Raw genomic sequence first — 66,393 nt, 5'->3', positions numbered from 1 at the left:
GATCCATAATTTCATATCACATGCGCAATAGCGTTATTTTGTTTTTCTGCGCATGTGATATTATTGTTTCATATCACCCGTAGAGAGGCAGATACTTTTGCATTGATTATTTTCTTTTTTATGCTACGTGCAAAATATTTCGAAAACAATTTTTCATCAAATATTTAATCGAAACTACAACAATAAGTTTGGAAATGATCTAACTAAGAAAATGAGTGCTCACACTTATATGTTTCATTTAGAAAAAGAAAGTTATCGCCGTTTTTCGAATGCTACTGATTGACGCAATGTTGAAATATTAGAATAAATATAGGGGTCAGCAATATGTAATCATCTCGACTAAATCTATCAAAAAAGTCTTATTACAGCAAAGTCGCCACAAATTATGAGTCCTAACAAGTAAACACTCGTTAATTCTGTCTTCATTATTTGGTTAGTAATTAATTTTTAATGTTAAATAAATTATTATGTTGATTTTCCAGCTAATGCTTTGACCCTTATAAGCTTTCGGTATAATAAAATAAATATTGCATTCCTGAGAGGGTGATATGAAAAATGTTCACCCCTCGAAATATGAATATAGACCTCGGCTGGCGCCTTTGTAAGCTTATGAGCTACAAGCCCCTTAACCTTCTGTTCATGGAATGAACCTATTGTTTTCTTTTGTTCTTTGTACCGTTAGATAGCTCCTAAACCCTGAATGTTTGCTCGGACTGACACGCGGACGGACGTACTAATATTTAAGGTTTACTAGCGCCTTAACCATTTGTTCACGGAATGAACCTATTGTTTTCTTTTGTTCTTTATACCGTTAGATAGCTCCTAAACGCCGAATATTTTCTCTGACAGACGGACAGACAAAGGCAACTCTAAGTGCCCCTCTACAACAAAAAAATAAGAGGTGTGTGGGGGGAGGGGGTGGGGGAGGGGGGCAATAGCACAATGTTGCTTCAAAATCAAGAGCTTATGGTTTGGCAAACCTAAGCTGCAATGCAACATCGAACTGTTTGTTGCTTATGGAATTATTTATAACTTATGTACTAAATTATCAAAATGATCCAGACATGTTTTATTTTAACTTTTACTCATCTGTACGAGAAAAATTATTAAAAGAGTTGTTTTGCACGAATGTCTTATCCTTGCGTCACCACTATTTCTTTCTAAAGCAGTTAATTTGTCCTTGTTCTTAAAATTGATCAGTATTGACCAAAGATTAATTAGGAATTAAAAATTATATTGATTTACATTGTTTCAATGTAATGGCGGATAAACAAACTATAAAACGGTAGATTTAATCAAGCGTACAGTTCTAATCAATAACTAGAAGGTGCTTTTGTAGAAAAGCGCTTGTCTCCCACAAAGCATAGTAATAACAGGCAAGAAGTCAATAGGAGACTGGAGAGACAATGGAGTGACTCCAAAATCAATGGTGGTCATCTACTCTGTATGTCCAATCATCCTATACAGTTTCAACATCCTGGGTCAGGGGTTTTCCATATTCAGGCCCTTGTTACCTTGACCTATGATTGAGTGACCCCCCCCCCCACCCCCACCGCTCCCCAAAATAAGGGTCATCCACTCTGTATGTCCAATCATCTTATGAAGTTTCAACATTCTGGGTTAAGTGTTGTCAAGTTATTGATCGGAAAGAGTTGTCCATGTTCAGGACCCTGTGACCTTGACTTTTAATAGAAAGACCCCATAAACAATAGGGGCAATCTACTCTGTAAGCCCTATCACCCTATGAAGTTTAAAGGTTCTACGTCAAATAGTTCTCCAGTTATTGATCGGATATGAGGTGTGTCGATTCTGGCCCCTGTGACCTTGACATTTAATGAAATAACCCAAAATCAATAGCGGTCATTTACTCTGCATGTCCAATCATCCTATAAAATTTCAACATTCTGGGTCAAGTGGTTCTCAAGTTATTGAACGGAAAATGTTTTCAATATTTAGTTCCCTGTGACCTTGACCTTTGATGGAGTGACCATCTACTCCATAAGCCCTATCACCCAACTGAATTTTAAGGTTCTGTGTCATTTGGTTCTCCAGTTATTGATCGGACGGGGCAAAGTGTGACGAACGTACGGACGGACGGGGCATAAACAACATGTGGGGAGACATAATAAGCTATATTCGGCTGCAGGGGTCTTGTTGCGGATCGCTGATATTACCATCGCTAAATCTGTTAAAATGGAACTTTTACATAATGCAAGTCAACTATTTTACGTTTTCACGTAGTTTTTTCTTTATTTTCAGTGACATAGGTTTCGTTTTATTCGTAAATGTATAAGGGGCCTTGTTGGTAATGTCTACAAATTTATTCATGTTATTGGAATATATCATAACGGGATAATCAAATTATTGTGTTTCATCTATACTGCTCCTAAAACATGATCATTGAAAAAATGCAATGAACTGATGACATAAAATCTGTAAACGATTGGATTTCTTTTTAGCATTCGGCTGACTTGAGCCTCGTCGAAAGAGCATAGTTAATTAAATCTCTGAATATGCGCTGGTCAGATAAACACAAACGCCTGGAATGACTACACTGTCAAAGTGCATTAAGTTACAAACACTCTGCAATCCAGGTCAACAGAAAGTTTGATTTTTGGATATTAAAAACGGAAAACAAATATCATCAATTTGTAATGAAAAACAACTAAATATAGTGCAACATGCATGATAATAATGGTACAAGATAAATAATGTACTTTCGATCATATGAACTTGAATCACTCGCGATATGAACGTTCAAGTATATTACGTTTTATCTCAAAGCGAGATGATATTTATTTGATATACATTGTATTCGCAAATGAACCTACTCTACTAAGTTCTCTTAAATTAATTACAAGTTCTTTGCAGAGATAACAGATAAACAGGTATATATTTATTCAGAAGTTGCTAATGAACCTTTACTCCAGCCATGTTTAACTTTTACACTTTACTTGAATATTCATTCATGAAAAGTAAAAAAGGACCTAGTGTCTTTGACCTCTAAGTGTGCCTTTGACCTTTGAGATAGAGGTCTGGATCTTGCATGTGACATGTCGTCTCATTATTGGGAACATTTGTGCTTTCAAAAGTTATTTCAAAATATCCCTTCATGAGAATGGTAGAGTTATGGACCGGACAAGACACAGACCTTTAAACTCTTAAGTGTGACATTGATCTTAAAGCTAGGGTTCTTGGTCTTGCGTCATCTCATTATGAAGAACGTTTGTGCCAAGTTAATTTAAAACCCCTTGATGAATGGCAGAGTTTTGATCCGGACACGAAACAGACCCTGTTTAACTTTGACCACTAAAATGACCTTGACCTTAGAGCCAGGAGTTACGGAGCGGACACGAAGTGTGACGGGCGGAACGAAGGACAAACGGCCGCATCCGTACCTATGTCTCCCTTTTTACTTTGAAATAGTCTTGGGACAAAAGAATTATTGTGTTTTATCTAAGCGGATTGTATTAAGCACCGTAATCGGTGAGTCGGAAAAATATTTTGAGTAAGGGCCATGTTTAGGAGAAAAAAAATCCGAACATCTCCAAATCATAGAAAGAAAGAATTGTTTTACATGAAAATTTAACAGCATATAAAGCATTTATATCATTCTGAAAAACCATTGCCAATTTACTCATATATGTATTGAATTCCGGAAAGGGACCGCATGAAGGCGCCACACTTCTGGACAGTTCAACGCCTTTAAAAACTCACCATTTTTAAAAAGCTGTTACAGGTCTTCGTTTTGATGCATCTGCAACAATGTCCCAGTGCTTAAACTTTACATAACTAGGTTAACATCGTTTTTGACAATTGTTTACTTTTATTATTTCTTTACAAATGGCATTATTATTAAAGGGGGACAACTCTTAGAATAGTTTAAGTATCAAATTCTACGGTAAAAATGTATTGGACAGATAGGGTGTTTTTAAAGATGTTGTTCGTTTTCTTAAAATTTCTGTGGTTTTGTGACATAGTTCTAAACCTTAATAAAAATGCTTCAATCGCATTACACAGATCATTCACTAATTGATTAATTGATGGTTTTATTAAATGAAAATACTTTCCGCAAAATAGAATTTAAAAAAATACACAAATGGGAGCTAAAACTTACCTGCCAAAATGACGTGTTCCCCTCAACTAGACCCATGACCTGAACCTTTTTTTTCAGAAGTCTAACCTTTCTTATGTAAATTCTTACTGGCTATAAAGCAGCTGACTAAAATTTCAGGATTTAAACACGCACGATTTGCTCGTGCAGAACACACGTTTTCATACATGTATGCAGCTACGCAGTACAATTGATAGTTTTGCTCAAATCATGTGTAAATTACGTCGAATTTGGTTAAGGTTCGTGTAAAGCCTTTTGAAACCTCCCCTCGGGTGAATTTTTGTGTTAGTGTTTTACGCCACTTAGGCCTTGGTTTATCATAAAGATTATATCAAGCTGTTTATAATAAGTAGGAAAAACTTTCTAGACAAGTAAATATCTATTGGACATACATCACATGTACTTTGACTGTTAACGTTCTATTTTGTTGAAGATGTCAATCATCTTTTTCAAAATGATTATTGTGTGTCTAACATATTTCTCCAGGTACTCCGGGAGTTGAAAGTGTTACAAACCATGTACATTTTTTAAACAAGAGGGCCATGAAGGCCCTGTATCGCTCCCCTGACCTATTGACCTAAAGATCATCAAGATTAACATTCTGACCAAGTTTCATTAAGATATGGTCATAAATGTAGCCTCTAAAGTGTTTACTAGCTTTTCTTTCAGTTTGACCTGGTGACCTAGTTTTTGAACCCACATGAATCAGATTCGAACTCGACCTGAAGATCATCAAGATTAACATTCTGACTTAGTTTCACGAAGATATAGTCATAAATGTGGCCTCTAGAGTGTTAATAAGCTTTTCCTTCGAATTGACCTAGTGACCTAGTTTTTGATCCCACCGGACCTAGATTTGAACTTGACCTATAGATAATCAAGATTAACATTCTGGCCAGGTTTCATTAAGATATGGTCATAAATATAGCCTCTAGAGTGCTAACAAGCTTTTCTTTTGATTTGACCTGGTGACCTAGTTTTTGACTATACCTGACCCAGATTCAAAATAAATCTCAAGATCATCAAGAGTAACATTCTGACCAAGTTTCATGAAGATACAGTCATAAATGTGGCCTCTACAGTGTTAACAAGCTTTTCCTTTGATCTGACCTGGTGACCTAGTTTATGACCCCAGATAACCCAATATCAAACTTTTCCAAGATTTTATTGAGGGTAAAAATTGTGACCTCTAGAGTGTTAACAAGCTTTTTCTTTCATTTAACCTGGTGACCTAGTTTTTGACCCCAGATAACCCAAAGTCGAACTTGTTCAAGATGTTATTGAGGGTAATATTCTGACTAAGGTTTATTAAGATTGGGCTTAAATTGTGACATCTAGTGTGTTAACAAGCTTTTCCTTTGATTTGACCTGGTGACCTAGTTTTTGACCCCAGATGACCAAATATCAAACTCGTCCAAGATTTTATTAAAAGTAACAATCTGACTAAGTTTCATTAAGATTGGGCTAAAATTGTGACCTCTAGAGTGTTAACAGTCAAATTGTTGACGACGACGACGAACGGACGGACGACGGACGACGACGGACACAGGGCGATCACAAAAGCTCACCTTTGAGCACTTCGTGCTCAGGTGAGCTGAACATGCAAAAATTGCAACATAAAAGTGAAAGTAGAGCTGTCAAAATGACAAAAAAAAACCTGCAATATACATGTTAACTATTTTTCCTTTCCCGGAGTACCTAGATATGTATGATAGACACACAACAAAAACAAATTTAAAGAAAAAATATGTCTGAAAAAGAAGTTTGAAATCTTCTACAAAACAGAACATGTACAGTCAAAGTACATGTGTTGTCAGACAAAATACATATTACCGAAAAATGTGACCTCTACAGAAAATATTTTCTACTGCCTCTGAACAATTCCGTATATATATATGCTATAGCTTTAGATCTATAAACAGCATCATTAAGGACAAATCCTTCGTCTGTCATTTCACTCAGCGTTGCACAATCAGCAGAGTGAAAAAAAAAGACGCCTTCGTCCAATAAGGAAGAGTGTTGTTTGATAAATTATCTATAATGCGTTATCAAGTGTAGTCTGATTTTTAAGTATGAGTACAATATATAGACTCATCTGCCGATTAGGGAAATCAGCATGATTTACTATGCCTTATTTATGTAAGAACCACTATCGTACTGAAAGAATGACCTAACTAGAGATGCTTTTGAGAAAAGCGCATGTCTCCCACAACTGCCCCTATGAAAAATGTTAGTTTCTCTAGATGTTTTAGACGAGTGGATCCAATTAGATGGTCTGGATGAGTTGATCCAATCAGTAATTCAAGGGCTATAAATCAAAAGTGCCTGGGCGGATTTGGCTAGTTATCAAACTTGGGTAAGGTCTTATGGCCAAACACATTTTGTTCAAGTTTGGTGAAGATCGGATGAGAAATGTTCGACTTAGAGAGCGGACAAGAGTAAACAGACGGATTTTTTTGGTAATTCAAGGGCCGTAACTCTAAAATGCCTGGACCGATTTGGCTAGTTATCGAACTTGGCCTAGATCACATGGTCAAACACATATTGTTCAAGTTTGGTGAAGATCGGATGAGAAATGTTTGATTAAGAGTGCGGACATGAGTAAAAAGGCCAATTTTTCGATAATTCAAGGGCCGTAACTCCAAAATGCCTGGACCGATTTGGCTAGTTATCGAACTTGGCCGAGGTCTCATGGTCAAACACATTTTATTTAAGTTTGGTGAAGATTAGATGAGAAATATTCGAATTAGAGTGCGGACAAGAGTAAAAAGACCAATTTTTGGTAATTCAAGGGCCGTAACTTCAAGACGCCTAGACCGATTTGGCTAGTTATCGAACTTGGCCGAGGTCTTATGGTCTAACACATTTTGTTCAAGTTTGGTGAAAATCGGATGAGAAATGTTCGACTTAGAGTGCGGACAAGCTTTGTGACAGACACACACACACAGACACACACACAGAGACTGGAGTAAATCAATATGTCTCCCACACCACTGTGTGGTGGGAGACATAATTAATAAACCGTTCCATTATTAAAAGTACAAAAACATCGCTGATCTCAAAATCAAACTATAGTCTGATTTGCAAACTTCAGTCACGTGGCATGAATCATTAGAAATGTATGTTTTATTAAACTTTAATATGGAAGTACTTAAAAAGCTTAGAATCACTTTTGATAACTGTAGAATTTCTAGTCTTACATTTCCATTTATAACCTAATATAGCTTTCTGTCCAATTCCTGAAATGTTGTATTGTAAATATTTTATGCTTTTCGGAATAAAAATATGTTTAAACTAAACAAGAGGGCCAAGATGGCCCTAGGTCGCTCACCAGAGAAACACACCATAACACAACATATTAAACAGTGTAAACATGTTTGACCTAGTGATTTCATGGAAAAAAATATTCTGACCATTTATCATTAAACTAGTGACCTAGTTTTTAAACCCAGATGACCCATATTCGAACTTGACCTAGATTTCATCAAGGCTATCATTATGACAAAATTTCATGAAGATCAGTTGAAAAAAATTAGCCTCTATCGCATACACAAGGTTTTTCTTTGATTTAACCTAGTGACCTACTTTTTGACCCAGATGACCCATATTCGAACTTGACCTAGATTTCATTAAGGCAATCATTCTGACCAAATTTCATGAAAATCAATTGAAAAATACAGCCTCTATTGCATACAGAAGGGTTTTCTTTGATTTGACCTAGTGACCTAGTTTTTGACCCCAGATAATCCATTTTCTAATTCGGCCTAGAATTCATCAAGGTAAACATTCTGACCAAAATTCATGAAGATTAATTGAAAAATACAGCCTCTATCGCATATACAAGGTTTTTATTTGATTTGACCTAGTGACCTAGTTCTTGACTCCAGATAAACCATTTTCAAACTCGGCCTAGCTTTTATCAAGGTTATCATTCTGACTAAATTTCAAGAAGATCTGTTGAAAAATACAGCCTCTATTGCATACACAAGCTAAATGTTGACAGACGACAGACAGACAGACGACAGACGACGGACGCCGGACATCGAGCGATCAGAAAAACTCAGGTGAGCTAAAAACTAAATAGTGGATTCTAGTGCAAAATACTTTTTCATTAAACCTGAGATATACATAGAAAGCAATATGCACATTATACAGATCATTTCATTCTGTCCCTTTATCCATCCGTTATAGGAGCACCGCCTCGGAACGGTCCTATAAAATAAACTAGGGATTTAAACGTGTTTAGGACATGTCACCCTATTTTCAAAAATCAGACAAGACAGTGTAAACAAAAATAAGCACACTTAGAAAGACTCTAATATTAGTGACAAAGTACGAGATTGTATAATGTAAAACATATAAATAGGATCAATACAAGGTATAAGTCGTAAGTACACACATGTACTCAACAATTTGTCTATAAACCACGACATAAACCATGCATTAGACACAACTAACTGGCGCTAATTATTACTTAAAACGTTGATTGAGTTCCTTGTCAATTTGCGATCTGATTTGATTTAAAAAGAAACTTTTAAATTGTTAGACTCTATTCACAGGCTATATCAATCATCAAACATATAAATTCAAAACTCAAATTAAATAAAAATAAGTAATATAAAGAACACAAAACAGCTAATATGAATAAAACGTACCGCCTATCCACCGAAAATACTCCAGTTACAATAAATGCACGCCTAACAAACTAACACGCTATCATGGTTTAGTATGGAACGCCGTGACTGTCTTCTGATGTTGATTTAGCACTTTATGCTACATACATACATCAATATATGAAGTGCCTCTACTTGTATGTGTAGAGCTTATATATGTGTATATGATGGGCTTAACACTGTTTATGCGGTGCTTCCATCTTTGATTATGCGGTGCTTCCATCTTTGCAGTGATTTTAACTGTGTATGCGGTGTTTGTTATAGTATGTGCGGTAATTCCATCTGTTTTATTTATAAACATAGAAATTAGAGTGAACACTTTAGGTTGTAGATCTAACACGTTTTAAATCTCCGGTGAATGATATGAAAAAAATATTTAAAAATATTCAGTCGTTTCTAAAAATAACGTTATGATTCAAACTATGTTACCCATCAGAAAGGAATCATTCTTCTACCTTTAGATTATGTTTTGGTACCCTTTCTACCAACAGTAAATTAAAACAATACATATTCTTACACGACTTTAACAATCTCAAGCACAACTATTGACATGGAATTTATTATGTTACACCGAGATATTTACAAAACCAAGGCATATAAAGAATAGCGCGATAACTTTAAAACTAATGACAAAATTTGATAGGTGTAAAATGGCTCATGACCAATTTACCTTCCAGTACGATTTTCCTAATAAGCTCTTTTATTGTGTAGCTTACAACTCATAAATTAAAACAAAAAGAACTGACTGTTAACTTACTGTCGTTTGTTTTCTCTGTCACAGTCCTGTAAGAATTCCATTGACTGCCCGCCGTGTTTTGAAATGTTTAGATCTGCATTTATATAGTCATCATTCGATTATCTTTAAAATAGATCTATCCGGAATTTGCCTATGATAATACAAAATGTTGAATGCTTTTTAAATTATCATTGACAAATTCTGAATATTTTTAAAGAAACACTTGACTCGAAAGTTATGGGTTATACCTATTGCGTATTACAATGATAGCTGAAATACTTCAATTGTGACGTGTCCTAAATTATAGAAACTTGAAGTTTCTGTTTACTATAAATATACCATACAAATGATTGACTGAATACGTCATTTGTTTACATTTAGAACGTGCGGCAATAACACCAATAGATCTACATTTTACTGTCCAGCAAAAATTTAGTCTTATTTTAGAAACAGATGAAAAACGTTACCTTTATAGCTTAAAAGTAATTGTTGCTGTTTTATTTCTAGCGTCTCAACGGTCTCCATAGTAATGTCCCTTTCCGGGAAGTTAAATGCCGTGTGCTCGTATACATACCCGATACAATAATGGTATATGTTTTGGGTCACATGTCCCCTTTAGCAACACCTTCATATTAAAAAGAAGGTGCACTTGCAAAAATACAAGTGCAAATTCAAATTTGTGCCATAGGCGGGTTGCAGTGATTGTAACTAACATTGTGACTTGAAATAGTTGTTTTCACTATTTGTATGCATTTTCTCTTCAAATGTTACCGAAGTTACTGTCCAAGATAAATAAATTAGTTTCGGAAAACCAGTCAAAAATATAAAAATATGTTTCCCTTCAACTGGAAATAACACAAGACCTGTAGATGAAAATCAGCCTAGATCTAGTATAACATCAAAAAAATCAAACAATAATGTTCAATCAGAACTTTGCTTTCACCCAGTAAAGTATACAAATAGATAAATCAAGTAAAAAGAAAGCCACTGGTGTTGATGGTATCTCACCAAAGTTACTTAAATCATCAAAAACACACTGTCTCAAGCCATATTACCTCTGCTGTGAATAAGTCTATTGAAACATCTGTCTTCCCAGAAAATTTGAAAATAGCACAAGTAACACCCTTACATAAGCAAAAGAATACATTGGATAAGGGAAATTACCGCCCTGCCTGTATATTGTCTGTTGTCTCTTAAATATTTGACAGAACACTAAATACACAATTGACCCGGGTTTTTTACCAACATTTCAATATATATTTGTCAGCATTTAGATCAGGTTACTTAAGCTAATTAAGGACTGGAAACGGGCATTAGATGAAAATAAATATGTAGCAGTTTGGTGAATATCTGTGCCAAATTCTTCAAACAGTTCAAGAGTCACAGAGCGGACACATAACAAAGTCATACGACCTTTGACCCCTAAGTGTGACCTTGACCTTGAAGCGAGCCATCCAGAACATGCGCTCTGCGCGTCAACTCGATGTGGTGAAAATTTGTGTCAATTATCTTCGAAATCCTTCAAGGAGTTCAGGTAAGATCTTTGACTCTTAAGTGTGATCTTGACGTTAAAGCGAGCCATCCGAAACATGCGCTCAGCACGTTGTCTTGATGTGGTGAACATTTGTGCCAAGTATCTTTAAAATCCTTCGAGCATTTCAAGAGTTACAGCGCAAAATCATATGGCATTTGACCACTAAGTGTGACCTTGACCTTGAAGCAAGCCATTCAGAATATGCACTCTGCACGTCATCTTGATGTGGTGAACATTTGTGTCAAGTTTCTTCGAAATCCTTCAAGGGGTCAAGAATTACAGAGCGGACACGAAATTGCTAACGGACGGACCGACAGACAGACAGACATAAGTCCAGCTTATTTTGCCATGTTTGACGGTCACCATTACTTCTCTTTTTTAATTAATGTATAGCAATTAAACATAATCAGGGTTAACAGTTATGATTACTTTCAAACTACGGTAGTCAAAGGAAAACGGATTTACTTCTGTTTAAGAAAACATTTGGGTACATTCACAAAAACTAAATTGATCATATTCGTTCCCTGACATACAGATAACACCCTTGTTCGTCTCCAGCTTGAATACCCTTCAATAGTCCGGTTACCTTAAACAAAAAACAGTGAGATGATACTGCGTCATATAATAACATTACAGTGTTTCATCGAAAAATCTGTCTGTCGAAGAAATCAGTCTTAATTCGCAAACGTTTATTATATGTTATTCATTTTTCAGATGTTTCTATCATTAGTGTTTTCGTACTTAGGTGGAACAACAAAATGATCATGCGCAGGCTTAAATCACTTGATATGTTTACAAGAGTAACTGCTCGTTTTTAATGAATACTAAAATAGTCCGTACAACTACTTGCCTTGTTACATATTGCGGTTTCTATTGAAATGGATAAAATATGAGTTAATAAATTTTGGGAAAAAAGATTTCATTTAACAGTATTGGACGTTTTACTGCAGGGTTTATCTGGGGACCAAACGCCGCTCTTCATAGAATTACACGCCTCAACACGTGTATCATTGAAGGTTCCATGTTCACCGCCGTTTGAATACATCTGCGGATGTCACTAAATGGCTTTTTGTACTTTTAGCATGTGTAAATGTTGAGTTCTGCTCAACCCGGGACGGTAGCATGCATTTCCACTACCGTCCATGAACAGGCTCAATCAAACCGAGCCTGCAACATTTTCGTTTTTGTCGTGTTGAGCGACCTGTGAAGTTTCCACTTTTCTCTATTTTTTTGGAAATGTAAAATTTTCGAATCACATACCTTTTGCATGAAAAGTTTGATATTTCAGCTGATTTACAGCAAAACATGTTTGTAAAAATCTGAATTATTCATTAACTCTTTTTGCTGAAAATATTCTATTAATTAGGTATAACATAGTTATTTATTTGGTTATTAGAATCATTGCAGCTTTTTAAATTTTCAAAGGGTTAGTTATTCACATTTGACGTCTTAAAACTACTGCTAAAGATGCTTGAAATACTTGTCCTTTCGAAATTTACCAGAACCTTTTGAACCAGTTTGATTTGGGAATGTCTCCCGTCTTTCACCGTGCTGTTAAGATGACCAGTTATACTATTCTAAATTTTGATCAATGTATTGTATCTATCAAGCGAAATCGAATAACTCAAAGCATGAATGTTTATCATAGGATTATGACAATGCTATCCTGTTTTTATGTTTATAGATCACATACTTTGTGTGATGAAGGCACATAACTATCCGCCATATCACAATGATGTGTGCGTCAAGCAGGCCAGACTACACGTATTGTTAGTCATGGTTGATGTTATACAGTCCGCATGTCGTCTCAAGGGTTCAAATTACAGAAGAAGTGTAAAAATGATTGCAAAGTACAGGCTTAATTCTTGAAAACAACACTATGTATTGGTCAAAAGTTTAATTCATGTGAGTTTATTACAAACCAATACGATTTTATCGCACATGGTAAATCTTATAATTCAATGACTATCTATAATTATGATATGTTTTCTCGTTATTTCGAGATCTTTTCTCATAAGTACAAGATTATTAAATTTGATAAATTATTCAACTCCACAAAACTTCATTAAGCAATAGATTTGTACTATTTTACAATAAATGCAAAAGTTATTAACAGCACTATATTTATATGGTAATTTCTTTTCTGAACTTTGTATTTACCTATTTAAAATAATGACCGATTGAAAAACATATTTTAGTTTATACTAATTTGTTTTAGCTCGATTGTGATGAAAGCTTCAGGCTTATTTGAACCACTCTCGAGTCCGCTTCCTGGAAAAACCAATACTGGTGTCATATGAGAAGTTATGGCCGTGACCTCAATGAGGCTCGAACCCACGACCCCTGGATTGAGCAGCTGACACCTTATCCACTAGACCACCGCTCCCCTTGTATTTTAAAAAAGACTGTTTTAATATATTTGCAACATTCACTAATGTTATGTTAATATATTCATATTTAATTATAAAAATTCCTAATCCCTAAATATTTCCTTAACTTTTAATAAAAATATCTTATGATAAAAATGATATAACGTATTTTTCGTAACAAAAACCAAACCAAACCACAAGAACATATCAGTTTGTCATTCTACTAGAGTGCACGGTCTTCTAATTATAATGTATCTTCGCATTACCGCCGTACACTCGTAAATAACATCACTTTAAAGCTAAGATCAATATCTTTTAACTGATATTTAAAGTTAACGAATATCTTTTGACTTATTATACAAGTTGCATAACCTGAACATCGACCGTATTATATTATTTGTTTTATACAAATGAAAATTACAACGACAGTAGGACTAGACTAAGTACAATATTAACAATTATTATAGGTGGACATATAACGAAAGTTGGTAAAACCATCTCCTTTTATTGCAGGCCTAGGAAGCAAGTAACTGGTATTCCCGTGGAATAACTTGTGCACACCTTGTCGCAGACGTGTTTTAATAGTGTTTTGAGTAGAGCCTTTCTCCAGGTACGATGAGCAAAACATGTTTTAATTTACTTGAATTACATCCTTAAATTCAGAATGTTCACACTGAGCTGCAAAGTCGATCAAGCGGGGTGTTCGGCTTAAAATTCGTATGCTGCCATTACATAGAGGTAAAAATTTCGCTCAAAAGAAAACTGAACACGACAATTTCCATTTATATTTAATGCACTAAAGCTTGAAGCCTAATTAAAATTCTCAGGTCGCACTTAAGAAGGGGTATATTATAAACGTTCTAGTAAATATCAACTACAGCTGGAGAAGAACACTATAACTTTTACCTCTCCAAAGAAATAATGAAAAGCACAAAGCTCACATTTATGACCCTTTTTCCTGTTACCCATTTACCTAGCAGGAATAATTTAATTGAAGCCGCCGTTTAAATGCGAATATAAATCAATCATTCCACAGCTCTTGAAAATACCTTCATGTAAATGAAATTAACAAGTCGTTAATAGTTAAATTAATATAAAGGTAATTACAACTAGTGAGTGAATGAAGATCTGCTATGCAATACAAAGTCTCCTTTTCAAAAGTGATTATTATAACCAAAGATCTGATATCTGTCCTTTATAAATTGACAATCTTCTGAGAGCTGTAACACATAGCCAGGCAAATTTTAAAAAAAGAATTATTAGCCTTATGTTCTTAAATGACCTATAAATCCCCAAAAAATACCAAGAAAAGTAGGGGTCATATATCATCTAAGAGAGACTTTTTGTCTGACTGGTCGACCATATGGAATATCTTCCAAGCTGACAGCTAAAATGTGGGTACGGACATATGTGTAATAGCCTGGAGTTATCAGTATTAGTGGGGGTAAGGATTCATCTCCTATGCATTTATCTAAACATTAGTTAAATACATCAAAATGAACTTAGTTTGATACATTATTTACTTGTGCATCCTAAAGAGATCAAAATTATTTAAAACCAGCTTTCAATTTCAAGTCATAGCCATTTTAATAACATGACCCCTATAAACAGTATGTCTAAATGCCGTCACCTGAATCAGTGTACTCATAGTCCATATGGTTAAGTGATTTTAAAATGGGGAAGTATGTAAAAAAACATTAATCATAAAAGCAATACGTTCTTATCATGAAAATGAATATATTTACTGGTATTTGTAATATTTGTATCAAGTAAGGTTAACCATAGCATTGGCGGTGAAAACCACCATGCACTTTAACCACCATTGGCAAGCAGCAGTATAAGTGATAGATAATGGTGACATCCTTTGTGGTAACATTGTTCAAATTGAGTAAATACAAATGAGATGCAACTATTTAACTGCAATCTTTCCATTTCTGGCCGAAAAACATCCACATATAAAACAAATGGAGGTAAAACAGTACTTTTTACAAGGAAAATATATAAGAAGATGACAATTTGGGAATAACCTGTATGCTAATTCTGGGTAATGCATATCATTTGACTATATATTTATAATTTCGGCAGATGTTGAAACTGCATCCTGCAAATCATTGTTTCAATTGGTTAAAAAGTGTGAAAAGTGGAGGAGATTTAGTAACAGTGGTTAAAAGTAATAAGAAATTCATGAAAATTTACACATAGGTATTTTAAATCATCATCACTTTTTATTTAAAGTCACATTTTGCAAAGTTTGACAGCTGTGATGTAGTTAATAAGTTTACACAACCAGTGCAAAAACTTATTATGTCATATGACCTCCTGTTCAAACAAGGCGCATGCTTAAACAAAATACACTGATTCTGGTGCCCCACTGATTCAGGTAACTGTACGCTACAAAATGTCAAGTTTAGGTTCACAAACGAAATAAAAACAGGAACTGGCTTATATAAAACATGAAAATGCCACTAGGTAATATATAAGTAATCAACAACTGTAGATTTCTACATATGCAAATTTAATCAAAATGTTGTGTGCTATAACTGATTGTATACACAGTACAATATTGATTATACACAGAGCATACTGCAGTCGAGTTATGCATCTTCCAGTAGGGACATGGTAATATTTCATTCACTTTAGACTTTAGTATGCGTTCTACTAACATTCCAGTTTGTAATGAAATAAGTTAACTAAAAACGGGGTTAATGAATGCTATGTTTATTCACTACAGAAGACACAAGTTAGCTTGCGTTACAATGTAATACATGTATACGTTTTACATGTATAAGTATACGTTTTGTAGGCATGCTTAAAAACAGCGTAAATTGTATTGCGACTGTCAAAGGGGATGGCGCCCTGAGAAATACTAGCATAGCTTGTTTTGCAAAGGCAAACCTTTCCTCATATTGATTGAATAGAGAAAATAAACCTATTCCACCTTTGTTAAAATAGAGAAAAGTGGAAACTTCACAGGTCGCTCAGCACGACAGAAACGAAAATGTTGCAGGCTCGGTTTGATTCGTGGACGGTAACATTCGTTTTGCTATTTACTCCATACGTAAGAAGTCAGAAAGACAAGATCCATTATATTGTTAATTATTCCAAAAATTCGTCGTTCTCTTAACTAGACGAGGCTTACGTGGTAGATCAATTGTTGCTAGTCATATTAAAGCAACATGTTACAGAATTTTTTTAATTTAAGCACTTATTATTGTTAGAAATATAAATATGCATAGTGTATTAGAGCCATCCAACGTCAGAAATCAATATTTTATTTTTATGACTTTTTCTCATCCAAATTTCCGACTTATAGCTTGGGGGGTCATATCAGGAACTGGTACTTTTAAAGCTGTTATATACTTATTTTTAACGTATTTTAAATAAGACAGTATGTATCGATTTCAATACTATATATATGCGCCAGAGTGCATGTAGGTACAATTAATATCAATTCAAGTTTCAAAGTGTATTGCGCAATAAGGCCTCCGGTCCATAACAAGTATATTGCAATACAAAGTCAGCATTATAATACAATATGTAAAGTAAGGGTTACACATTAAATACAATGACATTTATTTACACAGTTAATTCCAATGCATATATATATATAACACCCGTAACAAATATTCTGATTAGTGCTATCTAAAGACCAGTGAATAATATTAGATATAGATCATGCTTTTTTCAAACATTGACATAAATTCGTCCCTTTCCAGCAGAGAGTAAGTCAAATACATAGCTAAACTGCGAATGATATTTACATCAAAATTTGACATTAAACTATAAGGAAACCCCTAAAAAACTTGTTTTTGGCAAACATTTCTCTAATGTCAGAATATAATGGACATAACAAAAATAATGATACGGATCAATGTGACCCTCACAGTACTGACATAGACGAAAGTCTTTACAAATATCATAGTATCTACCTTCTTTGATTGAGAAATTATGACCGGAACTTCTAAATCTTACTATGCAACTTCTAAACTTTTTCTATATCAAGCATCTTTAAATACATCTTAGTACTGTAGTTAGCTTTATAGTTAATATAGTGATATAATTTACTGCTAGACATACACCTTGACCTTCAACCTTGTCTATACTGATATCTAAGTATTTCGATATATTCTGAAACAAAAAGCTCTGTATTTTTCACATTCTGCAATTCCCATATGTAGCCAAAACCATTTTTGTACAAGCTATTTGTGATATTAGCTACCCAATTACAAAATCCTAATGTAAAAACAGCTTTCCTAAATAGTTAATAGCAAAAGAGTGTTTTAGCACTATTTATGCACGATTGGCGGTTTTATACGTCGGCCCGAGTGAAATTATTTAGACGTATTGCCGTCCGAGCGTATAAATGTGCTAATACACTGTTTTGCTACAACTTATTTCGATTCTAATATGCCCTTAATCTAAAACAGTAGATAAACTATAGTAGCGCTCTAGTTTGGTTATTTACTCTTAGTCCTAAAATAAACGTTACCCAGACAACTGTATTAAAACAGTCTTTGTTATTTAAAAACTAAAACTTCACATTTTTCTACATATAATATATCAAGAAATCAATCTTTTTAATCAAACTAAACCTTGAACATTAAAACCACATACACACGCACGCACGCACACACACATAATGGATGTCTACACATGTTTGAAGTCTTTAAGACAAGGGGAAAAACACGAAACAGAATGTCTGGCGATCTGTTCTATGATTTACCGGAGGAGTCTTCGAGAGGAACAAATGAATCCTGAAAACAGAACAAAATACCTTACATATTTTACAGCAACAGTGGTTGATTTCTATGTCTATGAAACAATCAAATATAAATACTGCCACCTCGGTGTATTTAACTGCTGCAAATAAAAGTAATTTCAAACTGAATAACAGATGGATTATAATGACGAGACTACAGTACAAGTATTCCTATTTCTACTGTACAATAAAACAAGATCATTGCTACGATGAATTAAATGAAATGTCTGAAATTATAAAGAAAATTTACATATTATTGTCACATTCCAAGGAACCAAAACAAATGAAAATTCGAGACTATATATGCATGAATAATTTCCCTGCTTTAATTAAACTAACTTTGAAATTTTATAAACCATAATTACGTTTTAATAAGAAAGCGAATGCATTCCGATTGAAGTGTGTAGAATTTATTTATATTTTTCAAAATGCGATTCAAGAAAGGAAAATATGCAGTCCCCATTAATTTTATCGTCATGGGCTAATTATATGCAATACTGTGAATGAAATAAGAACAGAACCACTCATTATCATTATGTATAAGCATGTGTCCACTTTTTATTTTCTCTTTAAAACATCCCTCAAAAGTACATCATACGAGTCAGTTTACGACGGCATATCCTACCTGTGGTAGCGAAATGTTATTCTCCTTGCACCATTCTGAGAACGATTGTTTAATGACATCAAACAGCTTGGAATCTGTCACACTACAGTACACGCGTATATACTGCTCTGCAAAGGTATCCGGCAGAACAAAGGACACCTATATACAGATGGAATGAATATAAATTTAAGCATATGATAAACCCTATCGAAAAAAGATAAAACAGTTAGATGAACCAGTTCCATTACTTTGACACTCATTTGATCTACTATAAAAATATTTGTTGCTTAATTTACTAAATTTGCTAAAAGCATTTTCAAAAACTAATTTCGTTTATATTCGCGTAATTGAAGACATGGTGCTAATATTCACTCATTTAGAACAAGTCTTTAATTATACAGTATCTTCGGCGTTTTCTATATCTTTTTGATATTAACTTTCATTAAACAAAAGCGGTAAAGAAAACATACATATTGAATAGAATAGCATGTATAAGCTAGGGTAACATTATCAAAAAACAAACTGTTGAAAATTATTCACGTATCGGTCAAAATACCCGTTCTTTGTTTATTCTGATAGCCTCATCTTCTTGTCCTTTCTTGAAGAACCAGACCTTTGCCACTGGGTCTTTTTCCTTACTTCCGTAGTCAAAGCTCACAACCTTTAAAATCAGGTTTGTTAGTATAATTGACAATAGATAGTCATACAGGAAGCCATATAGCCGCCCAAGAGGAAACAAGTGGTTCTACTCAGGTACCAATCTATATCCAGAGGCTCCTGGGACTTCTTTTTAAAACTAAAGACAAGTCGCCATATGTGCATACCTTTTATGTTACATTAAAAATTTGTCTTGTATCCCGTTTCAACCCACCATATAGAAGAGCACATGCAGATATCTATTCAATGATATGGGGATTTTCCATATTTAATGACAAAAAACCCGACCTGTGAATATAATTTCTGCCATGCTTGTCAGACAACGTTGATAGCTTCCTCTTATGATTGGTTCGAAACTGGCTGTTAGGATCAGGTGATTCTAAGTAAGCGTTTGAATTAGAAGCTCGGCCATTGAGGTTAGCATATCTTTATACTGGAATTTCTACCAATTTGCATATAAACCATATACACGTGGTTCCAGAAAATAGTTTCCCCTCCTACAAATAGGACAGGAGTGCGTGTATAGTTCTTTAACCTTTAACTTACATAGTCATGTGTAACACTATAAACACGATTTTCGCTTGGGTGGTGGTGGTGGTGGTGGTGTGTGTGTGTGTGTAGGGTGCATATATGAACAGTGCATTTAAGACATAACTTTGAGTTAAATGTGGATTGGGTTAAATGCTATAACTCTAAATGTTTTTAATTTTAATATGCTCACATCTATTTCTAGAATTTCTGATAAATCTGCCCGTTCAGATTTTGCCCTTTTCTGGTTAATCTTGTTAAACAAATTTTCTCGGACGGCCGTCTTCTTTATCCAGCCGTTCTGTAAAATAAAGAAATGTCATAAAGTATTACATTTCGTTATTATCTTAAACATTTTGTCAACAGTTGTCAACAGGAATTGAGAAATTTTCACTAGACACCGCCTTTGTCAGATTTTAACGCTATCTTTATAATTTTAGCCTATTATTAACTGAAATGTGATATGTTCCAAATAAATATCAGAAATAATATATACGCCAGATAAACCCTGCAGTTATTTAATATTACGAATTTTTAACAATGCATTTAAGTGTTGCAATGTCATCAATATGAAGCTATATCACCGTCTCATTTTGTGTAGTTTACCTTTTTAACATCAACTTGAGCTTGAATGATGCATTTATAGAAATCTCTCTGGAGTATCCTATTTATAATGGCTCTAGATTTCTCCAAATCATTTATAGAGGACCGATGTATTTCTTGTAGAATACCGTCAGTCAGATATGTATATGCTTTCATGTCGTCAATAGCGTCAGACATCCGACGCCGTTTTCTTGAAATATAGCATTAATTGAATTGACAACTTGTTTGTGTAAAATATCCGTAGTGAACATCTCATGTTTGCAAAAAAGACAGTATTATGCCCCAGTTCTTTTCAATAAAGGTTGAAAGTTTAAACGCATTCTGTTAGTTAAATTAATATTGTCTCACTAAAAAATAAAATAGTTTATGAATATTTTTTAATTGATATATACAACAATCTATTCAAATAGGGTAAGACGTTTAAATGAAGCCGATTTTCGCATTCTTGATTATAATCTGCAAAGAGACCAGGGGATAAGCTGGTGTTCAAGATGATTATTTCATGTAGGTAGGCTGAATGAGACTATTGCTTACCCATTCTTTCCCACAAAGAAAATATGATCATTAGCTTCACGTAAGGCATCCCGTGTCCTAAAATGTAAATGGCGTACAATATTTAAATGCATTAGACAACGCAATAGCTTATAATTACAGTGTACTGTTAAACAGATTATAAGCTGCCATTCAAAACGCACCACTAAATAACTTTCATTTTGGTAATTATGCATGATTAAAATAAGAAATAAGCAGCATCTAGTTACAAATTGACAGTGACATATACATGTATAATGCCAAGACAAAAAGTAAAAATATATTATTGAATTAATGTAATAGTATGCTGCTGCACAGTATTTGTTGTATCAAGGTGAGTTTAAACCACATTAACACATTAATTTAAGGAGGCATAAGTAGGTCACTAGGACGTGGTATGTCTGTCTTAAGCATTCTCTTACTAACATCTAACTATCGAACAATCTGTTTTTGGCATGCACATGCCATAAATAGATAATTTAAAGTACCTAAAGTAATTTCCTTTAAAACAGTAAAGGAAATATGTCATCTTACAAAACGAAAGATATAAAAGCAAAATGAAAACATGTACTCTTTATTCACAATCACTTTGAACAAAATACATACATTATGCCCATGATGTTGTGTGTCTTGTGTTGATACGCTCTCCTGTATAATGTCAGCCTAGCGTAAAACATATCGTACAAGTCTTGGGCTGCCTGAAACATTTCATATTTAATACGTGTTTAAGAACTTATGATAAAAGTCAGTAATAGTCAAATAGTAATTGCCAGTAAAATATTTAGGGTGATACAATAAAGTGAGATATGTGAGGGAAACCTCTATAGATATACAGTTATACTTTGATTCAGTTTGCTAAAAGGGAGTGTATAGGCATTCGTTCATATTTGTCGGAATGAGCTCCGAAACATTATTTTTGGCAAACATATGTTTAAGTATGAATGGTCCAGTTTTTATGGTAGTCTTATCTTCATATTATCATGTACAGATTATTATAAATGTTGCCTTGTTTGAAAACGGCACCACGGTGACCACAATGTCTTACGCCAAATTCTGATAGTATATTATTTGGCTCGAATGACACTGCTTGGTCCATTTGCCGAGTCAGCTCAAAGGTACGGTCTTGCACTGTACCAAATAAAACAAATTTGTTTACACATGGAAGCCTTCCCTTCGGTTGGAATACGTTAGGGTAAAATGGGGTAACTGGGACACTTAAAGAAACACTGTTGAGTAATATGTTAGTAAGACAAAATATATACTTGATTTATTGATATTTCAGTATGCGCAACCTATATAATATATGACGAATATAAACGTTTACAAATACCTGATAACCTGTGATTAACTATAAATTAATTAAACATTGGTCAAGTGTCCCAAGTTACCCCACCCAGTTGGGGTAACTTGGGACATTTTAGTTTTATTAGAAATTATGTATATTACAGTCGCATTTATGACAAATGAAACCATTCATGTCCACAGATCAAAAACGAATTCTAAACTGAAAAAATAGCTCAGTATTTATTACAATTTATGACTGTTTTGTAAAACAAGGATGCATAAAGAATCAATATGTCCAAGTTTTACCTAAATTATGTCATTATTTGTTTCAATATATGCTTATTATATAAATCGTTTAAAATAGAAAAATGTCATAAGTGTAAATAACTATGTATGAATTAAACATACACTTGACATAATCCATTATGTACTTATATATGTGATTTTTACACTTGAAACTGATCAAAATTTTAAACAGTCTTAAAACATAGATTTTATCAAATATTAACGGGACAATTAAAATGTGTGTCTTTTTTCACAAAGAAATAAGGACATTAACTAGCTTTTTGCATACAGGAAGACTCGGGGAGGAGGGGATGAAATGTGAGGGGAATGAGGGCAGGGTTAAGGAGATCTAGAGGGACACATGGGCATACGCTCTCGGAAACTATTGGCAACTGTACCTAAAATGTGTTGTCTGGCCAATATTTGGTGTTTGCTTTAGCCTGAATATTTGACACAACGTCATCTTTTAAAGGAGTAATTAACTAAAAGAACTACTATGTTGGCTTGACTGTCAGTTGGTTCCTGCGCTTCACCTAGTATAAATACTACTTATTAATATAAGATTTGCCGACAGTTTCTTTAAACATGATAGAAATATCAGTATTAGCCTATTAGACTATCAAAAATTCTAAACTCACCAGATTTTACGCGGAATGAGTGGGAGGGGTTCACGGAACGATCTCCCTTTAAATAAACGTATGTGACTAAAAAGTGACTTAGATCATCTAAACTTGGTATCGGGTAGAAAATTCAGTAGTTGCACCAGAGTTAAGCTAATATATATTATGACCACGCCTGTGAAATAGTGGTATACTTACAAAATATCAGAGTTTCGTCATTACTAGACTTTCTTTCCTATTTTCATTTCATTTGTGGAAAAAGATTAAAAGTTGACAATTTATAGTGGTTATGTCCAGTTATGTACAACATTTTATGTATTGTCCATTGGAGCATATCCCCATTTTCTTCCAGCATCCAGTTTGTTCAAAAATAAAATCATGGAGAACTTTGTTCTTAACGACAGTGTCCCACTTGCCCCAATACATTAGGGTAAGTGGGACACTTTTGAAAAGGAACGTTCAAAAATAAAGTATGTTGTAATTTCTCAAAAACAAATCTCATTGTATGAAATAGTAATGTGAAACCTACAGCTTTGCAACTCTTTACATAACTGAAGGTATCAACACGTACCAATACAAATATTTTGGACATGCCATATTTCACAAACAAGCACCTGTTTTATAACGTTGTTGTCTGACGTCAACGCAACGGTTCATGACAGGCCACTTTATTATTCAAAATGAAAGTCAATAAAACAAAATCATTATACATTTTTATAGAATTTTAAAAAAATAATGCCATGTCCTTGATTTGCAATGATACATAATATGCTTCAATATTTCAAACAAGTTAAATGGGATATAAGATGTATAGGAGAACCAGTTTCATGCGTCAAAATTGACGTCACATTTAGGATCAAGCCGTTACGGTACCGAAATTAAATATCTTTAAGATCTTATTGATATACCGACCACATATAAGCAAATATATCTAGAAAGTCAGACGACTATTTCCACTGTGCATTTCACTAGACAGGAACATAACGAGAATATTTTAATGCACCATCTGAAAAAAGTAGGCATAATTATTTACAGCGTGTAATTTTATGTTTTCTTATTTTTATTTAATTAGTAATATTCTCAACATATGTCTAAGGAAATCGATTCTTAAAATATTTTCCAATCTATCGGCAGAAAAGTTTTGTCATAATAGGCTTTAACACTGAATGCTCTTTTTCAACATATGATCTTATTTAGGGAACGTAACCAATATTTACCCCAATTTACTGAAAAGTGTAAAGTGTCCCAGTTTCCCCATTGTCCCAGTTACCCCATTTTACCCTATATATTTCAATTTATTCCTAGAAGCCAACTTACATGCAGCAGCTTAACCTAACATTTCTTTTGCAAAAAAAGACATAGTTTTGTGAAAATTAATCGAAGCGGAGAAAACACAATAAGGTTGAAAATTTCAACATGTTGTTTACAACTCATCATTTGAAGAAATACATGTTGTTCTGGTTAGAAATATGAGTGAAGTCTTCAAAGTCACAGGAGTTGGTATTAAAAGCATGAAGATTACCATAGTTATTCGCGGTCCACTCGAATATAGTCATATAGTAGTTTATTTTACCTCACTCTTGTCTATAATGATAAAACCCCATACCAAGAAAGAGATTTTTTGACTATCAAAAGCATTTTTAGCCTTTTTGACACGTGATCAAGCGGAAGTGACTGTCAGTTCATGTGACCGAGCTGACTTTTTGAATGCCATGTAATGACAAATAACTGCTTCAGTTTTTTTAGCATCCCTTGTACAAATATAGTAGTGACATCACTATTCAATGTGTACACAGGTCATTCAGACGACAATAACTGTCAGAGTCAGCGTGTGTGACATTGCAGATCCTGAGTTACATTTTGCCCTCGGGTTGACAACAGGACCATAGGAAGCATTTTCAGCTTGGAGGAGGGGGTGGGGAACTTAGGGTCACACATTATGAAAATCAGCTAAATTTGACTCGCTGTCAAAAATTGCTATGATAATAACAATAATCGGTCAAATTATTGGGGGGAGGGGTGGGGGGGGGGGGGCGCCCCGCCTGTTCCTACGGTCCTGGACAATATCAATGTCACATACGCTGCCATACGATATTTATATAACATCAATATATAGTGCATTTTTCCAGCCCAGTAAAGGCCATTTTCACGCCAAGTATAAGCTTTATTGATGCTTGAATGTCTGCTGATGATTTTAAGCTATGCTGTATGCTTCAAAAAATGAATCGAAGCTGTTTAATACAATGAAAGTGAAAATATGTATTTCATGATGTCAACCTAGCAGTTTAATAGCGTTTGCTTTGCGCGTATCAGTCACGTGACCATGGTTTTACTGCATTATGGTCAACTCCATAAGTATTTATGTGCATCCTTTCAGATCTTCTATATAGAGAGAGCTAGTTTTAACATGTAATAAAATTACAGTAATAAAATATCTACCCGATATCGATCTGGATTCTGGGCAGACGACGTGAAGATTATATTTCAATGAAAACAGAGGACAGGTCAAGTCTTTGCACGCTAAACGATAAGAACAACGAAGGGTAGTTCAACGCATCCTAGACAACGGCACAGGTGACAGACTCGCTTATGAATGACTTGATCAGTAGCAGACGATGTTTTCAACCACGTTTATTATACAGTCTTCTTCAACAGCAATAACAAAATCATCGTGTACATAAATACTCTCCCGGCGCTCCCAAACTGCGCTCATCATTTAAGAATGATATATCAAACAGAAGGAGCATTATGGGCCTACTGCTCACCAGAGTATCAGACGCTATTATCCAAGTGACTAGAACTAGATCTCTAACAGTTCAACTCCAATATCATTTATATTTGCTATGTGTCAAGATCTTTTCTATAACTGTAACTTGAAATATATTTCAAATAACTGCTGAGTAGTGATAAATCAGTAAAACAAAAGGACTATCAAGCATAAACTAGAAGGATTTGAAAATAATATAGTAAAATGACTACAGGCAGAATGCACTTACTGCACCCAGAAAAGATCAACTCCAAGAATTCAACACCTAACAAGTTCAACTCCTTGAACAAGTTCATTCTCCGAGTAAAAAGGCCACAGCCAGTTCAATTCCGGTATTATGAATTTGCTCAGCTTTATCGTAAGATTAAACGAGGATTATAAACTGTTCTAACAATGTTGGCATATGAGTGGAAATATTCGTATTTGTGCAAAGTCAATACAACTTTTAGTTTATCCGACCCTAGAAATGCATGTATTGATGTCACGACTAACATTGGTGCTGTAACCCAACTTCTTTAATTCATGGACTGTTGCAAGTTAAAACAGTTTCTACAAACGACCGACCCTGTTAAATAGAAAAAGTGGAAACTCCACAGGTCACCCAACACGACAAAAACGAACATGATGTATGATAGGTCTTTTGAGACTGTTCAAGGACTATAGTGGAAATGCATGCTATCGTCCACGACCTCTAGCCCCGGGTTGAGCAAAACTCATTATTTACAAATGCTACACGTGCAAATTTAATTTACAGAATTAAACAACATTATTGAATCTCTAAATTGTGACTGCTGGTGATGTGGAAACGCCTCATTACTATTTTTTCCTACGCCCAAGGTATTCTTACTTAAGAATACAATTGATCAATGTAATATCCAGGTTTTGCACTCCAACATTAAATGTTATTTTAGAAGATAATCCCGTCCTGTCAGATGAAACCAACGTAGAAATCTTTACTGCTGTTCTGTGAGGTCGATTAAGCTAGAAACTAGATCTATCTACCCCAGAATCTTGTTGTCCGACTTCTGCACAGTTTTCAGAAAAACAAAGAACTGTGCACATAAAAAATCCTGTTACTAAAGAGCTAAATGTAAATGATGTTTTGACAATTAAGGAACATTGATATTTTTTTCAGAATACATATTGTACCTTTATATCTGCAAGTCACTAAAGCAAAGCGCTGATGGACGCATTAACCCTAAGACTACCAGGGCCACATTTGTTAAAATTGGCAGAGGGACCCTTTTGTGGCCCGAAACCTGCTCAATGTAGGACCGTTGTGAAATGTTTAATTCAGTATTTTATTGCTAAAAAGATGGTTTGACAATCTGACTAAAGTACTTGATCTTCTAAACGAAGATCTGAGAACGACCCATTCACAATCGTCTTCTGTATATTTTGGATTTCCATTATTGCTATTTTTATGTTATCGAATCAGACGACTTGTTCGATTGTCAAAGGATAAGAAAAATATGCGGTTATTCCAGGACTCGAACCCGGGACCCCTCGCTTACAAAGCAAGTGGCCTTCCGACTGAGCTAACCGGCTATATGATACATTACGACATAAGAATTGTAAATATAAAAAGTCAATGCTACATGTAGATTTGCAAGATGTTGTAAGCCAGGCTCTGATTGGCTAGCGAAAAAGCCGTCAGAACGAGGCAATGAATAGGACGTTTTCAGATCCTATGCGTAGCGTAATGTAGGAGATGTACTTTAGTCAGATTGATGGTTTGATTAAATGTAAATAGTTCTTATTTTGTCTTTTTACTGACGAGTGCAATATATATGTAATTGGAGAAATCTTTATAATACGTTTCTTCGAACTCTTTTCATTGGCATTTTTTCATGCGCTTTGGTCACATCCGGGGTTTCTGAAACGCTTTAAAGGAATACGCCTTCACTTTTCAAATTAACCATGATGGAAAAAGACATATTTTCTCATGATAAAATGACGTATTCTTTAGCCTTATTGTAATTTCTTGTGTATGAAATACCAACAGACTGTAGAATAAGGTTCAGAGAGCAGTTTATATCAATAACAAATATTTGTCGATTAACCTGAAAAACGGGTAAAAGCCTTTATGTTTTTCGGACGGCGGATTAATCTAACTCTCCGGTTGATATCCTCGCAAGCTCCTAAATACGGTAATTATAGATTTCAACCGCTTCGTGGTTTAAACCTAAAAATGAAATTAAGTAATCGGTGATTTCATGTCAGATGATCAAAGAAAACAAGTGTGTAATATATCAGTTTAAATATCAACTTGTAGTTTAAAAAGCATATTTGGTAAAAAAGTAGAGTTATGTATTTTGTAAACTGTATGTAATATCATCAAAGTTAATAAGTCAATAAGTTTGTGTTCTACAAGAGCTCACTCAGCTACCAGCTTACATAAAAAATGACCAGTTGGGGACATGACATAAAAATGGATGTAAAAGCCGAACAACGTGCAATTAAAATAGCTTTATCTTTTACTTAAACAGATGGGCTAAACGCAAACTTTTGAATTTCTATAAAAATATTTTTTGTTCTAGATCAAACGGTTGGTCTACACTCATTGTCGTTGTCGTAGCGTCAGTTTTCAGTGAAATTTATCAAAACGTAAATGTAAAACGCGCAACATTATGATATTTTTCTGTGTGTTAATTTCATACAGTGTCTATTAAAGAGGTAAAATAAACGTAAAACTGGTCTAGTTCATCTATTTTATAATGATATGCTCAAATCAATGCTATCATAAATAAAAATAACTCAAATTCAAATACAACCTAATATAGATGATTTTTTTAATCTAATCTGCAGTCAGAGACGTAATTGCTTTCTGGGTTACTTTATTACTGATAGAACTAATGTAACCTAAATGCAGTCAGTGATGTATTCTTTAATTCGTGGTGATCACAAATGTAATTTTTTGGTAGCGTATGATCTTATGTGTTTTCAGCATTTTGTCATTTTAGAAATATAAATAGGAAGAGCGGAAGGAGTGGTCTAGTGGTATCAATGTGAACTGTGAAACCAGGAGCTGAGATTCCTAAGTCCTTCAACTAAAATAACTTTTATTCGGATACGAGTCCCGTGTATTGATGCATGGAGCTTCCGAAATCTAAGCATGTACCTGGCATTATCCTCCACAAAAATAGCTAACATTCCTCTGGTGAATTGGCAATATGAATTATAGGTGGTGACAATAATAAGCTTAAAACAAACTAACTAAACCTAATAAAACATACCGTTACAAAATATGCAAGAGAAGCAATTATCGAAAATGGTTAAAAACAGGTATACAAAATGTATCAAAAGATTCTAAGTATTTTGAAATATAGTAAATAATTTTAAGAGATTGTGAATTTATCAGAGCGATTTTTTTGCCTTCGATTAAAGTAATTTTTTAGCATAATTCTTGTCTTGAAAAATATCTTGCGAGTCCTTGCGTTTTATTTTTGTTCATTCTTTTATTCGTAGGAAGTGCTTACAAACGGATAATTAAATATTTGATTAGATGCTATTACCTTGTCTCTGTAACAGATTTGCCTCCTCCCTTCTGCCATGAGAACTCTTGCGTGCTGTATTAATCTGTTGTGTTCAAAGGTAGTTTTCATACCCAGCATGTAGCTGTCGCGGGCAATGTAGTCCCATCTATCCACGTCGATTCCATTCACACGATTGGCAACTACCTACAAATTTACGAATTGATGCACCAACCTGTTAATATCCATTTCATAATTTTAATTCAACAGCAAACTATAAGAACAACTAAGCATTTCTATATTATCATTTTGAATACTTATTCATTTAGAAAATTCGAGTTTGAAATGTTAGCATCAGATTAATTCTACGAGAGGTGCTTAACTTATTGAAAAGTACGTATTGAAAGCTATATATTGCACTGTATTCACTATAACAATATTTTACCTCTTTGTATGTACCTCGAGTTTAAAATTTCAAAATACATTATGTATGCAAAAATAGGTGATAAAAGGAGCGTACAAATTTTAAAGACTAACCAGCCATATACTAGTACATATTTTGGGTTCATATCTTCTCAGTGCAATATACACGTTGTTGGTGGAATGAAAGTCCAGTGAAGGTCCTAAAAGCGATATACGGTGGCAATACCTGTGATTATTTAATCTATTGAACGTTAATCCACCGTGATAGAAACAGATGTTACTGATACAGTCACGTTTCTCAGACGACTCTAAACAGTAATAATTTCATAATACGGAAAATATGCAAGTTTCATTTGCTTAACCTGCACAAATGATAAAACGAATGCGGCTACGTTCTTTTTTTAGGTAAAACCTTCGTTCGGAGGAAGTCTCATGCATAGGAAATGTGACCGTTACCGTAAGAAAGCGATTCTTGATTTTACTGTATGACTTAGGGTGTGGTGTATCGTATAGACACAAGACTGATATTTGATTATCGACAAATGCTTTAAAGTGAACTGCTCATAGAACTGGTTTAATCTATTTAATAAAACAAAATGTTTAGATTATTTCCAGAAGACTTGGCAAAACTTCTGGTGTCCCAACATATAACTTAGACCTTACAAAACAAAAGAAAATGTTTCCACAAACCACAACCTATAACATTATATTCATGGACATGCATCCGAAACAGACAAAGTGAAACACAAAGACAACGAGGAGGAAATGAATAAAGTAAGGAACACAGTGGCGCATCGCACTAGTACAGTAAGTGGCAAACATCACTGGTGGGCTTTAACCAATTTATAGTGCGAAACTAACCTTATATAATTCTCATCATGTTTAAAAGTCACAGGACTGTGTAAACTAAAGTTACTCATACACGCAATGGTAACAGTATGTATGGCACTAAAGACACAAAAAATGCTCTCTTATATATTTATAAAATCAATAAGTAAATGTACTTAACCAAAACATCGAGAAAACACCAGAGCCCCCTCCCCCCACCAAAAACACTAAGAAATTCATTCGATACCCTCAAGGCCCAAGGAATCGATTCCGATGTCTGATATCACATTTTTTTCAAATGATCTGTATACTAGAAATATGCAAACTACAGAAGAGACGGGTGTAGAGACGTGAAAGTAATTGGAAAAAGATCGACCAATCAGCTATATTTATAATTTTGACGTATTTTTCTAAGTGTTGCAGAAAAATATATTACTGCCACTGATGTTAAACAAGTGAAGTACAAATCATTTTACAGATGTTTTATTCTGTTCAAATAAGTTGAACACAGTTATACCTATAATCCCTAAGTTGAGCTCCATATTGACTAAACGAACTTTACCTCATATAAAAAGCTTTTGTTCTTGTTTCTTCCCCTACATGGCCAAACCTAAAACAACCAGAAACAAAATATAAGTTGAACAGAATATGACATAGGCAGACTAAATGAACGAACAATTGAAAGGATGTGATATATTACTCTAAATAAATCTATACACATATTGATATACTTACTTCTGCGTCCAAGTCCTCAGGAACACCGATCAACTCTTTAATGAATTCTATATCCCTTTCTTCAAAGCCTGGTATCATCTGTCGGAAATTCTCATGAAGTTTACCTCCGTTGTCTTCCAACATGTATTCAAACATATCCACCGAAGCCTTCTCATGCTAAATTATATAACGAGACAGTACGATTGCAAATATAAACTACACATATAATTATTATTACATACCTTATCATAAACAGTAAAAAAAACTGCATGGGACAGAATACTGTACTCCAGACCAAATACTTCAAGCGGGCATAACATCTAAAAGCGGACATTATTACCGGTTATTGACGCGTTGGGGATATTGGACGCCAGTTTGACGTCATTTTACCTGTTTTTGTCGCGGTGAAAATCGTAAACGTCGATATTTTAAGTGATTAACCGATTCAAGAAGTCGAGTACTCGTTATTGTGTTGAGGTATATAATAACAATTCAATTAACGGCAAGTGACGTTCCTTACTTGGTGTTTAGCACTCTGGCCGTTACCTACATTGGCACTCGGTCTACACGCTCATGCACTACTCATATCCACCTTTATGTACTAAACGGGACAGCTTCAGTCTAGCTGGAGAAAAATCGATAAGGCAGCAGGTATGATTGTTATTTTCCGTAAATTTTACGGGTGAAGTCGTACTAATAGCCAATTCAGACACGGCATTTCCGTTTAATAAGTAGACATTCCTATTTTTTGCGAAATGATGCAATATTGCTAAAATCAAAGAGAGACAAATTGCAATGGTATGAGAAATTGATAGGAGATGACCAAGTTAGGATACTCAAAAGTGTATCAAACGTATGAATTTAGACTAATATTTTTGTTGCCGAAATGGGAGGTCTTTAGTTTTGAAATGTTGTTGTAAAAGGTTTGAACAATTGTTGTAAATCTAAGGGCCTCCGTAGAAGAGTGTTAAGGTCGCTGGCACCAAATCACTTGCCACTCATCGATTTACGTTCCAGCCTCACTTGGGGCGTAAAATTCTTCATGTGAGGAAGCCATCCAGATGACTTACGGAAGATCGGTGGTTCTACACATGTCATAGATCTTGATGAAACAATGCACGGAGGGGCACCTAGGGTCTTCCTTGATTATCAATGTTGGAAGTCGCCAAATGACCTACAATTGTATTGAGTCTTTGCGACGCTAGACCCAACAAAATAAATAAATACATAATTAAATTACTAATTCTTACGAATTTCCATACATTCTACTATATGTACTTTTTACCTTTTTAAAACTGTAAAAATGTGAAATGTTAACATGTGCTCACCTTCCATTCAATTTCTGGGTTTACAGTTGTTACAAACTTGTGTTCAAAGACATGGGAGAATGGTCCCTGGCCTACCAAATACGAAACAAATAAACAGATAAAATGAATATACGGCAAATGCGTGTCTTAATGCCATCGCACGTTTCTGTCTACGTGTAAGTGGTGAATATAAATGTGTGTAATGAGGAAGTCGATTAGGTCGATTGTCACGCCAATAGTACTATAAAGTAATACCTTGACGTCACATCACCCGAAATTGTTATGTGAATATGTACTATGTCACGGTACGGACTTCATCAGTATGTTATTTTGTCCTGAAATATTGACTGAAGACATCAATTCTAAGGACATTAGTTCAATGTAATTCAATTTTATCAAAATCTGTTGTGCATTATTTCTTTCACTAGTACTTTAACGGTGTTGTTTTAGTTACAAATTGATCAAATGACTAAACAAATTTGACAATCCATTCTACTAAGTCTTTAAATTGAAAAATGAGTAAAGAGAATATTACCAAGATCATGACACAGCGCAGCTATTTCTACACACAAAATGTCCTTTGTTGTGATATCCAGCGCCGGCTGGCGTTCTTTCAATACTCTCAAAAATTTTCCCGCCAAGTGGCAAACTCTGATTAGAAGTAGAAAATCGTCAATGTTGGTCCGAATGATAAAATATTACAATAAAGTAACAGCCACACAAAATACAGTTGAGCTGTAATTAACCTTTATGTCTGATACTCCACTAGACTTTTCGATTGAAATTAGCACTATTTTAACGACATTTTGCTATTGAGAGATCAAGTACTAAAAGTTACAGAAATTAAGATAAGATCTTTTCGTCGCTGGACTATTGAAGTAGCAGTGGAAACATTTGATTGGTTGAAAGTTTTAAAACACTTTACCCGATGGAATGTTCGAATCTGTTGTGACTGGCACCAGGGTAGACTAAATATACGGTTTCAAGTTGCTTGATATGCCGTAATATCTGGAACTGTGGCGTGTCGATAATCCTTACACACAAGGGATGTAGGTCTATCTGGCCATATATTGGATCATTGAACACCTGCTCGGACATACAAAGTTAGAAAATACGTTAGAGTAAACAACTTGTCTTAATTCAACCATATATCTTTCTGATTAATTGTGCAATAATGCAATATATTTTTGTAAAAATGCTACTTCCCCTACACCTGTAGGTTGACAAAATGGTCGGTGGGTTTTTGATTGTAAAAGGTCCATATCATTACCTAAAAACAATAAAAGTGATGTCCCAAAAGTTTCGCTCGTGAAGGATTTAAGTTCAGTAACAGAATCCGACATTCTAATTAAATTCCCTTGGTCTAAAACCTAGTGACACCCAGGAAGAGTCAAACCAACAGGCCACCTTAGATGTTAAAGTATTTTTTCTCTTGTGAAAATGTGCCAAACATAGCAGATTTATGCAATGATTTTGACAACTTTACCTTTCTACTAAGTTTTCCTTTTATTGCTTGTGGTTCAAAACCTTCTACAGACGAGCCTCTATCTTCTGAAATGTGCAGATAAGATTGGAACATGTCAAAGATCCGTTCTTTAGTGTTCATTTCACTTTGTTTTTTTTTAAAATGTGCTTTTTATTTGGCAAGACCTATGTTATTTTAGAAGTGACAAATTAAACGTTTAAGAATTATGCAATCATAAGAAAAAATGCCCCTTGAAACATTTTTTTGTATTTGTGTACACAATAATTTTACAACGCAGTTTTAGAACGGATGTTTTGATTTTTATGCCCATGCGCTTTTGACGTGTGCCAAAAAGACCGCGAAACAATAAGTGAATGTAACAAAATTAACAATGTGTTCTTGTAATTTTGTTGTTTTCCTTCCATGCTCCTGGAAATAATTTTAATTCGCAGAAAGCAAACTGCATTTCATAAGGTATGACGCACAAGGTTGTTATCAATTAAAGGACAGTAAACGTCACATATTTTTGACAGGCTCGGAGGAAAGTGTTTAACAAACTACTTGAAATTCTAACAAGAATGTTTGGAATGCTGATTCACTGGTAATTCAAGAAAACACAGGTATCTTTCATGGTCATAACATGTAGTTACATAAAATAATTTCTAATGATAGTAACTGTCTGACAGATGATTGGCATGTTTTTGTATACATATATTTATCATGAATTAGCTCGCAATTAGCTCACATTACAGGCCTACCGGATAGTATATACGGCCTGGGACTAATCTTTACAAGAGGACTTCACCGGAACCGCCGAGACGTTCACGTCGTTGTAAGGGGATAAACGTTGCTTACTAGGTCACAATGTATAATGTCGTATATTGTCACACTTGACCTAGTTAGCGACACATGACGATCATCGGCGGTAGTGGCCTTAGAAAAGGAAAGACAGTCGATTTGTGTGAGGCTGATTATCTGATCTGGTGTTGAGCCTCTCTCCAGATACCGGGGTGTTGGGATCTAGTAGACACCCCCGCACCGCAACCCCCCCCCCCCCCCCCCCCCGCACACACACACACCGAATTGACACCGGAGAAACACTTTTGGTACTACCAACCGGATTTGTCAACGGCGGAATGAAGACTGCCAGAGATCAGCGCTCCGGGCCGACTGTCACTTTGATCGAAAAACAACGTTGGACCACAACCGAGGAACTTATGTTCGACGGTCTTTCATGTAACTCGAACCGCGCCACGGCCCGAGCACTTAGTGGGTTGGTGTCTCCCAACTCGATGCCGGATGGCTATCTGTGTGAAATCTTAAGTCAAATGGCCTTGCCTGGCCTTCAGCTGGTTCATCGACGACGAATGACATCCACATTCTCGGAACTCAATAGGAGCACATTTAGGGAAGATGGCGGGATATATGGACGATCGCCGGGAACAAAGAATCGTCGGCGAGCAGCTACCAAGAATCGACTAGCCGCTTTCTTACATTAGACACAAGAACGGCGCAGATCTATACTAAGCAAGCAGAAGATATAAAAATGTGGGAAATACAAACAAAAATGAGACGTCGTCAAAACCAAGGGAGTCATCGAACTGCATTGTGAGACGACCACACAAGATCAACATAACAACTTAGACAAACAACTTATGTCGTAAATCTTGAAGAACTAAATAGATAACGTATGCAATAAAATTATATAAATTATATACTGGTTGTTAGCTTTTATTTATACGGCGGCCACGCTACATGACCCACATAAAATCATCATTATGTTGCGAATGTTTTGCCAAAATATAGAAGATTTTGGTTTTACCATCTATTGTACAGAATGCGTTGATAAAAGATAAATATTTTATTAATTAGAAGCAGGTTTCATTCTTATTTTTGTTAAAATAGAACAAGCATTCCCAAGCCTAGATCCGCTCACGAAACAAATATAAAATGTTTGAAAATGTCATATTTTCTTTCATTGTTATCTGTCAAAGGAGGTTTTTATTAAAACTGTGAGTAGCTATTGTTTATATTTTCTCTGACTTGATGTCTTTAGTTAATGCGACTCTTTCTCATTGAAGTTACTGTTTTTAGTAATGTGCGGTAAAGTATTACGTAACTATTATGCAACTGACATGATAAAACATAGGCAACCTTGGTGATCAAGACTAACTGTCACCAAATTAGACCGGATCATAAAAGTAACTGAAGCATTTAAGATGTGTTTTATGTGGCATACTTTTATGCCCTAAGGTCACCAATGCCATCGGATTAAAATATCACGTCATTCAATAGCCTACTTTAAATAAAGTCTATAGGAAGTTCTTTGGAACTTCGACGGGCATTTCCTTATGAAACGATGTTCATGTAAATATAAAAATCTAAATTCGTTAGATCTCAATCAAATTAAGGACTAGTCCTGGCTTCCAAAACTCTAAATGCCGCTTTTTTATATTTTATTTTTTTCATAGTTGCGGCTTTAGAGTTTTGGACAAGGCCTACTATGACACCATACCAAAATAAAAAGTTGTCCAACTTTTCGTCGCAAACGTAGTCAACTGAAATTTTGAACGAAGATGTATGGATATCTTGATAAAGTAATCACTTCTACATCAGTTAACACCATTTATCAAATACTGGAAGCAAATCTTACAATAAAATCGCCAATTTTTACAAGTCACTGCTAGATCAGCATCATTTCGGCGGCCATTGTTGAATAGCTACAACGAGATTCTCGCATGACGTAACAGCGCGAGCCGCTAAAAATACACATGTAGAGTCTCTAGAGCACCTTGTAAACAAAAGAAATGATTTATACATACAAGTTTTCTTAAGGATTTATCTATGAAAGTAATAATTCAAATCAATTTCAATAAAAAATAACCATTTTCCCAAGTTTTTGTGCCACCGGGATGCTGATGCAACTTCAAATACGAAGCGGCACATGTGAGTGCTCTCTTAGCGGTTCGCGCGGGTGAAAGGTCAGTCTCGTATTTCAAAGGAGCAAGATGGCGGCGTAGAGTAAACGTTTCAGACCAGTTCGAAATTGTCAGGTAGTTCTGCCATCAATTATGGGTTTTAATGCGTAAAATTTGGCACAATGGTAGATTTTACTATATATTAACTGATCAGAAAGTGCTGCTGCCGATTTCTTTTAAAATGTACAAACGCGAGCGTGTCAGATTTCTGGCACGATTATTGGTATGATTTCCCTACGGAGTGCACTTCAGCTCTCCCGTCCAAATCCAGTATATAAACCGAGAGAGCTGAAGATTTTAAGCTAATTAAGGACATAAATTACAATTGGAATTTATCAACTAAAGGAAAATACCTACTATATCTCAAATGTTTATATTCTATATTAACCTTCAATTACTAGAATAATGATAGTAAACTTGAATTCCATAAAAATGGAATATGGTATAACAACAATTAAAGAGTGTTAGTTGAAACATCCCTCCGAACTAGTCGCCCCCTCTCTACTAAATTTGACCTCTCCGGCCACTACTCCACCCTTTTAATAGTGTTAAATAAAAACTTTAGAAGTAAAAGAATCAAAAGAAAATTACAATTTTAAGATGAAAATTATCTGTTTTAATTACGGAATGAATTGATCCCAATTTGGGTATAAATGGGTATAAATGGACACAAAGGAGGGATTGTGTTCATCTTTGTTAAATTTAGGATAGGGGCTGTGCGGGACTTTATAGATGCACGCGTGAGGAAAGGGGGCGATGCATCAGTTGGAATAAATCTGTACCCACGTCGAAAATATTTAGTTTTTGAATTTTTAAAATCCACACTTTCACGTCTCATGATTTAACTTTTATTTTTTATTTTCGATTCTTAATGATATTATTATGTAAGCGATAGGGTTGTAAGTTCTGTCAGATCATGTTAGAAATGTCCATGCAAACGTGTAATAAGCTTTTTTAATTGATGGAAAATATTAACTTCACATTTTTCTTTCAATTAAATTTGTCGAAAGGAAAGATCAATAATGCTGAAAAATAGTTATCTGTCTGTTCATTATTAATCCTTAATTATCAGTTATAATGTGTATAAATTATCTTATTTTGAGCAAGGCAGTTGAGGATATGCAAAGATTATCATATATTTTCATTTGTCCTGCAGTGGTAATTTAATATAATACGAACTAATTGACTGATTATATTGACATGTGATGTGATATGAATTTAACGTAGTTAATATTGTGCGGTCATGTCTTTTTTCCCTACGTAGAGTGTGCATACGCGAAATTTTACTACCGTTGCTAAGGACTGCGCAATGTGTTAATCCATCTATATCAATATTTTTTTCTAAGAAAATTTATATCATATTTCAAATGAACCTCATATTTTCATACCATAACGTTCATAGGATTTAGGATTTTTGGCTTGCATCACTTTAAAAGACGAGATCAGTGCTACACTCGGCAAACCTGGCAATATATTTCTAAACGAATTACTCTCAGAATGAACTACTTATCTTGTAATTTTGTTGATAGGCAAATCGTACAGACCTGATCGCCAGTGCTAGATATACTTATTTTGCATGTAGTCAAATATACTTTTATTGGATGTTAATCTGTTGAGATACATTTGCTATAATTCCCCATCCTTTGGTGTATACAAGGGGTGTTTTTAAAATAAATGCAAACTATCATCGCATTTGTTCAACTTTAAAGTTAGATAAAAGATTGACGGTTTAGTAACATTCAGTACAAAGTGCATCGAAATCTAAAAATGAACAACTTCGTTACCTAAGTTTGTAATATTTTCTACCGATTGATTGTACCTGTAGTTTGATTTTCCAACTGATCTGGCGAGGATTGGAAGTTCCGTGAAGGATTAATGTTTGTAAGTAGAAAAAATCAGGGTTTAAATACGTATACTTATAATACCGAAATACAACTAAATGCCGGAAATAATGTAATAAACACATGAAACTCAACGTTTTCGAAAGAAGAAAGATATTTTAAGAGGCATAAACTTAAATTATTAAAAAATCCTACAACATTCTATCGTTTGATCGAAACTTTCTTGTCCTTTTCTGAAAGTCTAGTAACCTTTACATATACCCGAAAGTAGGTGTCAGCATTACCCATTGTTTAGCTGAAGTACCGAGTTATATGCTAACAAGGAGAAGAAAAATTCATTCAATCAAAATAGGCAGGAATGTTTTTAACAAAATGAGACTAGTTTTCAAAATACAGACCTAGTTGCATTACTTCTCGAACACCCCTCGTATTGTAAACAATACCGCTTTTGACCTGTTACAGGAATTGAATTAATAAAAAGAAATTTTCAAAGATTCAAAGATTAAAGAGAATAATTCCATTTTTTTCACATGTAATTTAACAAGAAGTCCCTAACATTTTCCTGGTGATACACAACTAATTTATATTGAACAAAAAATGCAAGCATAGTATAGTCAACTAGTTTTTGTTTTGTTTTGGGTGGTCATTCTGAATTTAACTACACCAATTTCATACAAAACCCTGAGCTAATATCGTGCCTATAGAAAATATTTGTTATATCAAAGGTCTGTCAAGATCGTATATTTACCCAATTGTTTCATGACTTTCTTGTAGTTCTCTGGGGGTATACAGATTTGCAATGTCACAACGTCATCTACCGTATCTTCAATAGCCTTCGCGACGTCTTGCAGAAGTCTTTGCATGATCGGACCACTAATGTAGTCTACGAGATATATCAAAGACATTGCGGAAAAGCAAGTAAAATTAAACATTACTGAACCGGTATTATCACTTTCAACTTCTATTCCTGTTTGCCGGACATCATCCTTTATATGATCAAGAGCAACTGTTAATGTCATAACAAGATATTCGTCTGTACGTGCTGCTCCAGAGGTAGTGTCTTGGTGTGTCGCTGTAAGAATTTCCTCTGCTCTTTTGTTTTCTCCGAAAGGACATATCTTTAAAGTAATTGCTACAACAAAGTCAACAAATGTAAATAGATTAATCCGTTATCAATTTAGTATCAATTTATTGCTCATGAACGGTATGAAACTGAACGCGAAAGGAACACATAAAATGTCAACATGTTGCACATGAAAATAAATTGACAGTCAGCATGGAAAAATAAGGTCAGACACCACAGTTAAGATGAATAAGTATACTAAAGCTTTACAATATGTTTAATGATTGTTAAAATATTGTACTTTTACAGAATTTATTACATGTTATGTGATAATGAGCATAAAAAGCCATCAGAAGAGATTGTATTCTTAAAGTGCTTTTAAGTAAAGTTTCAAACCCTTGAGTTGATAAGGGGACTCCTCTAAATCTGACCACAAGATGACCGTACTACTTTGTATCAAAATTTGACGTTAAATGTCAAACCGTATAAAGATAACTGACAACTTACGTCATTTTAAACAATATGGGAAAAGGCTGCTGACTATACAAATAGTGCAAGGAGTACACACACATAAAATGTTGTTCAGCCTGAAATTTCCGCAATCATATAGGGGAAAGCGAAATCGTAGAGACAAAGCGCTTTGTAATTTAATTTAATAACAACTGACCTGTACATGTTTGCATCCATATGGGATAATTTTTTATTGACTTTATTGAATAAATGATTTGATCGATACCGATCAGAAGCAGTGGGTATTAACTTTTGACATAAAAAAACTGGTTTACCATGTTAGTATTATGCAGTTCTCAACTAAGAGATCATGAATATGCATAAAGCGAATTGAATTCCAAGATTGAAATCAATCGACAGAACTATTGTTTTCGTTCAGCTTGAACTGAACATGTCTAAATAAAATAGAAAGATGAATGTTACAATTTATTAATAAAATTTACTCAGTGGATCCATCTGCGAAGGTCCTCCGTCTTCCATACATTTCTTCTTTTTCTCTAGCACTCTCTTCTTCAAATCATAAATTTCTGAAATGTATTTTCCTTTCGTTAAAATATTGACTGGTGCTTCGTATCTCATTCCGGTATTTCAGATGAGTATTTTTATACATTCCATCAAAAATTCATATACGGATCAAACATTTAAAATGATTAAAACTGGCATTGGTTATTACAACAAAATCAAAGGTAATGATATGTTTATTCCATGTCACTCTGGCATATCTTTTAGCTAATATATAAGACTTATTTGTTGCAACAAGTTAGAGATAAAAGTAAGAGCTAATTTAATGTCCTTCGACTTTAAAGAGAAGAGTTTACTAGCTGTACTACTATTTAGTGGCTATAGAAAATACTTAAAATTAAGCGATATCTTTTTACGTTTAAAAGCTAGTTAGATAATGTGACATAATTTTAATGTCAGTAGGCAGCATAAAAAAGGGAAACACAGATAAAATTGCGGACGGAAACAATAAAATAAAAAATTGTAATAACGACATTTTTGTATGTTACTGGCATGCTTAGTTAAAACAGTTGTATGTTTCAAAGCTTTGAAGTCATAAGTGCGCAATTTTCATGTTTTTGTTAACCTGATATACTTACGCCAAGTTAGAATACCATTCTTAAATTGCTATAAAATGTCACAGTCCACTTTTCTTTTAAATGTTACTTATTTAACCTGATCCATATTAATAATAACAATAGTCTTTGATGGCAAGATTATTGACTGGATAATTTGAGCGTGTTACTGCGACTTCATAGTCATAAAGCGACTACCACTGCAACATTTAATACCATTTAAAACTTATTTCTGTTTCATTTAGTTTTCATCTAATTAATTTTGTAAAATTAATGACTAAATCATTCATCTATTTCTTGCAGAAGTACCTTAGCATCCCTATAAGAGATAGCACTGCAGCGATGAGAGCCATCTGTACAGGCCATTTTGAAGATATCACTTTGCGTAAGCATATCTCTTCATGGTTGAAAGCTAGCACATACCTATTAAGTCTCTCTTTGATTAAATGAAAAAAACAGTTGACGTTTTAAAGCTTGCTCAGCAGGCTATCACTTTATTTGAAAGAAAATTGAGAACGTAAAGTGTAGGCAGTGATTTTCAAAGGTAAGTATAGAAAAAGTAACGTTAAGCAAGAGGGCCATGATGGCTCTATATCGCTCAACTGAGATTAGTTGCTTGCATGGGCGGTGCCTCTTTTAACCCTTAGGATATATATTGAACATTTTTGTTAGAGATCCACGAGGCAATGCTACATACGAAATATCATAGGTCTAGGCCTTGTACTATGTAAGTATATGAACAACTTGGGACCACCAGGATAGGGCTTCTTTTACCGCCAGGGGCACAATTTGAACATTTTTGGTAAAGGACCACAAGACAAGACTATGCAACATACTAAATATTAAAAGCCTAAGCCTTGTAGTTTCATACAAGAACAGTTTTTAAGTTTTCTCCTATATAACTTTATGTAAAGCTTAGGACATAATTTGAGTTATTTTGACAGAGGACCACTAGGCAATGCATCGTACCAAATATCAAAAGCCTAAGCCTTGCAGTTAGAGACTGTAATAATTTGAACAACCTTAGAGGAGGACCACACGGCAATGCTACATACCAAATAGCAAAGGCTAGGTTCTGTGGTTTCAGACAAGAAAATGTTTAATTTGTTTCCTATATAAGCCTATAAAAAATCTTGGGACCCCTGGGTGGGCCTCTTTTCACCTCAGAGGCATAATTTGAGTAATATTGGTAGAGGATCATAAGCCAATGCATCATACCAAATATCCAAAGCCTAAGCCTTGCATTTCCAGACAAGATTTCTTAAGTTTTTTTCCTATGTTGCTTTATGTAAAACTTGGGGCCCCTGGGTAGGCCTTTTTCAACTCAGGGGCATAATTTGAGTAATTTTGGTAGAAGACAACTAGGCAACGCAACCTACCCAATATCAGAAGCCTAAGCCTTGCAGTTTCCGACAAGATTTTTTTTCCTGTGTAAGTGTATGTAAAACTTGGGACCCGCGGGACAGGGCCTCTTTTCACCCTTGGGTGAATTTGGGACCCCCTAGAATAGGGCCTCTTTTCACCCTGGGGTGATAATTTGAACCGTCTTTGTAGAGGACCACACGGCAATGTTGCATACCAATCAAAGGCCTAGGTCATGTGGTTACAGACAAGAATGCTTTTTTTTAAGTTTTTTGCTATATAACTTTATGTAAAGCGTTGGACCCCTGGGTGGGGCCTCTTTTCTACTTATGGGCATACTTTGAATAATCTTGGTACAAGATAACAAGACAATGCAACATACCAAATATCAAAAGCCTAGGCCTTGCAATTTCAGAAAAAGAAGATTTTCTTCTATATAACTTTATGTAAATATCGGGACCCCTTGGTCGGGCCTCTTTTCAACTCATGGGCTTGATTTGAGTATTCCTGGTAGAGGGCTACCAGGCAATGCAACGTACAAAATATCAAAGGCCTAAGCCACACAGTCTAAGACGAAAAGAATTAATAAAACACTATGTCTACGTAAAACTTGGGACCCACGGGTAGGACCTCTTTTCACCCTAAGGTAATAATTTGAAAAATCTTGGTACAGGACCACAAGGCAATGCTAATTCAACATATCAAAGGCTTAGGTTTTATGGTTTCAGACAAGAAGATTTTAAACGTATTTTCCTATATAGGTCTATGGGACCCCTTGGTATGAGCATAATTTGAATAATACTGGTAGAGGACCACAAGGCAATGCAACATACCAAATATCAAAAGTCTAGGTCTTGCAGTTTCAGACAAGAAGATTTTCCCTATATAACTTAATGTAAAACTTAGAACCCCCTGGGTGGGACCCACTTTCACCCTAAGGTAATAATTTGAAAATCTTGGTAGAAGACCACAAGGCAATGCTATATCTAAATATCACAGGCCTAGGTTGTGTGGTTGCAGACAGGAAAATTTTTCCTATATAAATCTATGTAAAACGTGGAACCTGCAACATACCAAATATCGAAAGCCTATGCTTTGCATTTCCAGAAAAGATTTTGAAAGCTTTTTCCTGTATTATTTTGTGAAAATTTGGCACGCCCTGGGTAGGGCCTTTCTCAGCTAAGGGGCATAATTGAGTTTTCTTCGCAGAGGACAACTAGGCAATGCAACCTACCAAATATCAAAAGCCTAAGCCTTGCAGTTTCTCTTTTCACCCTAGGGTAATTATTTGAACAATCTTGGACAAACTTTGGACCAATCAGAATTTGTTTCTGCGCGCGTCCTAGTGGTGTTATTTTCCCCGTATATTGAATAAAATTAAACATTAAAAGAAAACATTTTAAGACTTTCATTAAAATCATTAACAGTGTTAAGTATATAGCTCTTCTGGTTAAGCGTAACAAGGTTTCCCCTTTTTTTATAGATATTTGTTTTAAGTTAGAGACAGACAGAGAACACCTTTGCTTTGCTATCTGTGAATTTGTTTTTAAGACATATTTTTAACATATCTTTATGGTAAATTGGGCTATCAGTCAATGCCTTCCTGATATTACAATATCATATATAGCTATCTCATTATAAAAGAAACATTATCACTAGAAAAAGGGACTTCAGTCAGAAAACAGAGATAGCTCTTAAGAATACAGCTGACTCTCAAACTAAATATATATCGCTATAAAAAAAAACTTTTCTTTAGTCACTGAATAAATTGTAAAACGAATTGTCGCACCTATGCGTCTTATCCCTATCAATTTTTTTAAATAACTCTACCTTCGCCACACGTTAGTCGTCCAATAACTTCATACTTGGATTCATCGAGATGCCACTGTTTCAATTTATCCTCGCATTCTTCTACAGCAGCACTTCGTACATTTTCTGGACTCCCTATTACATTTTCTAATTCTGCCTTCAGCTCAGGATTGCCTAACACGTCCGTACATCGACTTGCTATCCCAGTAATTCTATCAAGGTATTCTTGATACTTTCGATCTGGAATGTCTCCCTCACCTCTATGAACTAACTTGTTCCTTAATGTTCTAATACCATCTATGTCGTGTCGGATATGTTTGGATAGATCGCAGAAGTTGCACAGAAGGAAACAATACGTATTGAGATCCCAATGTTTTAGATTTGTCGACCTTGAAAATCCGGGAAATAACTTCTTTTTGTGCTCTTTACCAAATTTGTGGCCAAGAATAGCTTCCCTGTTTTGATCCAGAAAATCATCAATGGTCCATGGACTATACTCAAAATCTGCTGGAGTTAATTCCTTTAATCTTTTTAAAAACAGTTCTTTTGTTATTCTGAACCCGCAGTGATGAATAACAATTACCAAATGGCCGTATTTTGCTAGTTTTTGTGGTGGCATATTTCTAAATGTATTATTTGCCTTTATTGCCACACTACACGCGTTGTAATCATTATGTTTTAGAGTCCAGTTACTTCTATTCTACTGCTTTAAATTCGCTTGATCCTACAGTAAACAATAAAAAGAACAAAATAATGTAAAAATAATTATCATCACTCATTATTTTGATTTATTTCCACAATTATTGGCCCGGGTTCGATTCCCGGGAAGAGAAGCTGGAAATTATGAAACACATGTTTCCCACTCAACTAGATTTGTTTGTTTGTTTTGTGTTTAACGCCGTTTTTCAACAGTATTTCAGTCATGTTTGTTTTGTTTGTTTGTTTTGGGTTTAACGCCGTTTTTTCAACAGTATTTCAGTCATGTAACGGCGGGCAGTTAACCTAACCAGTGTTCCTGGATTCTGTACCAGTACAAACCTGTTCTCCGCAAGTAACTGCCAACTTCCCCACATGAATCAGAGGTGGAGGACTAATGATTTCAGACACAATGTCGTTTATCAAATAGTCACGGAGAACATACGCCCCGCCCGAGGATCGAACTCGCGACCCTGCGATCCGTAGACCAACGCTCTTACCTACTGAGCTAAGCGGGCGGGCTATTTCAGTCATGTAACGGCGGGCAGTTAACCTAACCAGTGTTCCTGGATTCTGTACCAGTACAGACCTGTTCTCCGCAAGTAACTGCCAACTTCCCCACATGAAGCAGAGGTGGAGGACAAATGGTTTCAGACACAATGTCGTTTATCAAATAGTCACGGAGAACACACGCCTAGCCCCAGGATCGAACTCACGACCCCACTAAACTAGAGGAGTTCTGGTAAGCAACCCAGCGTTACCGGATTGAAACCCAGGCATCCTCGCCGCCTGAAAACTAACCTAAAAGTGGGCGTTAAACTGAACATGAATAATATGGATATAACAAATTTATAAAATAGAAAATAGGGGTCTTACCGTGACTGTTTTCACAAACAGCAATTACATTAAGATTTTGTAACGTTAAAAATTGTGTTACGTCGGACGACGTTTAGGCTACTTCAGTGATGCACGCGATGCAAATATATGCTTCTACCGCATTTTGTGAAATATTTCACGGAAAGAGCCCCTTTTTTATTTCATAAACTAGTTTGGAATTTTCATAGCAAAAAGACTGCGTAAGTCGTTAGTAAATTGAAGCGTTTTCCGCCGACCATATCATCCACCGAAGCTCGTATGTCGCTACTCTAAGATCAAAAGAATAGCGCATTTATTTAGAACATTTAACGCCCATCATAGCGACATTTTATGAAATTTCCGATTGACAACACTGACATCATTCTGTTTTCCTTGTCAAGAGCATCCAAATGTTATTTTTGAAATTAATCCAGCAAAACAAAATAGCCATTTTTACTCAAGATACTTCAATTTTTTATAAATTGTATGAAACAGACGTTTGCTAAACAAAAAAGGAATATAAAAGATCTGAATCGTACAAAATGAAGGAGAGGTGTCCTTGTATATGAATAACAAATATTAGGGCAATATGGTAACTTCATTTTTCGACCATTATTACGTCGACCGACGTCAAGAAGACTGGCAAGCCACCTTAATTCACTCTATTCTTCGAATTGCGGTGGCATAACAACGTATCTTAAAACCAGCTATTCCGGTTGAGGCCGAATTAAGCATCCGTTTTTAATATACTTATGACTTTGGTGAACCTCGGTGGCGCAATGGTAGCGCGCTTGCTTATTAAAGCGGATAGGTCTCCCCAATAGAAACAGATGACCTAATGGAAGATAGGTACATAAAGGAATCCTTTTGCAACTTGCAACAGCTGCAACTTTCAAGGTACACAGAAGACCATACTTAGAACATACATGTAGATCACGAAACTCCTACTTTAAAAGATGCATGACTTTTTGTTTAGAACATGTTTTAGATCTAAATTTTTTGGTTACCTATAAAAGTTTCATTCTTCAAGTATTTCAATAGGCTTAAGTTTTATTTTTCCAAGATTTTTCTAAGATTCTTAAACAGTACCTTTAATTTAGTACCTTTTACAGCCTCGTAACTTTGTGACATCGCATGTCGCAGAGTTCGAGGCATTATTGGATTGACTTAATATTTGATCTACATTTTTCTTTCATTATTATATACAAAGTATTTGTTTATCATTATTTGGTAAGCATTATATTATTTGCCCCTAATAGTTATTCTTTAATACATTGCTCCAAATATATGTTCTACAAAATGAACCTGTCTCCTATTGTTTGCTCCCAATATATGTCCTAGAAAATTACATCATTATTTTGCTTCCATTGTTTTTGGCGGTAAAATTTCCATGATTTTCATGATTTTTACATGTTATTTTGGCGGCAATAGTTAGTATATATATATCCTGTCTATTTCTTGCACAAGCAGTAAAAAGGGATATAATTGTGAGTAAAACATATTGGATGTAAAATAAAAAGATAAAAGTGGCATTCTGTGTTTTGTTGTTAAATTACTGTTGTAGATTCAAACCTAAGTTTACGGCAAATGGCGCCGGAACCCGGGAAATAGCAATTTGGATTCAAAGTGAACTTGTGTGTGGATTTAACTCCCTGAGGCTGATATCGTAATATACCTGTTGCGGCGAGATAAGAATTACCACTAGACGTCGAAGAGCATTTTCTGATTTTTATCATAATCACACTCGCATGCAGTCAAGTACAATCATGCAGGAAAACATTAATAACTGGGATGTAAATCAAAATAAACTTACAAACTCTTCGAAGTTTTAACAAACATTTTTATATCCATATTTCGTCCAAATAACTTATATCCACATAGAATAATATTTTCACATTGAAATATTCACAATTCTAACACACCTATTACGTTTATTGAATATTTATACATTTATGATTTTCTTTTTTTTTTTCACATGTAAAGACGTTAAATTCCATTAAATAGAGATACATTATTAACACAGAATATTAACACCAGCATTACTTGAAATTTACATCCGTTTTGGGGGGAATATCGATGGTTTATTTTGATCTATTTTTAAATATGTACATGAACGTGTGACACGCGCTGAGAGCATGTGTAAAATCTAGTAAAGTTACGATATTTACATCCATCTTAAGTTTAAAAACTATTAAATTCACAAACATGCCTTTATTCACAAACGTTTTTTGATTTTATGGAAAATATTTTGTTGTATTAATTTTATCCATTTGTATATTAGAACTATGCGATGTATGTTTATGAATGTTTCAAACTTCTAAAACTTAAACATTTTGAATGAAGGTACATGTTGTACACAATTTTCATCGGGTATATCGGTCCGAAATCGTTCTAGATGGTATGGTTTGAAGCACTCTACACACAGGTTCACGCCGCATGCTTCACATCCAAATCGGGGTTCGCACCTGATACCACGGGGCTTGCAATGTTCACACCGACGTTTCTTTCCCATATCCGCTACCCAGCAATTCGAGCCGTCGGCATATGGGGTGTTCTCTTTCATAGCTTTTCGTTTGTGTCCGACCATGTAGATACCAATGAGTTGTTTTGCTAGCGACTTGCGATAGTCAACCATAGACAGTTGTTTTTGTCTACCATTTCGAGACTTCCGTTGATGATTAGGCGATTCCTTCATCAGAATGTACCCACACACAATTGAAATGTCCACCAGAAACCAAAACAGATATTTCCACCATTTACTTGCTTTTCTACCACAGGAGTACAATGCCCTAAGCTGGTCTGCGCGATCTACTCCATTCATGAATTTTGTGTAATTTTTCACAGCTTCTGGACAAGGCACGTCAATACGGGAACCATCTTTCTGACGTCGAAGAACGAACCGTAGTTTGCCGTCGGGGATCAGTGTTTGTTGACAGGAAATTCACAGGACACTTGTCCTTCCATGTCAAGGCAACTATATTTCGTTTTTGCATAATCACAGACTCTCCTTGGTTCTTTATATTAGCATTCCGTATTTGCGGTGGTACCCCTTGTCTCTGAGCTCGAACAGTTCCACAGGCATATGTGTCGTTCTCCTCTAACTTCTCAAATAACTTCACCGACGACAGGCTTGTCTGTTCCAGTCGATTTTTACTTATGATATATCTTTAACGTGTAAAGTTTTCTTTTTCAAATAATTGTGAAAAATTTCAGAGTGAATAGAATAATTATGATATAAGATCATATGTGACAATTACCAAACTAGGACAAGAATTTTCTTGTTTAAAAATATAATTCCGCGCGCTTTTCCTGCAAGTATATTCTTGTTACATAATGAATGCATTCCACCATTATTTCGACCTTCATTTACGGTAGACGAACTCTGTAAGACTTTACTTTCTTTCTTATTATATCCATTTAATTACATGTAAGAATACGTATGTAAACGTCAATATGTATTTGTTTGGGAATGAAATATGTTTTAATTAATTACAGCACACAACAGAATTTTAATTATGACGTTCGGTTAACAACTATTTTATCTCTACATAAGAAACACTAAGAAGCACAAAACTTACTGTTATAACCTGTTATCCATTTGGCCAGCAGGAATATTAAATGTAAACTAATGCCACATTAAAACAATTTAAATGAGCATAAAATTCTGTCCACTGCTCTTGTATAAATCTTTACATAATCTTTATAAATCTTTAAATTCATAAATCTTTACATGTATAAAGACATCAAATGATTGTTACAAAAACACAAAAACTAGATATACTTCTGCAATCAATTTAATCTGAAGCTTAACAAGTCAATATTTGTTAAATAAATGTAAGGTGTAAATAAAATTACGTGTATTATGATAAACAAAAGTTAATAAAGCAATTGTCAAATTTTGGGTTTACTATAATGGTGACAATATCTGAGGTATCTTCCAAGCAGTATACACGATGAAGGTTTCCTAGATATACTTGACTTGCTGTACCCCTAGACTTGCTTCGCTTCTTAGACTTGCTTCGCTTCTTAGACTTGCTCCTCTAATTTAAATTGCTCCTCTCACTGAACTTGCTGCGCAACCTGGACTTGCTGCACTTGGAAGACTTACTCCTCCGAATTGGACTTGCTCCTGTTACTGGACTTGCTGCGCAACCTGGACTTGCTGCACTTGGAAGACTTACTCTTCCGAATTGGACTTGCTCCTCTTACTGGACTTGCTGCTCAACCTGGACTTGCTGCACTTGGAAGACTTACTTTTCCAAATTGGACTTGCTCCTTTTACTGGACTTGCTGCGCAACCTGGACTTGCTGCACTTGGAAGACTTACTCTTCCAAATTGGACTTGCTCCTTTTACTGGACTTGCTGCGCAACCTGGACTTGCTGCACTTGGAAGACTTACTCTTCCAAATTGGACTTGCTCCTTTTACTGGACTTGCTGCGCAACCTGGACTTGCTGCACTTGGAAGACTTACTCTTTCCAAATTGGACTTGCTCCTTTTACTGGACTTGCTGCGCAACCTGGACTTGCTGCACTTGAAAGACTTACTCTTCCGAATTGGACTTGCTGCGCAACCGGGACTTGCTGCGCTTTGGAGACGTACTCCTCTAACTGAAACTCTTAAGTTTCGTTAGTGACAATACTGGAGGTTTCTTTCTAAACCTTATTTTTTTTCTCTCTTTTTTATTTCTATTCCATTTCAAGAATAAATACAAAACGCGCGAACCGGATAGAGAGACGCCATTGTGACGTCACGCGAACAAAAATAGCATACACAAAATGGCGGCAAATTGTGTTTGTTTTATACAAATAAATTGATTTTTTTGACAACAGCCCCCTTCTAAAGAAATATTCCATATTTCAAAATCATGGCAAAAATATCTGATTTATTCTGTCTGCATATCCTCTGTTGATATTGTAATGTGGGGACTGTCTTCATCATCTTCATCTTGTCTGCTTAGATAATCTGCAAAGATGTTGTCTGATCCTTTTATTGCCTCAATCCGGAATTTATATGACTGCAAAAATAATGCCCATCTCACTAATCTTCCATTATCTGGTGTGGATTTCTGGATATATGCTAAAGAATTGTGGTCTGTTTGTATGACGAATTCCTTCCCATAAAGATACTTCTGGAACTTTTTTATTCCGAATACTATGGCAAGGCACTCTCTTTCTCCAACTGAGTAGTTCTTCTCACGATCGAGCAGCTTCTTGCTGGCAAAGGCAACTGGAAATAAACCCTCTTCATACTGCTGCAGTAACGCTGCTCCGATCCCGGTACTTGAACCATCACACTGTAAAATGAATTGTTTAGAAAAATCTGGTAGTCGAAGAATAGGCGATCTGGTGAGTTGATCCTTCAAGGTATTAAAAGCACTATCTTGACTTGCTTCCCATTTGACATAATTCGGCTGTCCCTTTTTCGTCAAGTCTGTTAGAGGTGCTGCTATTTCGGCAAATGAAGGTATGAATTTTCTGTAATAGCCCGCTAATCCTAAAAATGCCCTAACTTGTCTTTTGGTTTTTGGAACTGCTGCTTGCCTTATGCGATTAAGTTTCTCCTCTTCCATCTGAACTATTCCATTTCCAACCATATGTCCTGTAAATCCAATGTTGCAAAACCCAATAAAACATTTTGATGGTTTAACTGTAAGACATGCTTCTTTAAGTCTTTGCAGGAGGTCTCGTAGCATAACAAGATGATTATTCCAAGTTTGAGTATGTCCTATCATATCGTCGATATAATTATCAACGTTGTTACATCCTGCTAGCAGCTTCCTCATCATACGGTTGAAGGTCGCCCCAGAGTTGACCATTCCAAATGGCATTTTCTTAAACTGGTAACTCCCTCTGTCTGTAGAAAATGCTGTCATTCTTCGGCAACTTTCAGCAACTGGAATCTGCCAGTAACCTTTACATAAGTCGATCTTTGTAAAAAACTTATCATCTTTCAGTCTTGCCAGAATATCATCCACACTAGCCATAGGTTCGGTATCAAACTTGGTCACAGAATTAAGGCGTCGAAAGTCAATGCAGAATCTATTGCTTCCGTCTTTCTTCTTTACAATTACGATAGGTGCATTGTACTCGGATACAGATTGTTCTATAACATCAGCTTCCAGCATCTTCTTAATTTCATCTTCCACATCTTGACGCTTAGCGTATGGTATTGGGTACTGCTTCACTCGGATAGGTTTCTGGTCAATCAGTTCGACGTGGTGCTGTATGAGAGGAGTTGTTCCTGGTTGTTCGGAGAACACCTCACTAAATTCTTGAAGAAGGTCTAAGACTTGCTTTCTCTGTTCCTGAGTAAGTCTTTCACAGATCTTGACATCACAAAATGTTTCACCACTTGTGTATCCTGGAAACTCTAGAAGACTTTCATCATCTACCGCTCCACCTTGAATATGGTTGTCATCTTCTATAATTGCCACACTTGCTGCAATCGTGTCTTTGCGTTCTTCATACTTCTTTAGCAAATTGATGTGATATGTTCTCGTTCTATCACCAACATTTATTCTATAGTCAACTCCGTTGATAGCCTCAACAACTTCATATGGTCCTTTCCATTGTAGCATCATCTTATTCTTATCTGTCGGAAGCAGGAGTAGTACTTTATCGCCAAGTTTTAATACTCGTTTGCGAGCTTTCTTATCGTAATGATGTTTGTATGTCTTCTGAGCTCTATTTAGACTTTCTCTTGCTATCTTGCACGTTTCTTCCAACCGCTGCTTTAAATCAAATACATATTGATATGTGTTCTGTGTCTCAGGATTTTCTTTCGCTGTCCATATTTCTTTCAACACTTGCATTGGTCCCCGCACTGTTCTTCCATATAAAAGTTCAAAGGGTGAGAATCCTGTACTTGATTGTGGTACTTCTCTATAGGCAAATAATACTGCCGAAAGGTATCTATCCCAATCTTTGGGTCTTTCTTGGCACATCTTCTTTAACATGCTCTTCAGGACTCCATTCATACGCTCACAAAATCCATTGCACTTCGGGTTGTATGGTGTGGTGAAGAGTTGCTTCACTGATATAAGACGACTTACTTCTTTCATCAGGTCAGATGTAAATTGGCTGCCTCTGTCACTTAAAACTTCACTTGGGAGACCTACTCTCGAAAAGATGTCAAGAAGTGCTTCTGCTACTCTTTCTGTGTCAATTCTTGGTAATGCTACCGCTTCTGGGTATCGCGTGGCATAATCAACCACTGTTAATATATATCTGTTTCCACTGTCTGACACTGGTGCAATAGGTCCTATTAAATCTATGGCTATTCTGTGGAAGGGTTCTTCAATCACTGGCATGTCTCCTAAAGGAACCTTCTTAACTCGGCCTTTCGGAATGGTCTTTTGGCATTTGTCACAAGATCGGCAAAATCGTCCAACTTCACTTGAAATCCCAGGCCAATAAAAACTTGACGTGATCCTGTCCTCAGTTTTCTTTGCTGAAAGATGTCCTCCAACGATCGATTCGTGAGCAAGTTCCATCACTCTTTTGCGTTTGCTTGCTGGTACGACAATCTGTTTGATCTCGTAGTCATACGCCCCTTTCGTCTGAAGATAAACTCTATACAGCACTCCATTTCTTACTGCAAATTTGTATTTTGCACCACCCTTGGTTTCGAGCATGTCTTCTGTCTTTGCTAAATCCCACAGCTTTTGCAATGCTTTATCTTCCTTCTGTGATGCCTTTAATGTCTCCACATTAGCTTCTGTTTCACAGGAGGGCTTCGGCACATTCAGTGCTTTCGTTGGTAGCTCTGCTTTTCTACTCTGTGATCTTGTCATAACCGCAGCTACTGATGTATCAGCAATCTTCTTTTTCCATTCAGGATCAGGTCTATCAAGTACTCCAGGGACATTCCCAATGACTAAGTCACAAATCAACGACTTTGGTACCATTGCCTCAATTTCTCCAATGTAATACGGAGTATCAACCCATATCTTCGCCATAGGTACAACTTTGGCGTCCCCATCTATTGTGATCATCACTATTTCTTTGCCTAGAAATTGCTCTTCTTTGACTAAGTCTCTTCTTACAGCAGCGGATTCGCATCCAGTGTCCCTTAACACTTTCACTTCTTCTGTTCCTACGAATCCTCTCTGTACCTCCAAGTTCCTCTCCCCTTTTAAGCTATCAATGGTACAAACTCCTGCAAGTATTGGAACTGACTCCCACTTGCCAACTTCAATTTTCCGTCTTCAGTATTGTTTTTCAATGGACTGTTTTTTACATCCGTTTGAACACACACTGCTGCTAACTTCTGGTCATTCTTTGCTGGAGCTGATCTCATCTGCTTACAATCTCTGGCTAAGTGTCCTGCTTTATTACAGATAAAGCAACTCTTTGGAGTGTTACTCCTGCTGTTTTGTCTACAGTCACGCGCTAAATGACCTGCTTTATTACATATAAAGCAGGTTTTCCGCAACCCATTCTTCTCTTCTGTCTTTCGACTGGACTGCTCATGACTGGTGGAGTTGTGCTTCCTTTGAGGCGCAACACTCTTCGACAATATTGAAGGTGTCCCCTTATGTGCTTCGATGTACTGCTCTGCAAGACGTGTTATCTCGTCCATCGACTTTGGTGTTCTCTCTTTCAGAAACACCGCTAATTCGGCTGAACAACCTTCAATAAACTGCTCTCTTATCATTAAATCACATAAGGATTCATACGTCTTTTCTATTCCAGCTAGTTCAGTCCAACGACTGAAGTATCTCTTTATTCTTGACACAAATTGGAAGACCGACTCTCCTTGGTCTGGTTTACTTTGTCGAAATTTAGATCTGAATCCCTCTTCAGTCAACTGATACCTCCTTAGGATCGCTTTCTTGAGAGAATCGTAATTACAGGCCTCTTCTTGTGGCATGCTTGTGTACACCTCCAGTCCCATTCCTGTTAAAAGTGAGCTAAGACTTATGGCCCAGCTCTCCTCTTCCCACTTTTGACTTTGAGCATATCTCTCAAACCTTTCCAGATATGCGTCAATGTTATCGTGCTCTTCATCAAACTTTGGAATCTTAGGTCTGTACGCCTTACAAGTATCAGTACTGTCTACTCTGTTGACCCTCAAACGCTCAATCTCTAAGTCTCTCTCCTTCATTTGCAGTTCAAAGTTCATCTCCATCTGTCTCCTTTCTTCATCACGTCGTTGGGCTCTCTCTTCCCTTGCTATACATTCCTCTTCCTTATCTTTGATGAAAAGGATCAAGTCTCCACCGGACAATCCAAGTCTCTCGCCAAGTCTCAACCATTCATCGTAATACATCAGGCTTGTTATGATAGCTGCAATATTATTATAGTAAATCCCGGACGAGCCCCCAATTTGTCAAATTTTGGGTTTACTATAATGGTGACAATATCTGAGGTATCTTCCAAGCAGTATACACGATGAAGGTTTCCTAGGTATACTTGACTTGCTGTACCCCTAGACTAGCTTCGCTTCTTAGACTTGCTCCTCTAATTTAAATTGCTCCTCTCACTGAACTTGCTGCGCAACCTGGACTTGCTGCACTTGGAAGACTTACTCCTCCGAATTGGACTTGCTCCTGTTACTGGACTTGCTGCGCAACCTGGACTTGCTGCACTTGGAAGACTTACTCTTCCGAATTGGACTTGCTCCTCTTACTGGACTTGCTGCTCAACCTGGACTTGCTGCACTTGGAAGACTTACTTTTCCAAATTGGACTTGCTCCTTTTACTGGACTTGCTGCGCAACCTGGACTTGCTGCACTTGGAAGACTTACTCTTACCAATTGGACTTGCTCCTTTTACTGGACTTGCTGCGCAACCTGGACTTGCTGCACTTGGAAGACTTACTCTTCCAAATTGGACTTGCTCCTTTTACTGGACTTGCTGCGCAACCTGGACTTGCTGCACTTGGAAGACTTACTCTTTCCAAATTGGACTTGCTCCTTTTACTGGACTTGCTGCGCAACCTGGACTTGCTGCACTTGAAAGACTTACTCTTCCGAATTGGACTTGCTGCGCAACCGGGACTTGCTGCGCTTTGGAGACGTACTCCTCTAACTGAAACTCTTAAGTTTCGTTAGTGACAATACTGGAGGTTTCTTTCTAAACCTTATTTTTGTTCTCTCTTTTTTATTTCTATTCCATTTCAAGAATAAATACAAAACGCGCGAACCGGATAGAGAGACGCCATTGTGACGTCACGCGAACAAAAATAGCATACACAAAATGGCGGCAAATTGTGTTTGTTTTATACAAATAAATTGATATTTTTGACAGCAATGTCAACAAGCACGACTGTCCAGGATGTTGGTTATTTGCTTTGTTAAAGGAAATATGCACGAGTTTTGCGCGACTTAAGTAGCGCAGTACTATTCCGTTAAAGAACGAAAGCATATTTCTTGACGCAATGAAGCTAGTTTTATTACATGTCAAACGCAAATTGATATTATATTAATATTAGGACTTTGTTCAAAGCTTGAAGGAAACTAACGCAACTACACACAAAAATGGCCCGATAGGAAATTCAACGTGATTAGAAGTCAACGTGAAAAGAATATTTACCTTTCCGGCTCCATTGTTATTAAACGGAGAATAAAAACGAGTGTGTAACTAGAAGATGATTTTGTAGAAAGGCACTTGTCTTCTGAGAGCATAGTAGTAACAGACAAGAAGTCAATCGGGGACAAAAGCGAAAGTCACAGAGGCACCAATGGTTGGCTTAGCGACTGAAACGCAATACTCGGCATCTCCTATCATCCTATGAAGTGACAATGTTCTAGGTTAAGTGGTTCTCAAGTTATAGATTGGAAACGGTTTTCAATGTTCTTGTCCCTCTGACCTTGTCATCTGAAAGAATGGCCCAAAGATCACGACGGATCATCTACTAGGCATGTCCACTCATCATGATGTTTGAAGGTTCAAGATCAAATGGATCTTCAGTTATTGATCGGAAATGAAGTATGACGAGCGGACGGACTGATGGAAGGACGGGGCTAAAACAATATGTCCCCTAAGTGAGTGCAGACATTCTAATGTGTTTTTCATTCGCTTGTTTCTAAGTTTGACAAGAACTAGCTTTTTCAAGCATGAAGGATTATACACAATGCATGTCTTAGTGTGACTATGTGCAGAAATTCGGATATGTTTTTATTTTAAATACTTGTACAATTATTTTGGTGGTGCAATCAAACAGCTTTCGGCCTTTTTCTTCATCAGTCAGCTTTTTACTTTATTGTGATGAAATAGCACATTCAAATGATTTTTTACAGAAACAACAATGGGAATCGAGCCTTACTATTTTGATCACATCGTAAGATATAATCACCGTTTGAACAATTATGTCTGATATAGAGACAAGAGCAATGTTAACAGCAAACAGCATCGTCCTGCATGTACTAAATAATGTAGAGATGACAATCAAAGCTCTTTGTACGCTAGATATGTACAATTATCATGAATTATAAATTGACCTGAAAAGATTTGCTTGGAGAGGTATGAAATGTACTTTTTAAAACTTATTCAAAAGCTAAAAAGTCCTTTTTACTTATGATTATTAACTGAACAGAATAAACAAAACAATATTTTTGAAACTTCTGAATAACAATTCATTTCACAAAACTAGAGAGTATACAAACCTGATCAATTTTGGAAAGGTAGTTTAAATTCTAAAGAAATATTTATAGTCTTGCCGATATATGTGCCGCTTAATTGGACTAAATGCAAGCCATAATCAATTTATGAACAAGGATTTCAGTAAAATACTATAAGTACTTTCTAATGCAATCGAGTACAATACGGTGCATAGCGGAAACTCTTTATGTATATGGCATTTGGCGGGAGTGCTCGCAGGTCTCTATAAACACTTCAAAATTATACGACTTCAGATTTCAGCTATCTAATGTGGCTTCTCCAGGAGATTGAATACATATGGTAATCACACCGAATACATTAAGACATTAATCAACATTGTTGAAGCTGACCCGGGTCAGAGTGTAGCACAAGTGAGGTGGATGCAAAAATGACTAACGCTGCATTCAATTCAGTTTTCGTTTCCACTCGATCTTAAAACAAAAAAACTAACGTGTTTGGATTTAATTTATTAGAAAACTGAAAATTATTTCGAAACTAAAAGAATATCTGGATACAAGATTTTATGGGTGAAATTTCTATAACTATTGCTCATCTTTATCTTTTGTTTTATAACATTAGAAACTTGGGAATATTATAAAACAAAATGTTTTTGTTGGCTTCCTCAAAACCGTTCGTTGACTCAATTTCACGAATAATTTCCAAATTGAGCTTTCCTTATTCCAATTAGAATTAGGCCTAAACTAGATTGTTGTTAATGTGTATGTATTGTATAATACAATTCTGTGTTGCATGATATTTAATATTGTTGCATGGTATTTAATATGAAAAGGATTTCATATTGATTTTGTTAATGTTAGTCACTTAATATACTACCATAGTTTATCAGACGAATTGCAATAATGCACTCAACAACTTTTTACGTAAACATTTACACAGGCGCGTATCTGTCTTTACGCAGATATGCAGCTGGGTAGTAAAAATCTAGCAAGCATACACAATTAAATTGGCAAATCTCTTTTGTCGCAATAAGAACTCTATCAAGCAAGGGAGATTGCTTCATACGTAATCATTGCTTACTTCATATTCTGTTTAGAGTCTACCCCGGTTATAGCGGACTCATCGGGACAAGCATTTAATGTGTTCATCAAACACGTTTGTTTGTTTTGGGTTTAACGCCGTTTTTCAACAGTATTTCAGTCATGTAACGGTGGGCAGTTAACCTAACCAGTGTCCCTGGATTCTGTACCAGTACAAACCTGTTCTCCGCAACTTCCCCACATGAATCAGAGGTGGAGGACTAATGATTTCAGAAACAATGTCGTTTATCAAATAGTCACAGAGAACATACGCCCTGCCCGAGGATCGAACTCGCAACCCCGCGATCCGTAGACCGACGCTCTACCTACTGAGCTAAGCGGGCGGGTTCTCATCAAACATGTAGTTAATTAACAAGTTCCCTATAGGAATTATTGTATAGCAAACTGATTTATATAATAAGTTAATATAACGTGCGTTGAAATTCACCAGTTGCTTTTGCAGTGCTATTTAATTTAGGTACACAAATTTTTGTGATTCATTTCGTTATCCTTCTATTAGATTACTTATTTGTAATAATCCTGAACATGTGAAATTTCACAATCATACGCAGTCTATGCTAGCGGTGTAAAAAGGCAAACTTCTATAAAAAAAACTATAATACAATGTCAAAAAAATGTTGGCTTTCAGTCTTAAAAGAAAGTTTGATTAAGCTATTTTTATAACACTGCAGACGTATTTTTCACGCATGATAATTATTAGTTATTCATAGATGTCATAGAATATCCTGATATATTTTATAATTTTACTTAAATGTATACCATTGTCAATTATTCCATGGCCACATTACATTTTACAATAAATTCAATAGAAATTAGATCATTAAAACGATATTAGAGTTCGTGACATCCAGTTCACAGTGAGATAAATATCTTATACAATTATATTGCATAAACACGGATATTAGCTGTTGGTCGAACATTTAATTTTGCTGACAATGTAATATGCTTAGGATCTTCTGTTATTCCTTCCTTTTTAAATTCTAAGTTAAAATGAACAAATCCAAATAATTCTTTAAAATTAAATAGATTTAAGAGACTTCCAGTGGTTTTATTTTTTTTTTGTTTATGAAAATAATTAAGAACATCATCATAAATTCTAGATATACTTGTATATCCCGTTTCTGGATAAAAAAAACACCATTACCAACTTCAAGACGACAAGATTCCAGCCTACAATCATTATCTGCTGCATTAGCTTTAAATGTATCTAATAAATGTGGATTATGTTCTTGTGAATTACTTTTATCAGATTGTTGTAAATAAACAAACACATGTTCGGGTTTTTTACACCTGCTGTTATTCTAAAAGTTATATTATTTTGCTGTGTATCTGTTGATTGTGTTATCATTGCACGAAGATATTGCCAACTTGTTGCTTTCAAATATCTTTCAGAAATTAAATTAATTCCATATATATTAAAAATTAAACGTGGAACCCACAAAATTAATTTAGTTACAATTACCCTACCTGCATCAGCAGCATTAGGTCTGTAAATTAATTCATCATCATTTGTTAATTGTAATGTTATTTGGATTTGGCTTGGGGGTAACATGTTTTGAATAATTATTTAACGGAATTTTAGCATTTACCTCATTACCACCCTGGATTAATACCTTTCTAAATTCAAAACCTGGATTATATCCAGCTTGGTCATCCCTACTTTCAGCAACAGCCGAAGTATCTAAATAAATAAATTCGTTTGTTTCGGTTGATTCTGCATAATCCTTAGATAGTTCAACTGTTTTTTTTTACATTTATTACCTTATATAAAGTATTATAATCATACACAATTTTTCCATTTTGTTTAATTATTATCTGATCAATTACTGAAGCTGCATTGTTAATTAAAGCAATTTGATCATCACCACCATAATTATTACCATTAGCAAGTTTATTAACTTTAAAACTTACTTCAAAATAACCATTAAACCAATCAAAATATGAACTTCTATCATTAATTGTAAAGAAGTGATACCCACTATTTTGTTGTTTAACGTTATTCCCAAAGACAGAAATTAAAGGTGTATCTAATTGAATAGGAGTTAGTTCGTATATTTCACAATACTGTTTTGTTCTAAACATGTATATTATATATTATTTTATTTTTTATAAATTAATCTGTTAATACGTTTACGCTGAGCTGAAGTCCAAGATCCTGACAATAATCTATTTAATCTTATATTAATATTTTCCTCATTATCATTATTTTTACTATTATTTTCCTGTAATTTCTTGGCAATTAATTCACCAACAGCAGGTGTTTTCACGTTCACAGCAGGATTTTTTAAAACTTTTAATTTTTTTGTAATTTTATTTGCAGGTAAATTCCCGACTTCCGTTCCAATCTTTTTGTGTTCCACTTTCAAGATCAGTTTTTCCTGCAGTTTCTAGGGCTTTTTTCCAGCACTACCAATTGAAGATGAACAGATGATGAAAACAATTTTGTTAAAGTGTCAAAGATACCTGAACCTTGTATAATTTCTTCTCCGGTTTGAGCATCAACATCAATAAATATTCCTTTATTTTGCCATAAACTTTCTTGTACATTATGTATTTATATTTCTTTTAAAATTAGTGTAAAACTAGTTTCAACTCCATTAAAATTAATTATTCTACCAAATACATCTGTAGTATATATTCTAATTGAGTTTATAACATTTTTACTAATTTCAGAATATCCAACTCTGTTTGGCTTTTTTGTAAATGGATAAGCTCTTGTTAAATCTGCAGTACTTAAAGCATAGATAATATCACTAAGATTACAATCAACAAGTGAATTATCAATAAGATCACAATGAATGTAAATTGTATCCACAGAGTTAGTTTTTTTTTTTGGTGGGGGGGGGGGGGGGGGGGGGGGGTTGTAGTTCCCCATTCGGTTTTATCTAAAAAAAATCTTTTTTAAATCCAAGCAATGTATGAAAATTTGATATTCCCAAATCCAACTTAAAATTATCATGAATTGAAAATAGGATTTTAAAACTACTTAAATCAAATTCCAAACTTATTGGAGCAATGTCTGATTTATCAAATTAAAAATCATCATTGCTTATTAGCGTTTCTCTGATACAATTATTAATGTCTGTATAACTGTAAGAACCATTTTGAAATATATCTTTCCATTTTTTTACCATTATTATAACGCATTCTTTTATTATCGTATTCATCACTAATATTATGCCAAATTTTTATCTAAAATTAAGGAACGACTGAATCTGACTGTAAAATCGCTTGGAGTATTTTTATTATCGTTTTTAACTGCTTCAGAACTTAATACTATTTTTTCTTCCATTCAAGAAAAATAATTTTTATACAACAGTTCATGTTGTTCTGGTAACAATTTATTTATTTTTAATAATTTATCAATTATGTTAATACCTTCATTTTTTTAGTTCTTCATTATTATTTCCAGCATTAATTGAACCACAAATAAGCTCTAAGTTATTAACCAGTTCTTCTGGATTACATGGACAAACGTATAACCTTGACCCCTAATTACTTTTTCAAATTCATGGATCTTTTATTGATAGGTAATCCTGATTTTTCTGTTAATTCTTTGAAAATTTTCGTAGAAAGCATTGAATGTTTTTCATTATTGTTATATCTTTTATTAATCAAATCAATCAAATCATTATCTACCATAACATTAATTACTTCTTTTCCAGTTTTTTTATCCTTAGCAGTCAATTTGTTTTGACCATAATGTTTTTTAAGATCAATCAATAAATTACCATATTGTCCATTTGGTGAAACTTTATATGGATTTAGAACCTTTGGTAAAGTGTAACTTTGTTTCCGATTATGATGTTTTATTCCTTTTCCCATATATTTTCCTTGATTAAGGTAGTTCTGCACGTTTGATAAACCGGAAGTGATAGCGTAACGTCATTTATCTGGAAAACGTAGAATAAAGCCTGGATTCGGCGTACGGAAATGAAAATAATTTTATGATTTAATCGAAACCTGTGAGTAAATTTATTACAATGGCACTGCTGCTATATTACTTACGTCAAAATATGACATTAAATTATATGACACGTTAAAAAATTCAAAAAATGTCTTAAAATTAGCGTGAAAAGTCCGGTTCACTTTAATCTTGGTCAAATACCTCAAAAATAAGCACATGGACCTATGCATTTTATTTCACCAAATTATAGCCCTTATATTTATTTACAACTCTGAGAAGTTTCATCAAATCTACATTGTAGAAAAATTTCTATTCGCGAAAATGTTATGAAATTTATGATTTTCCCATAGACTCCCATTATGAAATATTGCGTGAGGTCCAAATTTTTCAAATTAGTCTAGCAAAAAATCAAGCACACGACCCTATCTTTTTTATTTGCTGAATTTTCTAGGTATATTCTGAAGTTTCGAAAAATCAGAGTTTAATCAAATTCTACATTGTAGAAAAAATTTCGATCCAAACGTGCAGAACTACCTTAAGAATATCATAGAGCGTTTTCTTATATTTCTTATAATTATCTAACTCAGCTATAATTGCTTCCTTTTTCTTCAAATCGAGATCTGTAGAATTTTTCATTCTAGTTATTCCACCAGATTCACTACCTAATTTTTTAATATCCTCTGTTACATTTTCTATGATATCCTCTATTTCTTTCCTAGTCAGTTTTTTTATCAGGATCTTCAGATTTACTGTGAAAAAAGTTAAACACTTCTTTTTGGTGTGTTATATCTTTTTTTGTCTAAAAGTTTTAAATCAATTTCTTTGTTTGATGCCTTTGGATCGAATGGATCGAATGACAATTCTTGTTCTGATTCTTCTGTTGTTTCATAATCCTCAGATTTTTTTGATTCATTAGTTGTTTCATCATCCTCATATTCTTTCATTATATTGTTGGTACCGGTTTTTCAGTTATTCTCATCCTTTCTCTTCCGTAATCTTCTAATTCTTTTAATTTATCTTGAGGAACCCATCCAACAGGTTCATCTCCCCAATTTATTGGTGTATAGGGAGCCGGTTTTAAAGCTTGTTGTTTTTCAGGTTTTTCCTGCATTCCTTTAGTTAATTCAGTAATACCTTGTGCCAGATCTTCTGAAATACTTTTTGGAATTAACGCTAATTTCTCTTTGATTCCAGGTAATGTTCTCAATTCTCTTGACAATTCTTCTTTTTGACTTTCTATTCCTTCTGTAATTGGTTTATAAATTTCACTATACATTTCCCGACCAGTAGCTTTTCTTATTTTTTTCTCTTCTTATTTCTTCTCTTTTAGCTTTTACTTTTTGTCCAACTAGGTTGTTTATTTCTCTCATTTCTTTATGTTTTGCTAGCATTTATATAATAATATAAGATAATGTAAAATAATGTAATATTATTATATAATGAAAATTCCTAATTATGATACAAAAAGTGAGAAATCTAATAATTTTAAGCAAATTTATCGTTTTATGCCAGATTCATGTTTTAGAATGTTAATATGTGGATCTTCCGGATCAGGAAAAACAAATACATTAATGCATATGCTTCGAAACCTCTTTTATATTATGATAAATTATACCTGTATGCTAAAAATCTAGAACAATCTAAATATCAGGATTTAATAAATCACTTAAATGAAATTGCAGATGAAATTAAATTAGATCCAAATGAAATCGTCTAATAATGAAATAATGGACGTTAATGATATTAAATCAGAAAAACAAAAACAAGTAATATTTGATGATTTTATATGTGAAGAAAAAAGGTTCAGAATGTAATAACAAAATCCTTTATTCAAGGACGTCACAAAAACAGTTCTGTTCTTTATTTAAGTCGATCTTACTATAAAACACCAAAAGATATTCAATTTAACTGTTCACACTATATCTTGTTTGAAAGTCCATGTTAAAGGGAAAATGATATGATTTGTAATGAACAAAATATAGATTAGCTAATGCAATAAAACAAAAATATGATTTCTTATATGTTGACAAACCAAGGAAGTTTCTAAGAAAAAACTTTACGGGAATTATATATTAATTATATAATGGGAGTTTTTTAATAATATAGAACAAATAAGTGAACCTGACAGTATAAGTAAAGTTACATTTGATATTGATTTAAGTGATTATGCCACTAAAACAATTAAAAAAGCTTAAAAAGGAAACGGAATCGTATCTTCACAGAAATAAGGAACTTGATAACACAATGAACAGAGCATTAGATATGGGAGGTAATGGAATAATTAATTTTAGCAAATCCAGATAAACCCGGTGATGCAGTTTCAAGACGGTTTGTGTTTAAAAAAATTCAAAGTGTAATAGAAGACTATAATCTTGAAAATAACAAAAGCATTAAAAAGACACTAGAAGCAGACGTAAAAAATATTGAAGAATTTAAAAAAAGATTTTAAAAACAATTCATTATTAATAGTTCAATTACAAGGTAAACTTGAAGAAGAAATGAAAGCTATGGTTGATTCTATTAAAGAACTTGAAGAGAAATCTGATTTGACAGATATTCAGATGAAAGAAGTATTTAGAACCAATTTTTAAAACTTATACAATCAAGTTCAGGAAATAAATAATACTATGATTAAACATGAAGAACAAAGAGACAAGATTATTAAAGCCGAGAAAAAGTTACAAAATATGTATCAGTTAGAAATCAGAACAAAAATAAATAAACTTAACACTGACTTTATAAAAAAGCATCAAGATTTGTTTGATACATTTTCAAATAAACTTGCAGAATATAAATCTGAACTGGAAAAGGCAGCTTCACAAAGAGGTGACGACCATGACACAGCATTAAATAACCTTGAAAAATGCTTAATTCTAAAATAGAAAATTTTAAGAAACATCTTCGGGACTTGATTAGTATAGTCGACACACGTCACAATTTAAATTTATTTATTTTATTTTGTTGGGTTTAACGTCGCACCGACACAATTTTAGGTCATATGGCGACTTTCCAGCTTTAATGGTGGAGGAAGACCCCAGGTGTCCCTCCGTGCACAATTTCAGCACGAGCGGGCACCTGGGTAGAACCACCGACCTTCCGTAAGCCAGCTGGATGGCTTCCTCACGTGAAGAATTCTACGCCCCAAATGAGGTTTCGAACCCACATCGATGAGGGGCAAATGGTTTGAAGTCAACGACTCTAACCACTCGGCCACGGAGGCCCCGTCACAATTTAAAGTACGTGGACTTAAGTACACTTACAGGTCTATTACAAAAAGATACAGCGCAGCTTAATGCTAAAATTGAAAAAAATAAAAATGAATTGGACTTTGTAGTTGGTAAATCAGTTAAACAAGGAG

The 66,393-nt window shown here is 34.9% G+C and overlaps 2 protein-coding genes across 2 annotated transcripts; both read right to left on the bottom strand.

Moving 5' to 3' along the window:
* Positions 1–15,827: 15,827 nt before the first annotated feature.
* Positions 15,828–45,633, bottom strand: LOC128554330 (deoxynucleoside triphosphate triphosphohydrolase SAMHD1-like). The gene is made up of 17 exons (XM_053535600.1): positions 44,935–45,633; positions 41,110–41,193; positions 39,842–40,225; positions 34,296–34,360; positions 33,735–33,895; positions 33,345–33,460; positions 32,831–32,901; positions 31,524–31,679; positions 31,351–31,398; positions 29,580–29,744; positions 21,715–21,806; positions 21,112–21,168; positions 20,581–20,767; positions 20,168–20,275; positions 19,346–19,450; positions 18,811–18,948; positions 15,828–18,180 (listed from the first exon to the last, which is right to left on the bottom strand). Exons 1-17 carry the CDS (start codon positions 45,530–45,532, stop codon positions 18,139–18,141), a joined length of 2,577 nt encoding a protein of 858 aa, XP_053391575.1. The 5' UTR covers positions 45,533–45,633; the 3' UTR covers positions 15,828–18,138.
* An 8,967-nt stretch (positions 45,634–54,600) lies between these two features.
* LOC128554331 (uncharacterized) lies at positions 54,601–55,737 on the bottom strand. The gene has a single exon (XM_053535601.1). The coding sequence runs from the start codon at positions 55,735–55,737 to the stop codon at positions 54,601–54,603; it is 1,137 nt and encodes a 378-aa protein (XP_053391576.1).
* Between the last annotated feature and the right edge of the window lie 10,656 nt (positions 55,738–66,393).

Source organism: Mercenaria mercenaria, unplaced genomic scaffold (assembly GCF_021730395.1).
Source record: "Mercenaria mercenaria strain notata unplaced genomic scaffold, MADL_Memer_1 contig_4946, whole genome shotgun sequence".
NCBI lineage: Eukaryota > Metazoa > Mollusca > Bivalvia > Venerida > Veneridae > Mercenaria > Mercenaria mercenaria.
The sequence above is the reverse complement of the archived record's forward strand: the minus strand, read 5'-3'. Positions and strand labels throughout refer to the sequence as shown.

What these genes read in the sequence shown, in the direction of transcription:
- LOC128554331 (XM_053535601.1), bottom strand. Translation starts at nt 55,737, where the DNA reads ATGTATTACGATGAATGGTTGAGACTTGGCGAGAGACTTGGATTGTCC.
- LOC128554330 (XM_053535600.1), bottom strand. Translation starts at nt 45,532, where the DNA reads ATGCCACCACAAAAACTAGCAAAATACGGCCATTTGGTAATTGTTATT. An exon ending in ACCCAGAAATTGAATGGAAG is followed by an intron (nt 31,680 to 32,830) that starts GTGAGCACATGT and finishes TATATAATTTAG; the next exon opens with CATGAGAAGGCTTCGGTGGA. An exon ending in TCAGAATAAACAAAGAACGG is followed by an intron (nt 18,949 to 19,345) that starts GTATTTTGACCG and finishes ATCTGTATATAG; the next exon opens with GTGTCCTTTGTTCTGCCGGA.